At 48.0% G+C, this 72,089-nt stretch overlaps 1 protein-coding gene across 1 annotated transcript; it reads left to right on the forward strand.

The window, feature by feature from the left end:
- Positions 1 to 44,229: 44,229 nt before the first annotated feature.
- Positions 44,230 to 45,312, forward strand: LOC120971711 (ethylene-responsive transcription factor ERF109-like). Its single transcript, XM_040397753.3, has one exon. The coding sequence runs from the start codon at positions 44,346 to 44,348 to the stop codon at positions 45,159 to 45,161; it is 816 nt and encodes a 271-aa protein (XP_040253687.1). The 5' UTR covers positions 44,230 to 44,345; the 3' UTR covers positions 45,162 to 45,312.
- The last annotated feature ends 26,777 nt before the right edge of the window (positions 45,313 to 72,089 follow it).

Here is a 72,089-nt window from a genome sequence, read left to right on the forward strand (position 1 = left end):
CAACCATGTTAGAAGACATGCAGTTGCATGCCTATTCTGCGACATGCAACTGGCCCCTCACCTCATCCGACAAAAAAACAAAAAGGTCGTGTTGCAACCAAGTTAGAAGACACGTAGTTGCGGCCATATTGGAAGACATGCAGTTGCATGACTACATTTAGGCATGCAAGTGCCCCCCTGTCACTTGTCGTCGCCCCCTTCGACAAAACAATGGAAGCCGCTTACAGTTGCAACCAAGTTAGAAGACATGCAGTTGCGTGCCTAGCGCGGGACATGCAACTGGCCCATCTCCTCATCCGACAAAAAAATAAAAAAAATGTCGAGTTGCAACCATGTTGGAAGACATGCGACTGGCCCCACTCCTTGCCTGACAGAAGAAAAGGTCGAGTTGCGACCAAAGTTAGAAGACATGCAATTGCATGACTACATTTGAGCATGCAAGTGCCCCCTCCCCCCTCTCTCTTGATGCCGCCCCTCTGACAAACAAAGGCCCCAATTGCAACCAAGTTAGAAGATATGCAGTTGTGTGCCTAGCGTGGGACATGCAAACTACCCCCTCTTGTCGTCCGACAAAAAACAAGACGGGTTGCAACCAAGTTTGAAGACATGCAGCTGCGAACATGTTGGAAGACATGCAATTGCATGACTACAATTGCCCCCCCCCCACTCTCTTTCCGCCGCCACCTCCGACAAAACAAAGGCGCTTACAAAAATGCAACCAGGTTAGAAAAGACATGTACTTGTGTGCCTATTCTGCGACATGCAACTGGCCCCTCACCTCATCCGACAAACAGAAAAGGTCGAGTCGCAGCCAAATTATAAGACATGCAGTTGCGACCATGCTCGAAGACATGCAGTTGTGTGCCAGGTGTCGGCCATGTAACTGGGCCTCTCTCTTTCTCTCTCAGAAAATAAAGGTCCCTAGTTGCGACCAAGTTAGAAGACATGCAATTGCATGTCTAGTGTGGGACATGCAAGTGGCGCCTCTCCCCGTACAACAAGAAATGGAAGTCAAGTTGCAACCAAGTTATAAGACATGCAGTTGCGACCAAGGTAGAAGACATGCAGTTGCATGCCTATCATGGGACATGCAATTGGGCCCCATATCTCCCGACGCCTAGTATCGGACATGCAACTGCCATACCTCTCCCGCCGTCCTCTGACAAAAACACAAGATCAATTGCAGCGAGGAGGGAGGCATGCAGTTGTAGATGGGGTGACACTTGTAGCTGCAAAGCCTAGTGTCAGACATGCAACTGTACCCCTCTTGCATAACCCACTTACAAAACAGAAAACAAAGGTCAGTTTGGATCGGGGTGTGTGGGCATGCAGTTGCGTGCCTAATGACAGACATGCAACTGCCTCCCTGAAAAAAATAGCAGAGAGTTGCGGCAGGAATGACACTTGTAGTTACGTGTCTAGTGGCAAACATGCAACTTCTCCCTTCCCGATAAAACATCACAAAGTGGCAGTCGCATTAAACACATGCAATTGCACTCGGGGACGACACTTGTAGTTGCATGCCTATTGATAGAAATGCAGCTATCCCCCTCTCCCGACAAACAAATCGTTGAGTTGCCGTTGCATCGAAGACATGCAGTTGTAGTCGGGGACGACCCTTGCAGTTGCGTGCCTATTGACAAACATGCAACTGCCCCCTCTCCAGACGAAGAAAGGAAAAAAGAGAGTAATATACGCAAAGGCCACTCCTTCACCAATTGCTTGTGTAGTAAGACGTGTTTAGTTGTGCATGGATTAACGGACATGCATACTGTAAAGTTTTCCTTCGAGGCTAAAGAATAATGAATTAATAAAAAAACATAGTTACACGCGAATATGATGTGTGCAGTCGCATGTGGATAGATGTACATGTAGCTGATAGTATGGTTACAAAATTGACGACAATAAATGTGAACAATTAAGAATTAATAAAAGCCAAAAAGTAAAAAATGAAAAAAGCACACGAACATATTTCAAAGAAGGAATTATGAGAGAAAAAGAGAACAAGAAAAGAATGAGAAGAATGAAAATAGCTAATAATTTTAAAAGAACAAACAAAATCAAAAGGAAAACTAACCTGCAAATCCAAAATGAATTGGCTCAATCCATTTTGAAAAAAATATTACACAATGTTGCGACCGGTAAAAGGAAATGCAACGCAAATTTGCACGAATCTTGGTGCATAGATTAAATAGTTTATCGCATTACCAAATATTATAGTATGAGCAAACCTTGACCTACTGGACGGTGACCTCTTCCTGGCCACCGCCGCCATCATCGTCGTAGTCCTGCTAGCGGTGGAAGGGCAAGGGGGGGGGGGGGGGGGGGGCACCGCCCCACATCGTGGAGGAAAATAAAAATGTTTATTGATTTAGACATGAAGATATAGGGGAAGATAGGACACACACGTTGATCTACTAAAAAAAACAAGACAACACCGTTTGCACTTTGCATGGTCTATTCCCATCCACAACCCAACAGACAAAAAAAAGAAACAGGCCGGCCGGCGCGTCATCCTAGCAGGCCGATTATACGTGACAAGGAACTAGCATAAAAGAAAAATCAATCGAGGGATCGACTGAGACTTCGTAAGAAATCAATCGACTGAGTTTTAGTCGTTCCGTTTTAATAAAGCTAGCCTTCCCATAAAAGAATTGGTTGCAAGAAGCAAGCCGCTACAAAAAGATAAAAAGGGGTTGATGGCATACGCAGGAATCGATTCCAAAGATAGATCTAATAAATTCAGGTTTAATTTCTTTAAAATAGATATATACATTCATGGGTCCTACTACTATATGGAGTATATACAGGTAGAATGCAACATGTCTCTACTCCTAGTAGGGGAGTTTGTACGTCCCTCCACCGCACCGATTTTTATCCTAAGATAAGAAACCCCACCTTCTCCGGTATCTGGTTTTTTTATTAGCGATTTTTCCTGCCATACGAGGCCAGATCACATTTTTTTTTTTTGCGGGGAAGATCACATAATTTAAGGACGCCAATTTTCTGCATGCTATCCCACCAAATCAATCTCTTCCTCTCGAAATTTCTTGCGCCCAATATGCTCGATCCATAATTCTCAAAATTTCTTAGCGGAACGCTCTCTCTACACACTCTCCGCACCTTCATCTTCCTCATGATCTCTTTCACGAACGCCGGCGAGCACTACATGGCGTTGTCTTCGGGTGGACGCCAGCTTCGCGATGGCGCAGTTGCGTAGGAGGTGGAGCAGCACGGCGGCGTGGCTGCAGCCTCATCTATGCCAAGATTGGCATGAACAACCTGCCATGTTTTCTGGTCGCCTCTGGCGCTGATGGACGATCTAGGGCCATGCTCTCGTGGCGATGATGACCGCCATCCTTGTCTCTCTTGGTGGAGGCCTCATGGCCATCGGCATCGTGCAGCTCTCCCACACTATCGCAATTCAGATTCATTGTAATTGGTGAGGTACACCATGCGCCATGTGTACTTCTTCAGTTGGAGTAACAAAGAAAAGCAATGGTGCATCATCTATTCATGTTGGCCATGTCGATTAGTTCCAAGGACTAAGCAAAGCTGGCTCGACTTGTTTTCTGATTGATCCGCTACTGGCCGCTGCTTTGTCTGAAGCTATCTCACGTACAAAAGCTAGCCAACAGGCTAACACACACTATAGATCAATCTACTATAGCTAGGAACACACGCATACACACGAACACGATCAGGCCAGGTCGCCAAAGGCTCGAGCCTTTGATTTCTTTATTGATTCAACTCACGGGTGTCGGTTGATTACGAGTAAATTGCATAAAACCACCACTTTGTGGGCTAGGTTTGCGAAAAACACTAGGATACAGTTTCTCTGCAGAAAGCACCACGGCTTGCGTAATTCTTTTGCAAAAACCACTGATCGGCGGATCGGGCCGTGTTTAGTGAGTTTATAACAGTTGGGGCCCATTTTTCGCCTACGTGGCATAACATTTCGTGCCAGATCAGTGTTATTCTAAATTTACAAACGAGTCCTTAGATTTTACACAGACACCCCTAAATAAAAAACATAAACGCAATCCCCTCCCCAGGTGCATCAACCCCGACGCCGGCCCTCCCCCCCTCCTGTGCCTTCTCGCGCTCCCCGGCGAGCGACGACGACCATGCCTCACCCCCATCCCCTCCACAGGCGCATCAACCCCGACGCCGGCCCTCCATCCCGCCTCCCTGCTTCCTCGCGCTCGGCCGCGAGTGCCTCACCACCGGAGCTTCAGCGAGCCAACGGCGATGACCACCAGGACCCCGACGCCACCAGATCCGGCCGTCCTCCGCCGCCCTTGCTCGTTCCTGGCCGGATCCCGCTGGTAGAGCCCCGTCCCTGCTGCCTCCTCTACATCGACCGCCGCCTGTGGCCTCCTCTGCCTCGTCCTGTTCTGGATCGAGGAGAGCGACGACCCGATCCATCGTCCTGTTCTGGGGCCGCGCCCGTGGAGGCTTGGGGCGGCAGATGAACCTCGCCGGCGTCGAGGTCGAACTGCTCCTCGGCCAGCAGGCGGCGAGGGGAGGGCCACGGGAGGCGTCCTCTGCCTCGTCCTCTACCTCGGTGCAGCAACGGCGACGGCGGCCTTTGCCTCGTCTGGGGTCGGGATGGGGGCTGCCAAGGTTGGAACGAGTGGTGGCCGTGGTTGGGAGGGGCGACGGCGGTCGGGGTCGGGATGGGGGCCACCAAGGTTGGAACGGGTGGTGGCCGGGGTCGGGAGGGGTGGCCGGGGTCGGGAGGGGCGACGGTGGTCGCGGTCGGGATGGGCCTGCGACAAATTTTTTGGCAAGGAGAGAAATTTGGGGGGCTTTTTTGCATGAAACCTAAACTGTTATGCCACGTAGGCGAAAATGGGCCCCAACTGTCATAAACTCACTTAACGCTGCCCGATCCGCCGATCAGTGGTTTTTGCAAAAGAATTACGCAAGACGTGGTGCTTTCTGCAGAGAAACTGTATCCTAATGTTTTTCGCAAACCTAGCCCTCAAAGTGGTGGGTTTATGCAATTTACTCGTTGATTACAGATTTACAGGGGCCATGCATATAAGCAGGATGAGGATTCTAGGTACTCCTATACTAATCTGACACTACATTGTGCTTAGTCCAAACATATCCATCACAAGTATGGTTTTTGACTGCCTAATATATTTAATACTCCTATATTTTAAATGTAGTTCTTGTTGTGTATTGCAATTTGTATTTTTTTGTAGCCACAATTTTTCATTCTAAATTATCCTATATAACATCCATAGCCCTTCCAAATATATTTTAGTTTGGACCATATGTTTTTTAACACAGCGGAAAGGATACAACATGCTCACGCATGCATCATCTCCAAGCCATCTCAGTATAGAACTATAGATCATTTGCGTGAAGCATACGGCATTCCTGCTAGCTAATACGATATGCTAGCTCACCCAAAAAAATATTATTCTTCTAGGTTCTCCCTTCACAGTTCATTTCAAAGGTCAAACAAAATTGGATTATATGTTTGTCATTGGCTTTATGTGCTAGACTCGACGAACGTACAAATTTTGTTGACTGGGATGTAATGATGTTTTTATTACCAAACTAGCAAGATGCCCGTGCGTTGCACGGAACATCAAGATGCATTTGTATGAGTAGTTTATTTTGTGGGAGAAAATGATAAATGAGGGAAGGTCTTATCTGCAAATGTGGAGAGGAGTGTGGGTAAATTGTCATAGTTTTCTTCCTATCCGTTAGATATAGATCGGACAGGCTATATTGCAGGATGGCAGGCACACCATCATCACAAACTCTGCTTTTCATAAGAGTAGGGATATATGTGTGGCGAGTTCTCTCTCTCTAGATTGGTTAACATATTGCGGTCAGAAGTGAATGTGATAACTGATTGCAAGTTTGCGACTTTTTGCTATGCCGAACGAAGAACATAGGCCTGTTACTGTTTGGAGGCATGGCCTCTTTCTGAAGATATATAATTCACCATGCTTATTCATGTGTGAATTATGTTTCTGACAGATTTTTCCACTTTTTCCGTATTAAATACAGTAATAACTTAGAGTTCAGTTATTGGATGTGTGTTAGCCAAGAGTTGTTTCGTTCCATCTTAAGTGTGTCCCGGTGTTGTCTTATATTCACCTTGAGAAGCATAAGTAATTAATAAGTATCGCTCATGTTTTCATGCACGATTCCAAGAACAAATTATGTGGGGGTCAACCGACGGAGAAAGAAAATGAACATGCTTGAGTCTCGTGTGTGCTTCCAAGAGCTTCCTTTGCTCTCTGCCTACTAGCTGCCATGCTTAGTGTCTTGATCAGTGGTCTTGATCCCAGCTCAATAAAAGCATGAACCTCTCATCCTCGGAAGAAAAAGCCCTGCCATAGCTAATTTGACCGTGTTAGCTACACATGAATCCCCAAACGTCCATGGAATTGATACAAGTAAAAGTGCTCCTCAAAATATCATGGCATACTGTATTAGATTGATTTTCATATAGTCATTTAAAAACCCCTCATTACATGCTATATTATATTATCATTAGTGGTTAACTAAGTAATTTTTTCACACACCTTGCACAAATTCTGGAAGGAGTTGCGTGACTCGGGATGGAAGATAATAATGGAGTTGTCGAAGATACATTATGGTTTTGTTGTTGAAGGTGTTCTCGAAATAGCTGATGTTCTACACCAAGTGTACTATTACATATGGAAAGAATTATGACAGTAATTAGATGAGTTTGTGTCACAATTTCTGAACAAATTTCCATTGTTCAGGTTCTGACTCCATTTGTTTAGCTGTCGGAGAAAGAGGTCGGCGAGCGGAAAAAGGGCAGTAGCAATAGGATGTAAGAGGGGAGGATGGCGGTAGGGACCTGCGGGTGGAGGACAAAGACGTGACAACATCTTCATCACATCCACCAAGTGGTAAGAAGTTGCTCGGTGTGCTCTGGAAAGAGAAGTTATTATTTTGTATGATGCTCATATTTGCAAATCTGTTCAACAACAAAAATAAAGTAATTGTTTAATTGTCAAGTTGATCGTGAATGAATGTCTCGTGTAATAATAGAAAATTAGTTGTGTTTTTTACTTGTACGATGTTGAGATATAGTTGTAGTCGAAATACATTTTAAGTCGAAATTGGATCTTATTGGTTTAGAATACTATTCCCTCCGTCCGAAAATACTTGTCATCAAAATAGACAAAAAGGGATGTATCTAAAACTAAAATACATCTAGATACATCCTCTTTTATTTATTTTGATGACAAGTATTTCCGGACGGAGGGAGTATATGACTATACTTGTATGCATGTGAATTCCATGTGCATTATGTTTGCGTGTGTGGTAAGAAAAGAAACTTGGTGACTTGAGTTGATTGCCCTTATAGGGGAAGAATGTGTAAGGCGATTTTGTCCGTTGCCTCCCCTTCTTCTCGGGTTTTTTCTCCCCACGCCCCCCTCCCCCTTTGGTTTTCAATTGGGTTTTTGTAACCCCAACCGATGTTGCACAAATAAAAATAAAAATTTCCAAAATCATGTCCTGCATTAACTCAATCAAATCAGATCAATCCTACCGAAATCTTGACTAAATAAAACTTTACATGCTTTTCCCCTGTCCATACTCAAATCAAATTAAATGTTAGCAACATCAAGAATATAGTGGATGTAAAATATATGTAGCATAATATTGATGTTGAATCACTAGAAGATGTATCAAATTTTAAAAAGCCCATTGCAAAGCAGTAGTAGGTGTAGCAGACTAGATTGAGGAACATAATTGGGTTAAGATTTCAAACCAGAAATGCTTCCTAAAATATATGCATTGTAGCCCGTAGCAACGCACGGGCGTTCTACTAGTCTTTTATAATTGCGGGGTTGTTGAGCTTCCCTCCTTTTTTGGGCCCAATGAGTTGTCTTTGTGGATGGTAACTAATCTCGTCGATCGGTATCAGGATCTAAAGTAAGGGTCTGTTAACGGTACATTCAATTGCACATCAAAGTGACTCAAGTAGACTAAAATAAGATAGAAAAGTAGAAAATAAAATATCCATATGAATCTTCGCCTAAGATCGATGGCTTCGGACTTAGATGTGCAATACTTAGAGCACATATAGACATGATTTAGCAAAACTGTTTAACCTGGCAGATTGCACGCATGGGACCGTACATGTATGGTAACAAATCTCGCACACTTTAACTCCTTTTTTCTTGACCTGGACCATATCATATCTCGGCATGGTTTATTTTTAGGTTGCTAACCAGGCATATACCACGTGTGGTAACAAATCTCGCAGACTAATTGACCACCAAATATGTAAAACCTGTTGATTATAAACCAGGAGCACTATCTCTCTTCCCGTAGGTATATGATAACTAATATTCTAAATCGCGTACCATTCCTAACCGGAGTAACTCACTACGTACCATAACTCTTGCGACCCCGTATCGCGGATATGCATCCTTTCATCAATCAATTAGCGGGTATCTTACTACCCCCTCTTCTTCTTCCTTCGTTGCTCTGGTTTCATTGAAATATATGGAACGCGCGAGGGGGGGGGGGGGGGGGGGGGGGGGGGCGGGGGCAGCCAGCTCACTACTATCTTTCAAAAATATTATTCCTTGCCAGAGGTGGAGCGGTCCTTGGTGATCTACGCGTCCGAGTCTGAGGCGCCGGACAAGGGTTGTGGTCCCACCGCTCACGCCACCCCAGCTTGCCGAGGTGGTGACGAGCGAGTTAGCCCTTTGGCTCAACGGCGACCATGTCGGACGCCGGAGAGCACACGTCGACGGCAACCCTCAAAGCAGTCGAGGGTGCACCTGCCCGCTCCCACACCTTGTCGCAGACACGGCAGCATTGCCATGGGCGGAGTCGCATCCGTCGGGACAACCAGGTAGTTGTCCATGAGATGGTGGTCCAGGACCGCACATCGATAGTGCCTGGCTCCGGCACCTCGTTCCCGACACTCATCTCGGCCAATTACATCCAATGGTTGTTGGTGATGTAGGTCCACTAGAGTCATGGGGGCTCTGGGACGCTGTTGGGGGAATCAGCTGAATGTGCGCGACGACAAGGAGGCCCACTTGGTGATCCTGCGCGTTGTCCCGCTAGAGATGCTCAACGCTCTCTGTCGTGGAATTAACACGTCAGATATCCTTAGTGTCAGGACTTAGTCGTGAGGCCAACGTATCTATGTGGTAGCTTGAGAGGGGTTGAGCGGAATCGAGAGACGCAACACAAGACAAGGATTTAGACAGCTTCGGCCTCCGGGAAACATCATCCGGTAACAACCCTACATGCTGTTTGAGGCTAGGTCTCATTATGATCACGGGAGAGTCGCCGGTAAGCCGGCTCTTTGAGTCTAGCCCTAGAGATTGTTTCTCGTCCCCTCTTGGGGTGCCCCGCCCCTCCTTATATAAGCTGAAGGGGCGGGTTACATGTAGAGTCCAACTCGGACTTAAGATTTAACCTTACTTTGACGTCTCACCATGGGCTTCTTAACGTCTTGGGCTTCTTACAATCTGGCTTACCGTATGGCTTACGATCTGATTTACCATCTGGCTTACCGTCTGGCTTACGATCTGGCTTACCATCTGGCTTACCATCTGGCTTACCGTCTGGCTCAACATGTGCCGGGTTACATGACTTGTCTGCCGGGTTACATGACCATGTCTGCCGGGTTACGATGTTCAACTGTTCCCGCGAGCTTAACCTACTTAACTGTTCCTGCCGGCTTATAATCTGCCGGGTCATCAATGAAACACCCAATCCCAGCCGGGTTACATCTCAGCCGGGTCATACTGCGGGGTATATCCCCGACATTAGCCCCCAGTTTAATTTGGATTCATCCATGTTAAACTGATCCTATAAAACAACACAAGAACAATTTTAACAGGTTACGCTCCAGGTTAAAACATCTTTGTAAGCCAGCACCTGATCATCCTTAACTCCTTGTTATTTCCTTCTTCAAAAATCCGGGTCAAATAAGCCAACTTCATAATCAATCTGCTGACCCGGCTTAACTTCTGGTCTTGAAATACTCAAGTGACCTTCAACCGGCTGTAGCCCCAAGTCTTGAGGGGAGCAAAGCGATGATTTAAGACTTGCCTCAATATAAATATTACCACTTTGAAGAAATCCATGTTGCTCATCTCAATCACTAGTCAAAACTGTGTATTCCACATATGTAGCCCCCAAGTGCCGGGTCGTTATACAATAATGAGCAGGGACTTTATAGATATGATCATGTAGACTGGAACAGCAACGTGTAGTCCCCAAGGGCCGGCTCATTAAGATAATACTGAGCTGGGACTTTGTATATAATTTATTGATGATAACATCACATGATGTAATCTCCACCATGGGGCTTGAACCCACGTCCATAAGGTTAAGAGCTTTGTACTCTACCAACTAAGTAGTGGATCTTTCAGTATAATGAACTGAGGCTTGTGTACCTTGAATTTTTGACATGAGCAATTGGTAGCCTCCGAGGGCCGGCTCATTACAATGGGATGAGTCGGGTCTTCAATGAAGTGAGCAAAAAATGACTTTGCATTAGCCCCCAAGTGCCATGGTGCATGCTGGCAGTGACATGGGACTTGCATATTTGATGTGATCTCAATGTAAATAATGTAGCCCCCAAGTGCCGGGTTGTAAGCCTGCAGCGACTCGGGACTATCCCTTTCATTGTAGAATAAATCATATCCATTGATAAAATAATATCCATTGCGCCAAAGCGACTTTGAAAACCTCAACCATAACATTAGTTACTGATAACCATAATAAAAATCCAGCCATGCTGGCTATTAAACATTTGAATAACCCGGTTTGAAACCTCAATCATTCAATATCATAGTGAAAATCCAGCCAAGCTTGGCTATTTAAAGATTCAAATACCTTATCTGTTGACAAATAAATCCGGAGTTTAAATACCCGGAAATTTTAGAACCCGACGGCTTATAGCCTTTTAGAAAATCAAGAATTGACAACCCTTTTGAGACACCAATTTCAATCTTGATGACGGTCTTGAACTTAATCATTTATGTAAGTCATAGCCCTGTAAATCCTGCACAGAGTTTAAACAACATATGCCCTGGCGACTTAACGTTAAAAACCAGAGTGGGTAATCACCCAAATGTAGTCTTATCCTGCATACAAGTAGATCACAAGATCCCTTGGCGGTTTACCGCAAGTCGGGTCATAATATCTCACATATAACCATTGTGATATTGATTTTGTACTGCCGGTTTACATGACCTGTGCAGTAAGGGTGATAACCCAATACTTTAGAAGCCAATGCTTCCACATAAATGATGATTGTTATAAGCTGGCGATTTACCATTGAAAATCAAACCGGGTTAAATAACAACCACTCATATATACTTTAGATATGAAAAAGAGCTTCAAATAAAATCCAAAAATTGTTTGTAACAAGAGACTTCAAAATTTCTTGAGGCTTTTGATTCGAATACGATCAGAAAACCGTCCCAAAGGGGTTAAGCTAAGATTCGAATACGATCATATAGCCCCCAGTGGCTTTGGCGTTGCCGATCAAGAGGGTACCGACAGCTATGTTCTCTTTGGTTCGAATACGACCTATGTTTGAACAGGAAGCCCCCAAATGACCTTGAGAGTTGTTTAACGACGCTGATTCGAATACGATCCACGTCGGTTCCCAAAGGGGGTTGAGCTATGGTTCAAATATGACCAAGAAACTCCCCAATGAGCTCGGCAGTACGCCGATCAAAAGGGTACCGACAGCTATGTTCTCTTTGGTTCGAATACGACCTATGTTTGAACAGGAAGCCCCCTAGTGATCATGAGAATATTTAACGACTCTGATTCGAATACAATCAGGGTCATACCAAAAGGGTTAAGCTAAATTCGAATACGATCAGCTCCCAATGGTCATTAAAGCAGGGTACCTTGAGCCGGATGTTTGAACCGGATATGAAAGCTTCAAAACCTTGCGGGAGAGAGAAATCTCTTGAACCGGATTTTAAACCGGAATCATTATTTTGAACCGGCAATTTTCTGACGGCCTTTAAATTTTCATCAATATGGTAGCAGCCTCCGGAACCGAGTTATCATTCCCTCCAACGACCCGGGGTTCCCGAGTCATGCCATTGTAGCCCCCGAGTCTTAAGTCGACTCAAGGAGTTGGCTTAAGATTCTCCGTAGTTGACCGTGATATAGACCGGTTTGAGTCCTACATGGGAGAACTTGCAAGCCAAAGTAATTGCTCTTTTTAAAGAAAATAATATGCAATATAAAATATACTGGATGGATTTCACCTGATATGCCAGGCTAGTGATTTATCCACCGCGGAATTGTAAGCCAGCGTGGACGGCAGAGTCGGCCGCGGAAGCGGACTGGTGACTTATCTGTGGTATTGTAAACCGGCACAAATGGGAGAGCCGGCGCGGTGTTGTTGTTGCAGACTGAGCCACAGAGGCGGCGGTTCGCACCCACATTTATTCATAACATGACATCGCTTTTATAATGAACATCAGTCCTGCATGATTAAAATATACTGGCCGGAATATTTGTTCCTCAAATAAAATAACCTGTTATGAAACAGTTTGGACAGATATCACCTGAGCGGACGACAGATGATTTGGTCCACACGCAGTCTGGCGCAGATACATGTACTTTGAACTCCGTACATTGTAATTAGTAGTATGTATCGAGTTATTTTTGTGTTGACATGTGAGAATCCTGGCAGATACTGCCACAACTGACCGGCCACTGATTTTTTGTCACATCCTAGTTAGTTCATGCATTAGAGTGTTGCATCATGGCTACATTTCACAGAAACCTGAAATGGGGATGCCAGAAACCCCAGCACCCCCCCGGAACAACTAGGGTTTACTAAAAAATTTCCAATGAACCTGAAATGCCCTCCATAAATGTTCACCACCTTTGTTCTTGGTTAAAACCTCTGCCAAAAATGGTTTCATATTTTTGGAGGCCATCTTGGATTTTTGCACAAGCCATAAGTATTTGCATTTGGGCATTTTAAATGCTATAAATATTTTCAAATGCCCAAATAATCTTGAAGGTATTTTTAGGCTGTTGGGAATAATCTCAAAGGTGCCTCAGAATATTTCCAGGATTTTTCCAAATGAAATAGTATTTTTACTATTTCAAAACACAGTACAGAAATAAATAAAAAAGAGAAAAGAACAGAAGGCAGAAAACTTACCTAGCAGCCCACCTGGCGGCCCAGCACTGTGCTGGCCCGCGCCAGTCAGCTGCCTGCTCTCGCCAGAGCAGGCAGAGAGCTGACGCCGGCGAGCGTGAGCTCGCCACGGCGCCAGCAGCTTGCCGCCCTCGCCGCGGATGAGCTGGCCGACCTCTCTCGACGCGCCCCGAGCCCCTGGACATTGCCATCCCCCCCCCATCGCCTCTCCCTCGCCTTCTCCCCACCATGGCCGACGCCGCCGCAGCCACCTCACCGGAGTAACCGCGGCCACCGTCGACCTCGCACCGTACTAACGTGTCCTACAGCACCGCCGTCGCCCACTCCTTCGAGCAAGCCGAGCCCCGAGCGCTCGTTTGCCCCGAAGCTCCGTCACCGACCTCGCCTTCGCCGCTCACCGTCGGAGATCCCCTCCGCCGTCGCCACTGCTACAGCTCGTCTCCGACCTCGCCGTCTGCTCCGTCGCAACCGCCGTGAGCATGGCCACCTTCCCATCCTCTCCTCTCTCTCTCTCGAGCGTTGTAGCCACCGCACGAAGCTCACCCGAACGCGCCGCCGCACGAGCTCGTCGCCGACGAGGCTCCGGCCATCCAACGGCCACACCACCGTAGCCATTAGCCTCACCGCAACGCCAGGAACCCGTAGTGCCATCGCTTGCCCCTCGCCGTGCTCTCTAGCTACGGTTTCGACTACGCCCGTACCCGGCAGCCGCCCGGCTCGTCGCCGGCGTCGATTCCGGCGACCCCGAGCTCCCCTACCACCACCAGTCGACGCGGTTCGCCCCCAGCTACACGTAGGTACTCTCCGCCGTCCTTTTGGTCGCCGGAGGGGGATCCCGCACTCCACCGCCGCGTCTGGACGTCGCCGGCGGCTAAACGCCGGCGAGTCAACGTGGTTTGACCACAGGTCAACCCCCCCAGGGTCACTGACGAGTGGGGCCCGCCTGCTAACTAATCTGAGTTAGAGTTAAAACTAATCCTAATTAACTAGTTACCTAACAGTGTCACTGACACAGGGGACCCACACGTCAGGTTTGACCTGGACGACCCCGTTGACCTGCTGACGTCACACTGACGTCAGGCTGACGCAGTAAAGCTTTTACTGGAATTATTCTTATATTGGAAATTCCAGAAATTATCACAAACTTCAAAAAATCATAGAAAATAATCTATAGCTCAGAATGAAAAGATTTATATATGAAAAATGATCAGAAAAATCCATTCTATCCATCTGTACTGGTTTCATGCATGATTAAGCAAGTTAACCTACTGTTTTATACAGAACAAGATAAAGCATTAATATGGGCCATTTATGAACTTGGAATTTGAATCTTTGATTCAAATTAGTCCAAACCCATCTGGTCTTAGTTGCATTAGCCTAACACATCCATCTTGCCATGTCTCATGCATGCATCATATTGTTGCACTTGCTTGGTGTTGATTGTGCTTCGGTATGCTCATCGTGGTAGGTCCTGCCTCCGAGGATATTCACGAGTATCCAACTGAAGGGCAGTATCCCACCACCACTCCGTCAGGCAAGCAACCCATTGATCATTTCGATACAAACCCATCTTCTCGCTTCTGCTCTCGTTTACTGCATTAAGACAACGCGATTCAAACTGCTGTGTGTTGCGGTAGTTGAACCCACTTTCCTTTGCATGACCTGTCATTGCCACAGTAACTAGATGAAACCCACTAGCATGTGTAGGAGTTGATTGAGCCTTGTTGTGTTCCTACAATGCTATGCTTGCTATGCTTAGAGTTGTGTCAGGTCTGGCTCATCACTAGAGTGAAAGTGTGTGTGTCGGTAATGAGAGTAAAGTGTTGAATACGATTTGGTAAAGGTATCGATGGGAGGCCATGTAGGAGTACATGGTGGGTTGTCTCACTGGAACCGTCCTTAAGCACTGAGTTCTGTGTATGTTGTCCAATGACTAGCTACTACCACACATTGGAATGCTTAAGTGCCCCTCTCGACTTATTAACCAACTTGGTCTCTGTCCAGGAGTTGCAACTAGTTTCTGGTGTTTGTAGGTGGTGCTATTTTTCTACCGAGTGGTACCCGGCAGGGTGGGCTTGGGACAGACTAGGCACACGTGGCCCGGTGTACCGAGTGGCACCCGGATGGTGGGCTCGGGAACCCTGCACACATCGTTTGGGGCCGTGAGCGACACCCCGGCCGGATCTCCTTGCGGATGGAACCCGAATAGGCGATAAACCTGGACTAGAGTCTTGCGTGGTTAGTCAGGTCGTGGCCGACACCCTCGCCAGGCTTCCGCTTGAAGGTTGCCGAGGTACATGACGTGTACATGGCGGTAAGTGGCGAGAGCGTGTGTGACGCAGTACACCCCTGCAGGGTTATCATGATCTATTCGAATAGCCGTGTCCTCGGTTATGGACTTCTTGGATGCTTACGTGGTACATAGACAACTTGAAGTGGATACTCTAAAATGCTCAAGATAAGTGTGAGTGCTATGGATGGCTTCTCGTGGTGAGACGGGAATGAATCCATAGTGGTGTATTGAGGTGGTGATTAGTGGACTCGTGTGCGCCTTCTTACCTCAAAGAAGTTTCTCGTAGTCGTAGAACAGGATAGCCACTGAGTCAAAGCTGGCTTGCTGCAACTAAACCCCACACTACCTTCTTGATACAAATGCATGTATGATAGGATCTGATGTAAGTCTTGCTGAGTACCTTTGTACTCATGTTGCTTTAATTATGTTTTTGCAGCGGAGACTTCAGTCTTACTAGTAGTTCCGCTTGGACTTCGACGAGTAGCTTGTACCTCAGCTACGATCTTGAACCCTTGGGAGGGTCTTGTAGATAGTCAGGCTTCTCAGCCTTTTTCTTTGTAGTTGTCTGTACTCAGACATGTAATGCTTCCGTTGCTTGTATGCTCTGAATGATGGGTCATGTGACCCCTGTTTGTACTTAATGCTATGTGGCTCTTCTGGGCCTTTTATCTATATGAGTTTGCGTTATGTTGTGATGCCATGTTGTACAACACATACTTGCATGTTATGCGTACGTGTAACGTGTATTGCTATGTGTGGGATCCGACAATCTAGTTGTTTATCCTTGGCAGCCTCTCTTATGGAGAAATGTAGTCTAGTGCCTCCTTGAGCCATAGTAGTCCGCTACAGCCCGGTTCACCGGAGTCCTGCTAGCCCAGCACTACTGCTCTGGACACTTGACTGGCCGGCATGTGTTTCACATCGTTCCTGTGTCTGTCCCTTCGGGGAAATGTCACGCGGTGACATCCGGAGTCCTGCCTAGCCTGCTACAGCCCGGGTTCCCGGAGTCCTGTTAGCCCAGTGCTCCAGCCCGGATTCACACGCTGCTGACCGACGCGTTCGATGTTGATTCATGTATGCCTGTCCCCATACGTTAGTGCCGCTTTGGGTTCACGACTAGCCATGTCGGCCCGGGTTCTCTGTCATATGGATGCTAGCGACATTGTCATATACGTGAGCCAAAAGGCGCAAACGGTCCCGGGCCATGGTAAGGCGACACCCGTGGGAATACCGTGCGTGAGGCCGCAAAGTGATATGAGGTGTTACATGCTAGATTGGTGTGACTTAGAATCGGGGTCCCGACAACTTTGGTATCAGAGCCTGACTGCCTGTAGGATTTCCAAGCCAACCTGGTCGAAGTTGAGTCTAGAAATTCTTTAGTTATGTAAGGGAATTGATTGTGGAAGGGAACGTAAGGCTCTTTTTACTTCTTTTACCTCATGCCCTTCTGATCTGAGTCATCCTATCTTTCCTACGGGGTTAAGGAACTAGGCTTCCTCTTCTGTCTATCAGGATCACGTGTTACTACACTGTAGTCTCTTAGGATTGGTTGATCAGAGTCATATCCCAGTTTGAGTACCTCCAGTGTAGCCTGTTTAGTAATATCTCAGAACCTTGAGTGACGATGTTGAGTATGGTGCTACCCCGCCCTTTGCGGAATGTCTCATTTTGAGCATTTTACTGCCGTTATGCTGCCGAATTTGTCCTAGGAGTTTGAGAGGTACTAAATTTTCTTATGCTACATGTTGCATCCTATAGTTGTTGTTGACCTCGTCCTTGGTTCCGCTTCTCAGGATGTCGTCAGTTAACCGAAGTTCTGTTGCTCGTTGCCTGAACCACGGAGGTGGTAGGGATGAGGAGGATCCTCCCGACCAGCCTTCGTTGGCAGAGTTTATGTTAGAGATGGAGAGGAACAAGCACGAGTCTAATCGCTTGTTAGCACGTATCGAGGAGAACACCGCACCCCAGTGCAAAGAGTCAGCGACCATCTATGATTTCATTGGTTTGAAACCACCTACCTTCCATCATTCCATTGAACCACTCGATGCAGATGACTGGCTCCGTAGTATCACACACAAGTTGCGTTCTGCGAACGTAACTGAAGGTGACAAGGTCACTTATGCTGCATATCACCTGGAAGGTCCTGCTAGTCTTTGGTGGCAGAACTATGAGGCTATGTTTCCAGCTGGCCAGATACCGACCTGGAGAGATTTCACTGAGGCTTTTCGCGAGCATCACATTCCTCAGGCTCTCATTGACCGCAAGAGAGAAGAGTTCTGTAGTTTCACCCAGGGTAAGATGGCTGTTGATGCTTACAGTAGAGAGTTTGAGAACCTCGCCCGCTATGCTACAGAAGAAGTGTCCACGGACACTAAGAAGCAGGCTAGGTTCCGGAAGGGTCTCAACCCCAAGTTGCGTCGTGATCTCCACTTGCACCATTGCAATACTTTCCAGGCTCTTGTGAACAAGGCCATTAATGCGGAGACAGCTCAGGTCACATACGAGGAGTCTCGTAAGCACACCCGTGATTTGGTTTCTTCCTCTGGTTCTAGTTCTCATAAGCGCCGGATTTGGGTTCCGAACTCCGCTCTTCCACCTGGATATGCACCGAGGCCATCTTATGTGGCGCCTCACCCAGTCCAGCAGTATGCTCCACCCAGGCCTATTGGTAGACCGCTTGTCAATGCAGGTCCACGTCCAACTTCAGGGACTTGCTTCACATGCGGGAAGCCAGGACACTATGCACGTGAATGCTCTCAAACTAACTATGCCCCACCCCTGTCTGAGAAGTCTGTTGGCAGTGGTAAGCCATCACGCAAGATGATCAGTGTCAAGTCAGCTCCCACTGAGCGTGGACGTGTGCATCACGTCTCAGCTAAAGACGCTCATGATGATCCGGATGTCGTTCTTGGTACACTCCTTGTCAATTGCCATCCAGCTTCGGTTCTATTCGATACTGGAGCATCTCACTCCTTCATCTCTGAAGGCTATGCCCGTTTGCACGACATGTCGTTTTGTGATATGCCAACTCCACTTGAAATCCAAACTCCAGGGTCTAGATGGCAAACTACCAGAATAAGCCATGGTAACGAAATCCTTGTTGACGGACTTGTATTCCTTGCCTCACTTATAGCCCTCAAGTCCACAGATATTAACATCATCTTGGGTATGGACTGGATGACAGCTCATCATGCCAAGATTGATTGTTACACCAGGTCTGTTCAGCTCACACACCCATCTGGTAAGTTAGTCACTGTCTCCACCAGAGTTGCAAAGCGTCAACTCTATTCTCTTAATGCCAACCCTCTCCCAGACCTCGAAGATGTGTCGGTAGTCCGTGACTTTCCGGATGTCTTCCCTGAAGAACTGCCAGGTATTCCACCTGACAGGGATGTTGAGTTTGTGATAGACCTTGTTCCAGGAACCGTCCCAATCTCCAGAAGACCCTATAAGATGGCACCCCTAGAGCTAGCCGAGCTTAAGAAACAACTCGATGAGTCCTTGAAAAAGGGTTTCATCCGTCCTAGTTCTTCTCCGTGGGCTTGCCCCGTCCTCTTCGTCAAGAAGAAGGATGGTACGGATCGGATGGTTGTAGATTACCGACCCGTCAACCTAGTCACAATCAAGAACAAGTATCCGCTTCCCAGGATCAACGACCTGTATGATCAGCTCGCTGGATCCTCAGTCTTCTCTAAAATGGATTTGAGGTTGGGCTACCATCAAATCAAAATCAAGAACGGGGACATTCCTAAAACGGCCTTTGTTACTCGTTATGGCCAATACAAGTATACAGTCATGTCCTTTGGTCTAACCAATGCTCCAGCTACCTTCTCCCGCTTGATGAACTCGATCTTCATGGAGTACTTAGACAAGTTCGTCGTGGTTTACCTCGATGATATCCTTATCTACTCGAAGAACGAGGAAGAGCATGCCGAACATCTTAGACTTGTGTTAGAAAAACTCAGAGAGCACCGCCTTTATGCCAAGTTCTCCAAGTGCGAATTTTGGTTGCCAGAAGTGACCTACCTAGGCCACGTGATCTCTGGTAAGGGCATTGCTGTCAATCCTGAGAGAGTTCAGGCCGTTCTTGATTGGACTCCACCTGAAACAGTTAAACAAGTTAGGAGTTTCCTTGGTCTAGCCAGTTATTGTCGATGCTTCGTTGAAAACTTCTCCAAAGTAGCCAAACCCCTCACGGAACTTCTCAAGAAAGATAAAAAGTTTGAGTGGTCCCCACAGTGTGAATACAGTTTTCAGGAACTGAAAAGACGCCTGACTTCTGCTCCCATACTTGTGCCACCGGATTTCACTAAAGACTTTGTTATCTACTGCGATGCCTCACGACAGGGACTAGGTTGCATTCTTATGCAGGATCGTCATGTGATTGCCTATGCATCTCGACAGTTGCATCCACATGAGGAGAACTATCCTACACATGATCTAGAGCTCGCAGCCGTAGTCTATGCTCTTAAGACATGGCGACATTACCTTCTTGGTAAACGTTGCGAGATTTACACCGATCACCAGAGTCTCAAGTATATTTTCACCCAACCAGATTTGAACCTTAGGCAAAGACGTTGGTTGGAGTTGATCTCAGATTACGACTTAGGGATTACTTACACCCCGGGCAAAGCCAATGTCATGGCTGATGCGCTAAGCCGTAAATCCTATTGTAACAACTTGATGTTACAACAAAGTCAACCACTTCTCCACGAGGAATTCTGTAAGCTTAACCTTCACATTGTTCCTCAAGGATTTCTATCCACCCTGGTGGCGAAACCTACCCTTACGGATCAGATCATTAAAGCTCAGAAGGTAGATCCGGGAATCTCCCGTATTAAGAGAAACATCAAGAAAGGAGTTGCGGATTGTTTCTCCGTTGATGACCAAGGTGTTGTGCTCTTTGGAGACCGCCTAGTGGTTCCTAAGGTACGCAACCTGAGGCGATTGATCCTTAAGGAAGCTCATGAATCCCCTCTCACGATTCATCCCGGTAGTACTAAGATGTATCAGGACCTACGCCAGAGGTTCTGGTGGACTAGGATGAAGAGAGAAATTGCTCAATACATTGCTAATTGCGACGTCTGCCGACGTGTTAAAGCAGAGCATCAGCGACCTGCTGGCACCCTTCAGCCTCTAGCTATTCCTGAATGGAAATGGGATAAAATCGGTATGGATTTCATTACCGGGTTTCCCAGGACCAAGAGAGGGAATAATGCTATCTTCGTTGTTGTCGATCGTCTTTCCAAAGTAGCCCACTTCCTACTTGTTCGTGAGAGTATAACCGCTAGCCAGCTAGCAGACTTGTACATCTCCCGAATAGTGTCTCTGCATGGTGTTCCATTGGAAATTAACTCAGACCGTGGAAGTCTCTTTACCTCTCGATTTTGGGAAAGTTCCCAAAATGCTATGGGAACTCGTCTCTCTTTTAGCACCGCCTTTCACCCTCAATCAAGTGGTCAGGTAGAGCGAGTTAATCAAATTCTGGAGGATATGCTCCGAGCTTCTGTCATCTCCTTCGGCATGGATTGGGAGAAATGCCTTCCATTCGCCGAGTTCGCTTATAACAATAGTTACCAAGCTAGTTTGGGCAAAGCCCCTTTCGAGGTTCTCTATGGACGAAAATGTCGAACGCCTCTTAACTGGTCAGAAACCGGGGAAAGACAACTCTTCGGCCCGGATATGATTCAGGAAGCAGAAGAGCAGGTTCGCATTATTCGTGAGAAATTGAAAACAGCCCAATCTCGCCAAAAGAGCCATTATGATCGCAAACACAAGGCTATGACTTTTGAGGTTGACGAGAAGGCTTACCTCCGGGTGACCCCTTTAAAGGGAACCCACCGATTCGGTATCAAAGGCAAATTGGCCCCTCGCTACATTGGACCCTTTCGCATTCTTGCCAAGCGAGGAGAAGTTGCCTACCAATTGGAACTACCTCCACATCTTTCCAAGGTTCATGACGTCTTCCACGTTTCCCAACTCAGGCGTTGCTTCTCGGATCCTATCCGTGGAGTGGACCACGAAACGCTTGATCTCCAAGATAATCTCACATATCGGGAGTATCCCGTTCGAATCCTTGATCAAGCCGAGCGTACCACTCGACGCCGAAACATCAAGTTTCTCAAAGTTCAATGGTCACACCATTCCGAGAAAGAAGCTACTTGGGAAAGGGAGGATCGTCTTCGAATTGAGTACCCCACCTTCTTCCCAACGGATCCTAAATCTCGGGACGAGATTCTTTTGAGTGGGGGTGAGTTGTCACATCCTAGTTAGTTCATGCATTAGAGTGTTGCATCATGGCTACATTTCACAGAAACCTGAAATGGGGATGCCAGAAACCCCCAGCACCCCCCCTGGAACAACTAGGGTTTACTAAAAAATTTCCAATGAACCTGAAATGCCCTCCATAAATGTTCACCACCTTTGGTCTTGGTTAAAACCTCTGCCAAAAATGGTTTCATATTTTTGGAGGCCATCTTGGATTTTTGCACAAGCCATAAGTATTTGCATTTGGGCATTTTAAATGCTATAAATATTTTCAAATGCCCAAATAATCTTGAAGGTATTTTTAGGCTGTTGGGAATAATCTCAAAGGTGCCTCAGAATATTTCCAGGATTTTTCCAAATGAAATAGTATTTTTACTATTTCAAAACACAGTACAGAAATAAATAAAAAAGAGAAAAGAACAGAAGGCAGAAAACTTACCTGGCGGCCCAGCACTGCGCTGGCCCGCGCCAGTCAGCTGCCTGCTCTCGCCAGAGCAGGCAGAGAGCTGACGCCGGCGAGCGTGAGCTCGCCACGGCGCCAGCAGCTTGCCGCCCTCGCCGCGGATGAGCTGGCCGACCTCTCTCGACGCGCCCCGAGCCCCTGGACATTGCCATTCCCCCCCCCATCGCCTCTCCCTCGCCTTCTCCCCACCATGGCCGACGCCGCCGCAGCCACCTCACCGGAGTAACCGCGGCCACCGTCGACCTCGCACCGTACTAACGTGTCCTACAGCACCGCCGTCGGCCACTCCTTCGAGCAAGCCGAGCCCCGAGCGCTCGTTTGCCCCGAAGCTCCGTCACCGACCTCGCCTTCGCCGCTCACCGTCGGAGATCCCCTCCGCCGTCGCCACTGCTACAGCTCGTCTCCGACCTCGCCGTCTGCTCCGTCGCAACCGCCGTGAGCATGGCCACCTTCCCATCCTCTCCTCTCTCTCTCTCTCGAGCGCTGTAGCCACCGCACGAAGCTCACCCGAACGCGCCGCCGCACGAGCTCGTCGCCGACGAGGCTCCGGCCATCCAACGGCCACACCACCGTAGCCATTAGCCTCACCGCAACGCCAGGAACCCGTAGCACCATCTCTTGCCCCTCGCCGTGCTCTCTAGCTACGGTTTCGACTACGCCCGTACCCGGCAGCCGCCCGGCTCGTCGCCGGCGTCGATTCTGGCAACCCCGAGCTCCCCTACCACCACCAGTCGACACGGTTCGCCCCCCAGCTACACGTAGGTACTCTCCGCCGTCCTTTTGGTCGCCGGAGGGGGATCCCGCACTCCACCGCCGCGTCTGGACGTCGCCGGCGGCTAAACGCCGGCGAGTCAACGTGGTTTGACCACAGGTCAACCCCCCCAGGGTCACTGACGAGTGGGGCCCGCCTGCTAACTAATCTGAGTTAGAGTTAAAACTAATCCTAATTAACTAGTTACCTAACAGTGTCACTGACACAGGGGACCCACACGTCAGGTTTGACCTGGACGACCCCGTTGACCTGCTGACGTCACACTGACGTCAGGCTGACGCAGTAAAGCTTTTACTGGAATTATTCTTATATTGGAAATTCCAGAAATTATCACAAACTTCAAAAAATCATAGAAAATAATCTATAGCTCAGAATGAAAAGATTTATATATGAAAAATGATCAGAAAAATCCATTCTATCCATCTATACTGGTTTCATGCATGATTAAGCAAGTTAACCTACTGTTTTATACAGAACAAGATAAAGCATTAATATGGGCCATTTATGAACTTGGAATTTGAATCTTTGATTCAAATTAGTCCAAACCCATCTGGTCTTAGTTGCATTAGCCTAACACATCCATCTTGCCATGTCTCATGCATGCATCATATTGTTGCACTTGCTTGGTGTTGATTGTGCTTCGGTATGCTCATCGTGGTAGGTCCTGCCTCCGAGGATATTCACGAGTATCCAACTGAAGGGCAGTATCCCACCACCACTCCGTCAGGCAAGCAACCCATTGATCATTTCGATACAAACCCATCTTCTCGCTTCTGCTCTCGTTTACTGCATTAAGACAACGCGATTCAAACTGCTGTGTGTTGCGGTAGTTGAACCCACTTTCCTTTGCATGACCTGTCATTGCCACAGTAACTAGATGAAACCCACTAGCATGTGTAGGAGTTGATTGAGCCTTGTTGTGTTCCTACAATGCTATGCTTGCTATGCTTAGAGTTGTGTCAGGTCTGGCTCATCACTAGAGTGAAAGTGTGTGTGTCGGTAATGAGAGTAAAGTGTTGAATACGATTTGGTAAAGGTATCGATGGGAGGCCATGTAGGAGTACATGGTGGGTTGTCTCACTGGAACCGTCCTTAAGCACTGAGTTCTGTGTATGTTGTCCAATGACTAGCTACTACCACACATTGGAATGCTTAAGTGCCCCTCTCGACTTATTAACCAACTTGGTCTCTGTCCAGGAGTTGCAACTAGTTTCTGGTGTTTGTAGGTGGTGCTATTTTTCTACCGAGTGGCACCCGGCAGGGTGGGCTTGGGACAGACTAGGCACACGTGGCCCGGTGTACCGAGTGGCACCCGGATGGTGGGCTCGGGAACCCTGCACACATCGTTTGGGGCCGTGAGCGACACCCCGGCCGGATCTCCTTGCGGATGGAACCCGAATAGGCGATAAACCTGGACTAGAGTCTTGCGTGGTTAGTCAGGTCGTGGCCGACACCCTCGCCAGGCTTCCGCTTGAAGGTTGCCGAGGTACATGACGTGTACATGGCGGTAAGTGGCGAGAGCGTGTGTGACGCAGTACACCCCTGCAGGGTTATCATGATCTATTCGAATAGCCGTGTCCTCGGTTATGGACTTCTTGGATGCTTACGTGGTACATAGACAACTTGAAGTGGATACTCTAAAATGCTCAAGATAAGTGTGAGTGCTATGGATGGCTTCTCGTGGTGAGACGGGAATGAATCCATAGTGGTGTATTGAGGTGGTGATTAGTGGACTCGTGTGCGCCTTCTTACCTCAAAGAAGTTTCTCGTAGTCGTAGAACAGGATAGCCACTGAGTCAAAGCTGGCTTGCTGCAACTAAACCCCACACTACCTTCTTGATACAAATGCATGTATGATAGGATCTAATGTAAGTCTTGCTGAGTACCTTTGTACTCATGTTGCTTTAATTATGTTTTTGCAGCGGAGACTTCAGTCTTACTAGTAGTTCCGCTTGGACTTCGACGAGTAGCTTGTACCTCAGCTACGATCTTGAACCCTTGGGAGGGTCTTGTAGATAGTCAGGCTTCTCAGCCTTTTTCTTTGTAGTTGTCTGTACTCAGACATGTAATGCTTCCGTTGCTTGTATGCTCTGAATGATGGGTCATGTGACCCCTGTTTGTACTTAATGCTATGTGGCTCTTCTGGGCCTTTTATCTATATGAGTTTGCGTTATGTTGTGATGCCATGTTGTACAACACATACTTGCATGTTATGCGTACGTGTAACGTGTATTGCTATGTGTGGGATCCGACAATCTAGTTGTTTATCCTTGGCAGCCTCTCTTATGGAGAAATGTAGTCTAGTGCCTCCTTGAGCCATAGTAGTCCGCTACAGCCCGGTTCACCGGAGTCCTGCTAGCCCAGCACTACTGCTCTGGACACTTGACTGGCCGGCATGTGTTTCACATCGTTCCTGTGTCTGTCCCTTCGGGGAAATGTCACGCGGTGACATCCGGAGTCCTGCCTAGCCTGCTACAGCCCGGGTTCCCGGAGTCCTGTTAGCCCAGTGCTCCAGCCCGGATTCACACGCTGCTGACCGACGCGTTCGATGTTGATTCATGTATGCCTGTCCCCATACGTTAGTGCCGCTTTGGGTTCACGACTAGCCATGTCGGCCCGGGTTCTCTGTCATATGGATGCTAGCGACATTGTCATATACGTGAGCCAAAAGGCGCAAACGGTCCCGGGCCATGGTAAGGCGACACCCGTGGGAATACCGTGCGTGAGGCCGCAAAGTGATATGAGGTGTTACATGCTAGATTGGTGTGACTTAGAATCGGGGTCCCGACATTTTTGTCCTCATTAGAGCCAATGAACAATTTAATATTGTGCCCTTCGATGAAAACCTTATAGGGCCCGCCTTGTTTGGTGATATGCTAACAGTATTGTTACCAACAGCAAGCAGAATCTCCAATATATCCCTTGACTTCTTTTTCTCCTAACCCGCCCCCTCCTGTCCCTACCTTAATTCAGCAGAGGAGTGGGCGAGAGCAGAGACAAGCAGTTAAGCCGGCGGTGAGGGCAGTGACCAGACGGAGGCAAAGCAACGCAGCTGGACTCGGTGAGTTAGCAAGCACGGGCACCGGGAGGTACAAGAGCCGGCGCTGGGAGGCAGTTCGGAAGCGCTGGCGACGTGAAGCCACATCGGTGAGACGGGGCCACAATCGCGACGGGTCGCAGCGGCGGCAGATGTGGTTCGGTGGCCCGGGTCGCAGCGGGATGGCGGCTCAGATGGGCCATGGGTTCAGCGGCTCGTCGGCAGCCGGCGACGGGTCGACGGAGTGATGACTGGTCAACAGAAACACAGCAGCAGCTCGGCGCCGGGGGGCGAGCTTAACGGCAGACAGGTCGGGTCACGGTGCAGCAATTTGATGGCGACTTAGAGACCGACGAGGTGGCTTACAGCAGGGGCTTGATCCGGCGGCGGTTCAAGGGAGCATGCGGCCGGAGTGGAGGTGGCGACGGGAAAGCCGGAGCCGGCCAATCAGGGGCGCGAGCCAGTGCGGTGATCCGGCGATGCGAAGATGGCAAATTAGCGGCGACGCGGCTGACAGGTGACGCAGGGCGTGCGGTGGCTGCAGCAACACCTCGCCTCCTCGCCCGGCAGCGCAACACGGCGGGTTAGTACGCCGGTGAAGGGGACTCCTGGTGCGGCACGAGGCCTTGGCGAATCGAAGACGGGTTGAGCTTTTGAACCGGCGGGTGCGGTTGACGGAGTGAGGCGGCGCTTGGCAGCTCGTCTCACAGTGGTAATTGCAGTAGAGGGCCGGCTCGGGGCACAACAGCCGACGGCGACGATGGAGGCGACTCTCCGGCGGTGGCGACTCGCGTCCAAAACCGAGGCGGTGACTCGGCGAAGGCAGGCGAGCGGCGGAAGGCCATGGCGGCTCAACCGCGGTGGAGATCAGGCGGCGACTCAATGGAGGCGGACGAGACGGAGATGGCGGAGATGAGCCGATGCGACGGCTCATAGTAGTTCTGCGAGGACGGCGACTTGAGGCCGGCGGTCTGAGGTTGTGGCGACTTGTGACACAAGCAGGCGGGTCGTGGCACTTGGCGGTTTGGGGACGCATCCAGGATGGCCCCGCGCCGGTTCATTGGCAGCGAGACGAGCAGGGCCGGCTCACGGGGCTCAGGAGCCGGGTCGCCTGAATGGAGGCGCGGCGCAGAGGACCACGGCGGTCTGCGCGTCGAGGGTTGAGAAGCCGGTGCAGAGCAAACCGGCGCCGTGGCAGAACAACAGAGGTCGGCGGCTCACAGGCGGTTCGTCCGGCTTGCAGGTGACGGCCGGGGCACGTGCACGACCCGCCGGTGTGGTGAAGCGGAGGCGATTCAAGCGCGGAGACCCGGCAGGACACTGGAGGTCGAGCGCGGAGGCGATTCAGGCGCGGAGACCCGGCAGGACGCTGGAGGTCGAGCGCGGAGGCGATTCAGGCGCGGAGACCCGGCAGGACGCTGGAGGTCGAGCGCGGAGGCGATTCAGGCGCGGAGACCCGGCAGGGCGCTGGAGGTCGAGCGCGGGGCGGAGGCGCGAGGCCAGCCGCGGCCAGAGACGGCTGCGCGACCGGGCGGCTCACCGGCGGAACGGCTCAGGCGCGGAGACCCGGCGACTCACGGCGGCTCACTTGCGGTGGAGACAAGGCCGTCCGACGGCGGGCGGGTCAAGGCGACCCCAGCAGAGGCAAAGCCGGCGGCGCAGCAACGACCCGGCGGGTTGGATGCGCGAACCGGCGACGGCGGGGGCGCAGTGGGTCGATGAGCCTGATGTTGGAGGAGTCCAAGCCCGTGGATCACCCGGGTCCGGGTCGCTGACTGCTTTCCCTCTTGGGGTTGACTCTGGATTGACTCTGGAGATCCTGTGGTTGGCCCGGTTTCCGGGTCGTGGCAGGCTTGACCGCCCACGTCCGGGTCTTCCTTCAGGTTTCCACGTAGGATTTGCTCGTTTGGTGACAGTAGATGATCATGCTGAGAAACATGGCGGCTTATGCCAAATTTTCGGGGGCTTCTCTGATGATTTTGTTAATAGAGATGATGGTTACTGCCCATAAAATTTCTGATCTCAATCCAGTGAACTCGAAGTTGATGCAGATCCCTCCAAAAAAATTGGTCTTTTCTTTATCCAGATGCGAACTTCTCAATCCCTAGATGAAATCCCTTCAAAGACTCAACACCACCGTGCGCGAGCCCCACGGTGGGCGCCAACTGTCGTGGAATTAACACGTCAGATGTCCTTAGTGTCAGGACTTAGTCGTGAGGCCAACGCATCTATGTGGTAGCTTGAGAGGGGTTGAGCGGAATCGAGAGACGCAACACAAGACAAGGATTTAGACAGCTTCGGGCCCCGGGAAACATCATCCGGTAACAACCCTACATGCTGTTTGAGGCTAGGTCTCATTATGATCACGGGAGAGTCGCCGGTAAGCCGGCTCTTTGAGTCTAGCCCTAGAGATTGTTTCTCGTCCCCTCTTGGGGTGCCCCGCCCCTCCTTATATAAGCTGAAGGGGCGGGTTACATGTAGAGTCCAACTCGGACTTAAGATTTAACCTTACTTTGACGTCTCACCATGGGCTTCTTAACGTCTTGGGCTTCTTACAATCTGGCTTACCATCTGGCTTACCGTCTGGCTTACGATCTGACTTACCATCTGGCTTACCATCTGGCTTACCGTCTGGCTTACGATCTGGCTTACCATCTGGCTTACCGTCTGGCTCAACATGTGCCGGGTTACATGACTTGTCTGTCGGGTTACATGACCATGTCTGCCGGGTTACGATGTTCAACTGTTCCCGCGAGCTTAACCTACTTAACTGTTCCTGCCGGCTTATAATCTGTCGGGTCATCAATGAAACACCCAATCCCAGCCGGGTTACATCTCAGCCGGGTCATACTGCGGGGTATATCCCCGACACTCTCGTTGTCAAGAAGACATACAAGGAAGCGTGGGAGACCTTGAAGGTCATGCGCACAGGTGTAAGCCAACATCTGTGCACGGAGTTCGAGCAGATGCTCGGAGCATTCAACATGCGTATCACCAGTCTGGTGACCCAGTTGCACGCGCTTGGGTTCACCGTTTAGGAGGTACGTGTGGTACTGAAAATTTTGCGAGTCGTTCCTTCCCATTATGCACAAATCACAGTGGCGGTCAAGACCCTCCTGGACCTAATCACGGTGTCCGTGGAGGAGCTGATTGGCCGCCTGTGGACACCCGAAGGAGCGTTGTGGGGTTGACATGCCTCAGCCCAGCGGCGGGCAGCTTCTCCTCACATAGCAACAGTGGGATCCACACCATTGGGAGTGCGAGAAGGGACAAAGCTCGGGCGGCAGCGGAAATGGCTAGAACCGTTGGCGCTGGAAGCCGCAAAAACAGAGGCACGACAACGACTTTCGTGCACCGGGCAACAGATGGAGCTGTGATGGCATCTTCAGCGCGCGTGACGGCACGGACAACAGCAAGCGCGACATCTCCAAAGTAAAAGTGCTACAAGTGCAACAACCCTCTTCACGCGAATCAGTTGCCGCACATTCATGTCGGTCACATCCGCTCTAGAGCGGAGGTGACTCCACGACGCTAATGTCGGCTAGAGCTGACACAACCAAAGCGTCCCTTGACCTGCTTTGACCCTTTCAAGGGAGGGGCGGACTGACTGACCTCATCTGCTGTCCAGACCCCACCATTTTCGAATGATACTCTATTTTGTAAATTGGAAAGCTATATATTCCGCACGAATGTTAGGTTGTCATATGGTTCTTTAACTTTTTCGATAGAAATATTAAGTCTCCGATTTACAGAGTTAATTTCCTTTTGTATATCTTTCTCTAATTCTTGAACTACTCTTTTTTGTTTAATAAATTTGAGAATCCAATACGGATTGTGAGGTGGATCATATCGATTTCTTTTTGGATTCACTCCCTGGTAATAACTTCACTAACGTCATTACCGGCGTCACTGTCACCCGACCGATCCGCACAACCACAGGCTGCCGCCGTGGTTGTCCCGTCCCGGGAGGGCGATACCGGGGTAAACAAACAAACAAACCCCGAGGCTGAGGCCCCCGAACGCGCACGTTTCCCACGCCAACCCCGTTAGCCTTCTTATTAGACAGCTCTTGATGAGCCAGCTAGCCCCCATCCAAAACAAGTGCACGAGAGCATGTCGGTGACCTCTGGTTTGCATGCGCCGCGTCCCATGCGTCGTCAACCTCGCATATACTCCCTTTATTTTTATATACAAGGCCACTTTGAAATATACATTTTGCATCCATACAAGGCCATCAATAGTAATCGAGGCAAAATTAATGATATTTTCTCGTACTAGCAACCTGTTTAATACTTGCATGCATGCAGTCATAATGACAGACAACTACTTCCTCCACTCAGTTTCTTTGCATGTATGCGAAGTATTAATGATCCCAGTAAACAAGAAGAAAAGTTGACTTGTAAAGCAGGCATCAAATTTTACATTGATACCTGTAATCCGAGTTTGTGGCCTTGTATACAAAAATGACCTTCAGCTTATCGGCGATGATGGATGCGATCCAGGAGTGCATGATTCGGTTCGACGGCCACTTCGAGTTTGAGGACTCATCGACCGCCGAGCCGCCGCAGCAGCCATTCGTCGTTCTGGCCATCTCGCCCAAGCAGGAGCACAGCCGAGCGCCATGGTCAATACAATGGCAAGATATTCCACAACAGCTTTATAGGAAGGATCCACACTTTGAGCTTTTTGATATGCCTGTTCAAGATTGCCTTTTCTCAATTAGAACATTAGGCCCCGTTCCGTTCAAAGGATATTTGTAGGAGTCTCATAGGAAAGTCAGTCCTCTGGAAAGTTTCCCTTTCATGGTGTTCGGAACCAATAAAAGATGAACAATGTTTTGAAGGAAACTAGCAAAACCGCCCGTGCGTTGTAACGGGAGAAAAAAATCATAATCTTCAATAACCATGACCGCAAATTGCCACATCACCAAGAAACACTATTACTCTCATTTTCATGAACCGTGACCAATTTCTGAAAATCATGACATTTTTTTAATCTCGTGAGCATATCTGAAATCATGAATATTTTTCAAATTCATCAACATTTTTACAGATTTTCGAACATTTTCTAAGAATCATGAAACATTATATTTATGAACATTTTATATTTTTTCAAACATTTTAAAACAAATTGTGAACATTTTTCAAATATTTTTCTTGAATAGGTGAACATTTCTAGAATCGACAAACATTTTTTTGGAAATTGCTGGAACAATTTTTGAAATCCACACATTTTATTATTTAACGAATTGTTTTGAAATGCATGATCATTTTTTGAATTCGTGAACATTTTATAAATAAATAAACTATTTTGTATGTCATGGACAACTTTTTAATTTTAGGATATTTTTCAGTTCATGAACATTTTTTCGATTGGTGAAATTTTATTCAATTTGATTAACAATTTTTAATAAATGAACTTTTATAAAATCATGAACATTTTTTGATTTCACGAACATTTTCTTTCAAAATTACGATCATTTTTGAATATTCGAATTTTTTAGAAAATCATGCACACTTTCTGAATCCACAAATATTTATGAATTATTAAATATTTTGTTTTAAAATTCGTATTTTTTTTATTCTTGGAATTTTTTTGATGTCCCCAAAATTATTTAAAGTTGAAAGAAGAAAAAAGAAAATAAAAATAAAAATAGGCCGCCTTGACATGGGCTGGCCCAAACAGGGGTGCCGTGTCTTCTCCAAGCGCGCAGAGCGTAGTATAAAACATTCCTACTGTACGGGCCGGCATAGGTGGCATAGATGGGTAATATTTGGCAAACTTTGGGGAAATTTCGATGACGTACTGACAGAAGCTATATCCCTTTATTATTCGGTAGAGATTTCCTTTTTTTTTGGCGAGGGAGGTAGAGATTTCCTTGGCCATACAGATTTCGGGTGATTCCATAGGATTGAAAAAAAATCAGCCACGAGCCAATATTATTCAGCAAGAGAAGACGCTTGAGGTTGTAGACGCAAGAAGATCACCAAGAGAAGACGCTTGAGGTTGTAGACGAAAGAAGAATACCGCTTAGCCAAATAAAAAATTGATTTTTTTTCTTTTCCTGTGTGTTTTCGCATTGATGTGAACGCTCAATCCTCCAGTTTCCTCTATGGTTTCTTGTGTAATCTCATTCATACTGTATGTTTTATTGCTACTCCCCTATTTCTTTGTATATCTTCGTTGCGAACAGGTTCTTAAGAACAACTCCAATGGAGCGACCCATTTCATCCATCGCCGTCTGTTTAGGTCGTCATGGACAGAAAAGTCGGCCCAACGCGCCGACCCAAACGGACGCGCATCCGTTTTTTGTCCGCGGGCGACCCATTCCTGGCCCAATTTTGAGCCGGATTTGCGTCGGCGCGGACACGAGACGGACGCGCACGCGCGCCTATTCCTCTCCCTGGGCCCGCCGGTCGGTGGGAGCCACCACCATCCCCCCATTTTCCCCCAAAAACACTCCCGCTCATCGACCTCGACGCCGCCGCCGGCCTCGCCTCCCTCGCCTCGTCCGGCGCCGCCGCCCCCTCCGGGAAAGGCAAGCCTCGTGCCCCACGCAAGACCGCCGCCGCGACCAAGCCGAAGAAGGCGCTGACGCCCGAACAGCAGGCAAGGGAGCCGGCCAAGAGGAAGGGCCGGAGGCACGCTGCGGACGCGAGGGATGAGGCCGCCGCGCAGGCCGCCGTCGTCGCCGCCACGCAGCAGGAGGTCACCAACGCCCGCGTCGCGGCGGCAACGAGGGAGGCGCTCTACATGCTAGGGTTAAACCCTAGCCAGCACGGCCTCGTCCAAGCCGCCGTCGCCGCGGCCAGCACCGGCTCGTCGGCATTTCCTCGATGGTGCTGCCCGACTCGCCCCGCGCGTCGGCTTGCAACCCGATCCCCGGCTTCTACGTCTACCCGCAGGCTTCCCGCCTCTCCGGGGAGTGCTCGCCCGACGTGAGCGTGGTCGCGCCTTTCACGCCCGCGCCCGCGCCCATCGACCTCAACGCCACCCCGGTGGTCGGTGGCTTGTCATTCGGCGGCACGAGGAAACGCGCGGGACAGACGCCGGCCGGCGAGCTCCCGGACGCCCGCAACCTGTTCGAGGAAATGCCGTCCGCCGTCGACGTGGACTACATGCAGAACCTCATCTTCGACGGCGGTGCGCCGGCCGCTGGCTACGATCCCGACGAGACACAAAGTCAGGACGGCCGCGGGGCGTTCACGCCGGCCGCTGGCTATGATCCCGATCAGGCGGCCCATGCGTGATCAGGTCGGCATCGACCTGGACGGCTTCCCCCTCGACCACGAGTTCCCGGACGACTACGGGCTAGAGGAAGAGGACGAGTGTGACATCGAAGTGGAGCCTTTGTTCGAGGACGAGCTCGCCAACCAAGCCGCCGGTCCTAAGCCGAAGCGCAAGAGCAAGCGCACGAAGGCGTACATGGCGGCCGAGGACAAACTTCTTTGCGAGTGTTGGCGAGACATTGGACAAGACCCCAAGACGGGCGCCGAGCAAAAGCATTCAACTTTTTGGATTTGTGTCCACCGAGAGTTTCATGAGCGCAAGAAGTTTCCACCTTACCAATTTGTGAGCACGTGCGGGTGGGTCTTCATTTCTAAGTGGTGGAGGGTGATCCAACAAGAGTGCAACAAGTTTTGTGCCACTCTTGAGAGCGTCAAGGCCCGCCCCGTGAGCGGCATCGGCATGCAAGACATGGTATGCTAGCAAGCAAGCCGCCCTCTTTTGTGTCATCAAGTTCATCATTTGCGTGTTCATTTGCATATCACTTGCCCATATGCTTGCATGGAAACATTTTGTAGGTATTTCAAGCTTTGGAGGCATTCAAGGTTCAACACAATGGCAAGTGCTTCAACATCTCCCATTGCTATCGGGTCATCAAGGACGAGGAGAAGTTCAAGGCGCAATATGCCGCACTCAAGGCACGTGGGGGGGGGAGAAAGTCGTGGAGGATGTTGGGGAGGGCGAGCCGGCATGGCCGCGGGGGAAGACCAACTCCAAGAAGGAGGACAAGCGAGATGCGGCTGTTGGGGAACGTAGTAATTTCAAAAAAATTCCTACGCACACGCAAGATCATGGTGATGCATAGCAACGAGAGGGGAGAGTGTTGTCCACGTACCCTCGTAGACCGACAGCGGAAGCGTTATCACAACGCGGTTGATGTAGTCGTACGTCTTCACGATCCAACCGATCAAGTACCGAACGTACGGCACCTCCGAGTTCTACACACGTTCAGCTCGATGACGTCCCTCGAACTCCGATCCAGCCGAGTGTTGAGGGAGAGTTTCGTCAGCACGACGGCGTGGTGATGATGATGATGTTCCACCGACGCAGGGCTTCGCCTAAGCTCCGCAACGGTATTATCGAGGTGTAATAAGATGGAGGGGGGCACCGCACACGGCTAAGAGATCTCAAGGATCAATTGTTTTGTCTCTGGGGTGCCCCCCTGCCCCCGTATATAAAGGAGCAAGGGGGAGGCAGCCGGCCAAGGGGAGAGGCGCGCCATAGGGGGGAGTCCTACTCCCACCGGGAGTAGGACTCCTCCTTTCCTTGTGGGAGTAGGAGAAGGGAAGGGGGAAGGAGAAAGAAGGAAGGGTGCGCCCCCCTTCCCTAGTCCAATTCGGACCAGACCATGGGGAGGGGTGCGGCCACCTTTTGAGGCCTTTCTCTCCTTTCCCGTATGGCCCATTAAGGCCCAATACGAATTCCCGTAACTCTCCGGTACTCCGAAAAATACCCGAATCACTCGGAACCTTTCCGAAGTCCGAATATAGTCGTCCAATATATCGATTTTTACGTCTCGACCATTTCGAGACTCCTCGTCATATCCCCGATCTCATCCGGGACTCCGAACTCCTTTGGTACATCAAAACTCAATAAAACTGTCATCGTAACGTTAAGCGTGCGGACCCTACGGGTTCGAGAACTATGTAGACATGACCGAGACACGTCTCCGGTCAGTAACCAATAGCGGGACCTGGATGCCCATATTGGCTCCCACATATTCTACGAAGATCTTTATCGGTCAGACCGCATAACAACATACGTTGTTCCCTTTGTCACCGGTATGTTACTTGCCCGAGATTTGATCGTCGGTATCTCGATACCTAGTTCTCGTTACCGGCAAGTCTCTTTACTCGTTCCGTAACACATCATCCCGCAACTAACTCATTAGTCACAATGCTTGCAAGGCTTATAGTGATGTGCATTACCGAGTGGGCCCAGAGATACGTCTCCGACAATTGGAGTGACAAATCCTAATCTCGAAATACGCCAACCCAACAAGTACCTTTGGGGACACCTGTAGAGCACCTTTATAATCACCCATTTACGTTGTGACGTTTGGTAGCACACAAAGTGTTCCTCCGGTAAACGGGAGTTGCATAATCTCATAGTCATAGGAACATGTATAAGTCATGAAGAAAGCAATAGCAACATACTAAACGATCGAGTGCTAAGCTAACGGAATGGGTCAAGTCAATCACGTCATTCGCCTAATGAGGTGATCTCGTTAATCAAATGACAACTTATGTCTATGGCTAGGAAACATAACCATCTTTGATTAACGAGCTAGTCAAGTAGAGGCATACTGATGACACTCTGTTTGTCTATATATTCACACATGTATTACGTTTACGGTTAATACAATTCTAGCATGAATAATAAACATTTATCATGATACAAGGAAATAAATAATACTTTATTATTTCCTCTAGGGCATATTTCCTTCAGTCTCCCACTTGCACTAGAGTCAATAATCTAGATTACACAGTAATGATTCTTACACCCATGGAGCCTTGGTGCTGATCATGTTTTGCTCGTGGAAGAGGCTTAGTCAACGGGTCTGCAACATTCAGATCTGTATGTATCTTGCAAATTTTTATGTCTCCCACCTGGACTAAATCCCGGATGGAATTGAAGCGTCTTTTGATGTGTTTGGTTCTCTTGTGAAATCTGGATTCCTTTGCCAAGGCAATTGCACCAGTATAGTCACAAAAGATTTTCATAGGACCCGATGCACTAGGTATGACACCTAGATCGGATATGAACTCCTTCATACAGACTCCTTCATTTGCTGCTTCCGAAGCAGCTATGTACTCCGCTTCACATGTAGATCCCGCCACGACGCTTTGTTTAGAACTGCACCAACTGACAGCTCCACCGTTCAATGTAAATACGTATCCGGTTTGCGATTTAGAATCGTCCGGATCAGTGTCAAAGCTTGCATCAACGTAACCATTTACGATGAGCTCTTTGTCACCTCCATATACGAGAAACATATCCTTAGTCCTTTTCAGGTATTTCAGGATGTTCTTGACCGCTGTCCAGTGATCCACTCCTGGATTACTTTGGTACCTTCCTGTTAGACTTATAGCAAGGCATACATCAGGTCTGGTACACAGCATTGCATACATGATAGAGCCTATGGCTGAAGCATAGGGGACATCTTTCATCTTCTCTCTATCTTCTGCAGTGGTCGGGCATTGAGTCTTACTCAACTTCACACCTTGCAACACAGGCAAGAATCCTTTCTTTGCTTGATCCATTTTGAACTTCTTCAAAACTTTGTCAAGGTATGTGCTTTGTGAAAGTCCAATTAAGCGTCTTGATCTATCTCTATAGATCTTGATGCCCAATATATACGCAGCTTCACCGAGGTCTTTCATTGAAAAACTCTTATTCAAGTATCCCTTTATGCTATCCAGAAATTCTATATCATTTCCAATCAGTAATATGTCATCCACATATAATATCAGAAATGCTACAGAGCTCCCACTCACTTTCTTGTAAATACTGGCTTCTCCAAAAGTCTGTATAAAACCAAATGCTTTGATCACACTATCAAAGCGTTTATTCCAACTCTGAGAGGCTTGCACCAGTCCATAAATGGATCGCTGGAGCTTGCACACTTTGTTAGCTCCCTTTGGATCGACAAAACCTTCTGGTTGCATCATATACAACTCTTCTTCCAGAAATCCATTCAGGAATGCAGTTTTGACATCCATTTCCCAAATTTCATAATCATAAAATGCGGTAATTGCTAACATGATTCGGACAGACTTAAGCATCGCTACGGGTGAGAAGGTCTCATCGTAGTCAATCCCTTGAACTTGTCGAAAACCTTTCGCAACAAGTCGAGCTTTATAGACAGTAACATTACCATCAGCGTCAGTCTTCTTCTTGAAGATCCATTTATTTTCAATGGCTTGCCGATCATTGGGCAAGTCAACCAAAGTCCATACTTTGTTCTCATACATGGATCCCATCTCAGATTTCATGGCCTCAAGCCATTTTGCGAAATCTGGGCTCACCATCGCTTCTTCATAGTTCGTAGGTTCGTCATGGTCTAGTAACATAACTCCCAGAACAGGATTACCGTACCACTCTGGTGCGGATCTTACTCTGGTTGATCTACGTGGTTCAGTAATAACTTGATCTGAAGTTTCATGATCATCATCATTAACTTCCTCACTAATTGGTGTAGGTGTCTCAGAAACTGGTTTCTGTGATGAACTACTTTCCAATAAGGGAGCAGGTATATTTACCTCATCAAGTTCTACTTTCCTTCCACTCACTTCTTTCGAGAGAAACTCCTTCTCTAGAAAAATTTCCGAATTTAGCAACAAAAGTTTTGCCTTCGGATCTGTGATAGAAGGTATACCCAATAGTCTCCTTTGGGTATCCTATGAAGACACATTTCTCCGATTTGGATTCGAGCTTATCAGGTTGAAGTTTCTTCACATAAGCATCGCAGCCCCAAACTTTAAGAAACGACAACTTTGTTTTCTTGCCAAACCACAGTTCATAAGGCGTCGTCTCAACGGATTTTGATGGTGCCCTATTTAACGTGAATGGAGCCGTCTCTAAAGCATAACCGCAAAACGATAGCGGTAAATCAGTAAGAGACATCATAGATCGCACCATATCTAGTAAAGTGCGATTACGACGTTCGGACACACCATTATGCTGTGGTGTTCCGGGTGGCGTGAGTTGCGAAACTATTCCGCATTGTTTCAAATGTAGACCAAACTCGTAACTCAAATATTCTCCTCCACGATCTGATCGTACAAACTTTATTTTCTTGTTACGATGATTTTCAACTTCACTCTGAAATTCTTTGAACTTTTCAAATGTTTCAGACTTATGTTTCATTAAGTAGATATACCCATATCTGCTTAAATCATCTGTGAAGGTGAGAAAATAACGATATCCGCCATGAGCCTCAACATTCATCGGACCACATACATCTGTATGTATGATTTCCAACAAATCTGTTGCTCTCTCCATAGTTCCGGCGAACGGTGTTTTAGTCATCTTGCCCATGAGGCACGGTTCGCAAGTACCAAGTGATTCATAATCAAGTGGTTCCAAAAGTCCATCGGTATGGAGTTTCTTCATGCGCTTTACACCGATATGACCTAAACGGCAGTGCCACAAATAAGTTGCACTATCATTATCAACTCTGCATCTTTTGGTTTCAATATTATGAATATGTGTGTCACTACTATCGAGATTCAACAAAAATAGACCACTCTTCAAGGGTGCATGACCATAAAAGATATTACTCATATAAATAGAACAACCATTATTCTCCGATTTAAATGAATAACCGTCTCGCATCAAACAAGATCCAGATATAATGTTCATGCTCAACGCTGGCACCAAATAACAATTATTTAGGTGTAAAACTAATCCCGAAGGTAGATGTAGAGGTAGCGTGCCGACCGCGATCACATCGACTTTGGAACCATTTCCCACGCGCATCGTCACCTCGTCCTTAACCAATCTTCGCTTAATCCGTAGCCCCAGTTTCGAGTTGCAAATATTAGCAACAGAACCAGTATCAAATACCCAGGTGCTACTGCGAGCATTAGTAAGGTACACATCAATAACATGTATATCACATATACCTTTGTTCACCTTGCCATCCTTCTTATCCGCCAAATACTTTGGGCAGTTCCGCTTCCAGTGACCAGTTTGCTTGCAGTAGAAGCACTCAGTTTCAGGCTTAGGTCCAGACTTGGGTTTCTTCTCCTGAGCAGCAACTTGTTTGCTGTTCTTCTTGAAGTTCCCTTTCATCTTCCCTTTACCCTTTTTCTTGAAACTGGTGGTCTTATTGACCATCAACACTTGATGCTCCTTTTTGATTTCTACCTCCGCAGCCTTTAGAATTGCGAAGAGCTCGGGAATTGTCTTACTCATCCCTTGCATATTATAGTTCATCACGAAGCTCTTGTAGCTTGGTGGCAGTGATTGAAGAATTCTGTCAATAACGCTATCATACGGAAGATTAAATCCCAGTTGAATTAAGTGATTGTTATACCCAGACATTTTGAGTATATGCTCACTGACAGAACTATTCTCTTCCATCTTGCAGCTGAAGAACTTATTGGAGACTTCATATCTCTCAATTCGGGCATTTGCTTGAAATATTAACTTCAACTCCTGGAACATCTCATATGCTCCATCACGTTCAAAACGTCGTTGAAGACCCGGTTCTAAGCTGTAAAGCATGGCACACTGAACTATCGAGTAGTCATCAGCTTTGCTCTGCCAGACGTTCATAACATCTGGTGTTGCTCCTGCAGCAGGCCTGGCACCCAGCGGTGCTTCCAGGACGTAATTCTTCTCTGCAGCAATGAGGATAATCCTCAAGTTACGGACCCAGTCCGTGTAATTGCTACCATCATCTTTCAACTTTGCTTTCTTAAGAAACGCATTAAAATTCAACGGAACAACAGCACGGGCCATCTATCTATAATTAACATAGACAAGCAAAATACTATCAGGTACTAAGTTCATGATAAATTTAAGTTCAATTAATCATATTACTTAAGAACTCCCACTTAGATAGACATCCCTCTAATCATCTAAGTGATCACGTGATCCATATCAACTAAACCATGTCCGATCATCACGTGAGATGGAGTAGTTTCAATGGTGAACATCACTATGTTGATCTATCTACTATATGATTCACGCTCGACCTTTCGGTCTCCGTGTTCCGAGGCCATATCTGTTATATGCTAGGCTCGTCAAGTTTAACCTGAGTATTCCGCGTGTGCAACTGTTTTGCACCCGTTGTATTTGAACGTAGAGCCTATCACACCCGATCATCACGTGGTGTCTCAGCAGGAAGAACTTTCGCAACGGTGCATACTCAGGGAGAACACTTATACTTTGATAATTTAGTGAAGGATCATCTTATAATGCTACCGTCAAACAAAGCAAGATAAGATGCATAAAGGATTAACATCACATGCAATCAATATAAGTGATATGATATGGCCATCATCATCTTGTGCTTGTGATCTCCATCTCCGAAGCACCGTGCTTGTGATCTCCATCTCCGAAGCACCGTCATGATCACCATCGTCACCGGCGCGACACCTTGATCTCCATCGTAGCATCGTTGTCATCTCGCCAACTTATTGCTTTTACGACTATCGCTACCGCTTAGTGATAAAGTAAAACTATTACATGGCGATTGCATCTCATACAATAAAGCGACAACCATATGGCTCCTGCCAGTTGCCGATAACTCGGTTACAAAACATGATCATCTCATACAACACATTATATCACATCATGTCTTGACCATATCACATCACAACCTGCCCTGCAAAAACAAGTTAGACGTCCTCTACTTTGTTGTTGCATATTTTACGTGGCTGCTACGGGCTTAGCAAGAACCGTTCTTACCTACGCATCAAAACCACAATGATAGTTTTTCAAGTTGGTGCTGTTTTAACCTTCGCAAGGACCGGGCGTAGCCACACTCGGTTCAACTAAAGTGAGAGAGACAGACACCCGCCGGTCACCTTTAAGCAACGAGTACTCGCAACGGTGAAACCAGTCTCGCGTATGCGTACGCGTAATGTCGGTCCGGGCCGCTTCATCTCACAATACCGCTGAACCAAAGTATGACATGCTGGTAAGCAGTATGACTTATATCGCCCACAACTCACTTGTGTTCTACTCGTGCATAGCATCAACGCATAAAACCAGGCTCTGATACCACTGTTGGGGAACGTAGTAATTTCAAAAAAATTCCTACGCACACGCAAGATCATGGTGATGCATAGCAACGAGAGGGGAGAGTGTTGTCCACGTACCCTCGTAGACCGACAGCGGAAGCGTTATCACAACGCGGTTGATGTAGTCGTACGTCTTCACGATCCGACCGATCAAGTACCGAACGTACGGCACCTCCGAGTTCTACACACGTTCAGCTCGATGACGTCCCTCGAACTCCGATCCAGCCGAGTGTTGAGGGAGAGTTTCGTCAGCACGACGGCGTGGTGACGATGGTGATGTTCCACCGACGCAGGGCTTCGCCTAAGCTCCGCAACGGTATTATCGAGGTGTAATATGGTGGAGGGGGGCACCGCACACGGCTAAGAGATCTCAAGGATCAATTGTTGTGTCTCTGGGGTGCCCTCCTGCCCCCGTATATAAAGGAGCAAGGGGGAGGCAGCCGGCCAAGGGGAGAGGCGCGCCATAGGGGGGAGTCCTACTCCCACCGGGAGTAGGACTCCTCCTTTCCTTGTGGGAGTAGGAGAAGGGAAGGGGGAAGGAGAAAGAAGGAAGGGTGCGCCCCCCTTCCCTAGTCCAATTCGGACCAGACCATGGGGAGGGGTGCGGCCACCTTTTGAGGCCTTTCTCTCCTTTCCCGTATGGCCCATTAAGGCCCAATACGAATTCCCGTAACTCTCCGGTACTCCGAAAAATACCCGAATCACTCGAAACCTTTCCGAAGTCCGAATATAGTCGTCCAATATATCAATTTTTACGTCTCGACCATTTCGAGACTCCTCGTCATATCCCCGATCTCATCCGGGACTCCGAACTCCTTCGGTACATCAAAACTCAATAAAACTGTCATAGCAACGTTAAGCGTGCGGACCCTACGGGTTCGAGAACTATGTAGACATGACCGAGACACGTCTCCGGTCAATAACCAATAGCGGGACCTGGATGCCCATATTGGCTCCCACATATTCTACGAAGATCTTTATCGGTCAGACCGCATAACAACATACGTTGTTCCCTTTGTCACCGGTATGTTACTTGCCCGAGATTTGATCGTCGGTATCTCGATACCTAGTTCTCGTTCCCGGCAAGTCTCTTTACTCGTTCCGTAACACATCATCCCGCAACTAACTCATTAGTCACAATGCTTGCAAGGCTTATAGTGATGTGCATTACCGAGTGGGCCCAGAGATACGTCTCCGACAATTGGAGTGACAAATCCTAATCTCGAAATACGCCAACCCAACAAGTACCTTTGGAGACACCTGTAGAGCACCTTTATAATCACCCATTTACGTTGTGACGTTTGGTAGCACACAAAGTGTTCCTCCGATAAACGGGAGTTGCATAATCTCATAGTCATAGGAACATGTATAAGTCATGAAGAAAGCAATAGCAACATACTAAACGATCGAGTGCTAAGCTAACGGAATGGGTCAAGTCAATCACGTCATTCGCCTAACCGAAAATCTTAGTTTATCAGAAGCTTGGTCTAAAATTCCCGAAAAATTAGCCTTTTATGATTATATTGGTAATAATCCGGCAAAAGGGGGATTATTCAGGGCAGGCTCAATGGACAATGGGGATGGAATAGCTGTTGGATGGTTAGGACATCCCGTCTTTAGAGATAAAGAAGGACGTGAGCTTTTTGTACGCCGTATGCCTACTTTTTTTGAAACATTTCCGGTTGTTTTGGTAGATGAGGAGGGAATTGTTAGAGCAGACGTTCCTTTTAGAAGAGCAGAATCCAAATAGGTGATCTCGTTAATCAAATGACAACTTATGTCTATGGCTAGGAAACATAACCATCTTTGATTAACGAGCTAGTCAAGTAGAGGCATACTAGTGACACTCTGTTTGTCTATATATTCACACATGTATTATGTTTCCGGTTAATACAATTCTAGCATGAATAATAAACATTTATCATGATACAAGGAAATAAATAATACTTTATTATTGCCTCTAGGGCATATTTCCTTCAGCGGCCACCAACGCCTTGATCGCAAGCATAGACGGCATGATGAATAAGAAGGACTCAAGGAAGGAGGAGCGCCGGTGTTTCAAGGCGGAGCAAATGGATGCTTTCATGTAGATCCAAAGGAGGAGGCTTGATCTGGACGCCGAGAAGCAAGCCAAGATTTTCGAGCTCGAGGCGGAGAAGCAAGCCAAGATGCTAGAGATCGAGGCCGCCAACGCCAAGACCAAGGCGAAAGAAGAGGCTCTCGCGAGCATGATGACCGGAGTGGAGAACATGAAGGTGGATCTCAACACCGTGTCGCCAAGGAAGAGGCCGTGGTTCGAGGAGATGCAGGCCGACATGCTCAAGTTCGACGACGAGTGATCTATGGCGGCGAGCGCCATCTTTTTTGTATGCCGCAGGTGTGCCGGCATGACCACGGGAGCCGCGATGGCGTGGTCGAACTCAAGTCCCACCCTTTTTTGTGTGCTGGCATGTATGCCGGCCTGTTGGCGAGTGCGCCTGCAAGAACTGTGGTGATATTTTCTGAATCCGGCATTGTATGCCGGCACTGGCATTGGTGCCGGCATGAGACATGGCCACTGGCATGATCGGCCGCGGGCCTTTTTTATTTAGAAGTTGAATGCCGACATGAAATGGGTCGGCGCGTTGGGCGCACTGTTGATCCAAATACAAAACTGGGCGAACGCCGGACAGGCGGCCGATCCAAACGGACAAAAAAGGACAAATGCGCCGTCCGTTTGGGTCGCCCGTTGAAGTTGCTAATGGATTGGTCGTCAATCGAAAAATAGGAAAACCATCTAGAAGAACCAGACTTCCAACAAAACCAGCTAGCCGACCTCTCACGGCCAACCCCCTGAGAACCAAGCGTCTCTTGACCCGCTTTGACCCTTTCAACCAACGGACGGACCGACGTCATCTGCTGTACAGATCCCATCCCATCCAAATCCCACCCTCATTTCCACTAACGTCATTACCGGCGTCACCCTCACCCGACCGATCGGTCATGTCCCGTCCCTGGAGGGCATAACCGGGATTCGTAAACAAACAAACCCGAGGCCCCTGGACGCGCACGTTTCGCACGCCATCCCCGTTGGCCTTAAACAGCGCGCTGTTCTGCATGCGCCGCGTCCCCTGCGACGTCGACCGGAGCGTATATATTTCTCCCCCGCCTCACTTGTTCCCCATCACTTCAAACAACACCCACGGCCATCACACAGCTCAAGTGGAGCTCCCACTTCAGAGTTCAGACAACACCCACAGTCAGCTCTCAGCCCCTCAGCTCAATCAACGGCAGCAGGAACACACACGCGGAGATGACCTTCGGCTTATCGCCGACAGTGGATGCGAGCCAGGAGTACATGATTCGGTTCGACGCCCACTTCGAGTTCGAGAACCCGTCGACCGTCGAGCCGCCGCCGCCGCCGTTCGCGGCCAGGGCGATCTCGTCCGAGCAGGAGCATAGCGCCATGGTCGCCGCGCTGCTGCACGTCATCTCAGGGTACGCCACGCCGGTGCCGGACTTCTTCTTCCCGGCGAGCAAGGAGGTGTGCCCGGCGTGCAGGATGGATGCGTGCCTCGGGTGCGAGTTCATCGGCGCGGAGGCCAGGCCGCCGCCGGCGGCTGCATTGGACGCACCGAAGGCGGCGGCGGGCGGGCCGCAGAGGAGGCGGAGGAACAAAAAGACCCAATACCGCGGCATCAGGCAGCGGCTATGGGGCAAGTGGGCGGCGGAGATCCGCGACCCGCGCCGCGCCGTGCGGGTGTGGCTCGGGACCTTCGACACCGCCGAGGACGCCGCCAGGGCCTACGACCGCGCCGCCGTCGAGTTCCGCGGCCCGCGCGCCAAGCTCAACTTCCCATTCCCCGAGCAGCAGCAGCAGCAGCTGGGCGGCAGCGGCAATGCCACGGCCAAGTCCGACACGTGCTCGCCCTCGCCCTCGCCACGCAGCCCGGACGGGGAGGAAACAGAGGAACTGCTCTGGGATGGCTTGCAGGACTTGATGAAGCTAGACGAGAGCGAGCTTTGCTTACTGTTCCCGGTGGCGGTCAACAACACCTTGGAAATGTTTCACGCGCCGGGAAAGAGACGACCAGGGGCCGATCTAGGGGGTATCATGGCTAGCAGTTAGACCAGTGGCAGTGTGCGCGCGTGTGTCTCTCAATCAACACGCATGTACACGACTTCAGATCCTGGTCAATACGTGGTTAGCACACGTCCTAGCTTTGGTTGTAATTCTGTATAAATAGGCACCCGATCAATGGAAAAGTTGTGTTGAACCATACTCCTCTTTCATGCAGTATGTACTTAACACGAATGCTATTTTTAGATTATTTGTTGGCACTATGATGATTGTAGGTCAAATAGACCAAATTAAGTGCCACTAGTAGAAAAAGGGGTTTTCGTTCGGGCCTGGCCAGCCCATTAGTTCCGGTTCTTATACGAACCGGGATCAATGGGTGTATTCGTCCCGGTTCGTGAGCCCAGGTGGCCGGCCGGGGCCTCGTGTGCTTTGGTCCCGGTTCGTCTGGACCCATTTGTCCCGGTTCTAGGCACGAACCGGGATCAATGGGCCTCGCTCCTGGCCCACATCCATTAGTCCCGGTTCCAGCCACGAACCGGGACAAATGAGTTGCCTATATATAGCCCATCGCCGGCGAGCAGAGCACTCCACACTGCTCTGTTTTTTTGCTGGCCGGCGAGGGGAGGGCATTTGGGTGCTCTAGCTCACCTCCTATGCACATGAGGTGTTTGATGAAATGTCCGAGCCACACTAGTTAATATTTCTTCTCTCGAAACTCGACCTCCGAGCTCCATTTTCCCCGAGATTTTTCTAGGTTTAGCGGTCCGTCACGTCCCGTCCCCGTCTTCACCGCCGTCGATCGCCCGCGCTGAGCTCGTCGCGGCACCACCGTGGTGAGCCTCTTGTTCTTATCTTCTTTGTGAAAGAAAAAAAATTCTTACTTGAGATAGATACTTGTCTAATTTTCTTACTTTTATTATTCATTGTTATTATATAGTGCGATGGTTCTGGTATCCGCCCCCGTCGGCCCTCGTCCTGTCTATGATTCGGATGTGGTATATATTATCTTTTTGTAACTATTTGGTTCATTTATTGTTTATGACAATTATGCCGACCAACGTGACATAGATTTTATTTATGTAGGAGGTAGTTGAACCGGAAATTCCAACCGACCCTATTGTCGAGAGGTTAAATTTAGTTGAAGAAGAAAACAATTACTTGAAGAAAAAAATAAAAAAAAATTGAGGAGGAGAAGATGATATTGGAGTTGCATGTTGCGGATGTCGTCGATGATCACAAGATCAAGATGGATGCAATGCGGTTCAAGATTAGAAAGATTAGAAAATATGCCATTCATACCGAGGCTTGGTATCATTATGCCGTTGGATCAATTGTTACCTTAGTTGTGATTATGATCGCATTTGTTGTTGCATTGAAAGGTTTTACATAGTTTCAATGTATGGTTTAACTAGATGCTCTGGAGAGCTATATGTTGTTCAATTTGAACTATGTATGTACTTTGGTTTTAATGTGATGATGAACTACTATTAATTTGGTCACTTATCTATCCATGTTCATTTGTAGTGCTTTTCAATTTCAGGGTCTTATAGCTCAAAAAAAATCAGTAAATGCATGAAAAATAACAAATGAAGTCAGAAAGGGTTGAAAATTGATGATGTGGCTTTGAATGGTGCATTTTGAACACAGAAAAACTATGGAGTTCAAATAAGTTCAAAAAAATGAAATACCTTTGTAACAGACGAGTTTCCGTATGAAACCCTGATACTTCGAAAGAGATTGTCCGTTTTCTACACGAAGTGCATCCAGTTTTTGCCGTAAGCCTCTCTACTTTCTTGCACATGCTATGTGGGTGAAATGATGATACCATGCCAACTTTCAACCTTTTCAGAGTTCATTTGAAATGCTTTTCAATTTCAGGGTCTTATAGCTCAAAAAAATCAGTAAATGCATGAAAAATAACAAATGAAGTCAGAAAGGGTTGAAAATTGATGATGTGGCTTTGAATGGTGCATTTTAAACACAAAAAACTATGGAGTTCAAATAAGTTCAAAAAAATGAAATCCCTTTGTAACAGACGAGTTTCCGTATGAAACCCTGATACTTCGAAAGAGATTGTCCGTTTTGTACACGAAGTGCATCCAGTTTTTTCCGTAAGCCTCTCTACTTTCTTGCACATGCTATGTGGGTGAAATGATGATACCATGCCAACTTTCAACCTTTTCAGAGTTCATTTGTAGTGCTTTTCAATTTCAGGGTCTTATAGCTGAAAAAAATCAGTAAATGCACGAAAAATAACAAATGAAGTCAGAAAGGGTTGAAAATTGATGATGTGGCTTTGAATGATGCATTTTGAACACAGAAAAACTATGGAGTTCAAATAAGTTCAAAAAAATGAAATCCCTTTGTAACAAAATAACAAAATCTGTTTTTGAATAGAATCAAAAAACACAGTAATATTAAATAGCAGGAAAAAGAATCACTCCAAAATCTATTTTTATAGTAAAGTTAATCACAAACTAGTAATTCACACAAATTTCAAAGAATTCAAATTTTAAAATTCAAATTTTAACTATTCAAATTTGAAAACTAATGGCAGTAACAGAAAGTTTATAATTTTTGTGACCTAAAAGAAAAATAATTAAAAATAAACTTTAATAAAATAAATAAAAATAGCAAAATTAAGTATTTTGTTGTAAGTACAAACAAAATAAAATAAATAAAGCAACAAAGAAAACAAAAAAATGCCACCTATTGGGCCCACACGACCTGAATACGACTAGAAACCCAAATGTGGGCCAGGATTCAGGCCCGCAGGAGGCCCAGTAGGCCCACAAGCACACAACGTACGGTTAGGCCCGAAAGCCTGCAATTGAGAGGAGCTCGAGAGGGTGGGCGCAGCAGCGCTTATAAACCACTCTCGAGCTCTCTCAGCTAGCGAGGTGGTACTAAACTTTTGATGCGGGGCAGCACAAAGCCTTTGGTCCCGGTTGGTTCCACGAACCGGTACCAATGCAACCCTTTAGTCCCGGTTGGTGCCACCAACCGGGACCAAAGGCCGCCGCTTCCCGCCCTTTCGGCTGCCGAAAACTGACCTTTGGTCCCGGTTGGTGGCACGAACCGGGACTAAAGGGGGGCATTGGTCCCGGTTGGTGCCACGAACCGGGACCAATGCTCTTGGTATATAAGTGGCACTTAGAAATTTTGCAGAGTTCATCACACCAGTTGCCCCCGACGACGCCGAGCACATCGACGCCGCCAGGTGCTACCTCTTGAGCACTGCGTTGGTTTTCCCTTGAAGAGGAAAGGGTAATGCAGTAAAGCAGCGTAAGTATATCCCTTAGTTTTTAGAACCAAGGTATCAATCCAGTAGGAGGCCACGCACGAGTCCCTCGCACCTACACAAACAAACAAGAACCTCGCAACCAACGCGATAAAGAGGTTGTCAATCCCTTCACGGTCACTTACGAGAGCGAGATCTGATAGAGATGATAAGATAAATATTTTTGGTATTTTTGTGATAAAGATGCAAAGTAAATAAAAGGCAATAGAAATAGCAAAGTATTGGAAGATTAATATGATGGAAAATAGACCCCGGGGCCATAGGTTTCACTAGTGGCTTCTCTCAAGATAGCATAAGTATTTGCGATGGGTAAACAAATTACTGTCGAGCAATTGATAGAATTGAGCATAGTTATGAGAATATCTAGGTATGATCATGTATATAGGCATCACGTCCGAGACAAGTAGACCGAAATGATTCTGCATCTACTACTATTACTCCACACATCGACCGCTATCCAGCATGCATCTAGAGTATTAAGTTCATGAAGAACAGAGTAACGCATTAAGAAAGATGACATGATGTAGAGGGATAAACTCATGCAATATGATATAAACCCCATCTTTTTATCCTCGATGGCAACAATACAATACGTGCCTTGCTGCCCCTACTGTCACTGGGAAAGGACACCGCAAGATTGAACCCAAAGCTAAGCACTTCTCCTATCGCAAGAAAGATCAATCTAGTAGGCCAAACCAAACTGATAATTCGAAGAGACTTGCAAAGATAACCAATCATACATAAAATAATTCAGATGAGATTCAAATATTGTTCATACATAATCTTGATCATAAACCCACAATTCATCGGGTCTCGACAAACAGACCGCAAAAGAAGATTACATCGAATAGATCTCCACAAGAGAGGGGGAGAACATTGTATTGAGATCCAAAAAGAGAGAAGAAGCCATCTAGCTAATAACTATGGACCCGAAGGTCTGAGGTGAACTACTCACACTTCATCGGAGAGGCCTTGGAGATGATGTAGAGTCCCTCCGTGATCAATGCCCCCTCCGGCGGAGCTCCGGAAAAGGCCCCGAGATGGGGTCTCTCGGGTACAGAAAGTTGCGGCGGTGGAATTAGGTTTTTGGCTCCGTATCTGGTAGTTTGGGGTACGTAGGTATATATAGAAGGAAGAAGTACGTCGGTGGAGCAACGAGGGGCCCACGAGGGTGGAGGGCGCGCCTGGGGGGGTAGGCGCCCCTACCTCGTGCCTTCCTCGTTCGTTGCTTTGCGTAGACTCCAAGTCCTCTGGATCACGTTCGTTACGAAAATCACGTTCCCGAAGGTTTCATTCCGTTTGGACTTCGTTTGATATTCTTTTCCTGCGAAACTCTGAAACGGACAAAAACAGCAATTCTGGGCTGGGCCTCCGGTTAATAGGTTAGTCCCAAAAGTGATATAAAAGTGTATAATAAAGCCCAATAATGTCCAAAACACAATATAATATAGCATGGAACAATAAAAAATTATAGATACGTTGGAGACGTATCACCAGGCTGCCCCTGCCCCGGCCCGCCCCCGCCATCGCCGTCGCTCTCGTCGCCGTCGCCCGCGCCCCTGCCCCGGCTCGCCCCCGCCGTCGCCGTCGCCCGCGCCCCGGCCCGCCCCCGCCGTCGCCGTCCCCGTCGCCCGCGTCCCTGCCCCGGCCAGCCCCCGCCATCGCCGTCGCCCCTGCCCCGGCCCGCCATCGCCGTCGCCCCCCTGCCCCGGCCCGCCCCCGCCATCTCCGTCCCGCGCGCCCCCTGCCCTGGCCCGCCCACATCGTCATCGTCGCCCCTGCCCCGGCCCGCCCCCATCGTCGTCGTCGCCCTGCCCCAGAGCCCGCGCCCTGCCCCGCCCCCTCCATCGCCGTCGCCATCGCCACCCACGCTGTGAGCTGCCGCCGCCCCGGCCCGCTGTCGTTTTTTATTAGTAAAGTTTATGTATTTTTTGTTCATATATAATGTAGATGTATATATATGTATATGGATGTATGTATGTATATATGGATGGATGAAAATATTGATGTGATGCTTTTTTTTGTTCATAGACCTTTTTATGTTCATAAAATTAGTATTTTTTTTGTTCATATATAATGTAGATGTATATGTATGTGTATGTATGTATGGATGGATGTGTAGTTATATTATTTTAGTTTATGTTTAGTTTAGTTTTAAGATTAGGAAAATTTCAGACGTGTAGTTATATTTATTTAGATGTATAGTTAATTTAGATGTTGTAATTTGTTCATAAAAATTGTGCACTTTTGTATAGAAACTTTATTTTTTTCATATGTACGAAAATGTAGAATGAAAACGAAAACAAACATATAAGAAAAAACAAAGGAAAAAATGAAGAAGGAAAAGAAAACCGCCTGGCCCGGCCACCACCGCATTTTCATAAAGTGTTTCCACCGAGTCCACGTCGCACTGATCAAGCACCCGCGGCGAAGCAAGTCTTTTTTTAAGGTAGTTCTTTGTTAAAGTGAGGGGGGACGTCGGGAGCACCCCCCGGCCCTCTCGCTCGACCAAAACTCTCGAGGACACCCAAACCCTAGAAAAAAACGATGTCGGTCTCCTACCCCCTCCCGCCGCGCCCCTACCCGATCGACAAACTCTCTTGAGGCCACCCAAATTTACCAAGTTAAAAGAGCGTTGTCGTCGAGGCCACCCCAAACCCTTGAAGCGTTGTTGAGGCCACCCCAAACCCTTGAAGCGTTGCCGAGGCCACCCCAAACCCTAGAGAAGCATCGAGGCCAGGCCACTAATATGATTCCTTATTGTGCTTAGCTAGCTAGTTCTACGTTTTCCACTAATATATCCATCTGTCATGTTTGAATAATAATTGCCATGTTGTAAATATTTGCAGAAACTATGGATCCGCACCCCCGAGACGAAGCAAAAGAAGCGGTGTTGGGGGAGATAATAGCACACGGAAGTGATGCCGTCTTGTCGTTTCTCAACGACACATGCACCGGTGGTCTGGAAAGACAAGATGAAGAAGCAGGCTATGACGATGATCAAACAATGGAGGAGGAAGGACACCGTGATGACGGCTCCGGTGACCAAATGGAGGAGGAAGGACACCGTGATGACGGCTCCGGTGACCGAACGGAGTCCGGCCAGGTATATATATTAATTAATTAAGCATGTGCTGACTATAGCTAATTGATGCATTAATTGTTTTTGGTATGTGCACATATTAACTCTCTTCTTTTTCTTCTTTTCTAGCCCTCTGGATCGAGCAACACTTCGGTAACGAGACGAGCCCCGAAGAGAAAGTTGCGCATGGATGAAAGGTACACGATCATCGAAATTGATCGCGCTGGCCAACCGATTGAACCCCTCCGGACCAAGCAAAAATTTAATGCTCGGTGCGGGGTTCTAGTTAGGGACATGATCCCGATCAGCATCGAGCAATGGTTGAAGCCTAAGGACAAAGACTCTCAGGTGTCTTATGTCAGCGATAGGCAGAAAGCTGATCTTTGGACCGCGCTGCAGGAAAATTTCACCTTCCCGCCAGAGGAGGATTCGGAGAATCCAGTTAAAAAGCCAATGATCAAGGCTGATGCTCTTAAGAAGATGGCTGAGCTATTCAGGAGGTGGAAGAATGAGCTGAAATCATCGTTTGTCGACCAAGACAAGACTCCAGAATTCATCGGCCGATTTGAGAAGATCAAAGATCAGTGGCCCGCATTTGTCACCAAAAAGAAATCTGAGAGAGCAGCGAAGATGTCAGCGACAAACAAGAAAAATGTTGCAAAGAAGAAGCATCACCATCGCACGGGGTCAGGCGGCTACCTGAAAGCCCGGCCGTGGTGGGACAAGGCTGAGAATGACCTCATTGATAAAGGGATCGAACCAGAGACGCGACACTGGCCAGGCCGTTGCAGGACTTTGTTCTTCGGGGTTGGGGGAAAATTGGACCCTATAACAGGGAAGTGCGTTTGGACCAACGAGCAGCTGAACACACCCATCGAGAAGCTTCAGGAGTATATCGAAAAAGCGCAGCAAAGGACGTTCGTTCTGGACAGAGAGAACGACGAGCTCACAGGGGCCCTCGGGAATCCTGAGCACCCCGGACGGACATGAGGCACGCCAGGCTCCCTTTCGTGGAAGGCTGGATTTCCCGACGCAAGCAGTTACAAACGCCGGGAGAGGAAGAAGAAAAGGAGTTGACCCAACTACAGGCGCTGCACGCAAGGGTACAAGCGCTAGAGGAATGAGACGCAGTTCGCAGCACGCGACCTGCCGAAACTACACCCGAAGCTACCCCGCCATCTCAGCGGAGAAGCAGCATGGCTTCCACGGAGCTGCTTCAGGAGCCTGTCTTCACGGCTCCTGTAAGCTACCCCGTGGATGCTATCACGGAGTCTCAGCATTGCCACCTTATGACGCAGTGGATGGAATTGAAAGTCAAGGCGGTTGTTGGCTCTGTTGCACCTCCTGAACCTGGCGCAACTTTTCACCGCCGGCCGATTCCAGAAGGATATGCTAGGGTGATGGTGGATGAAATCACAGAAGGATTTGAGGACCTTCCAGCTTGACCACCCTACGGGTGACGGGGAGACTCGGCTGGGTTCTTGTCTGAGGACTCCATGCCTATGGCGGAAGGAGCTCATCAACCTTCCGAACTGGACGCCTCCGCCTCCTCCTCCTCCTCCGGCGAGTCAGGGCACTCCGCCTCCTCCTCCGGCGAGTGATCAGGGCACTCAGCCTCCTTCTCCGATGCGTGGCGGCACTCCGCCTCCTTCTCCGCCTGCGCCGGCGCGCCCGAGCAGCCATCCTCCTCCTTCTCCGCCTCGCCAGCAAGGGCGGAAGAGACCCGCCACCGCCCCGTCTGCTCCGGCGCGTCGTAGTCCTTCTCCTCCGCCTCGTAAGCAAGCATGAAAGAAGACAGCCGCAGCCGCTCCGTCTGCTCCGGCGTCTAGCAGTACAGCCAGAGGCGGGAGGCAATACAGATTTGGTCCTTCTTTGAAGACTCCGCCGAAGTTACCATACGAGAGGACCGTGGAGGAAAACGTGAATATCGTGCGAGCCGAAGTGACGAACTTCTTTGAAGGGGTGAAAGCAAAGAAACATCCACCTCCGGAGGAGAAGATAGATCCGGTGAAAGCGAAGCGCACTCTGGCTGCCCTGAAGAAACCACCAAAGTCTCCGCCGAAAGCCAACTATGACCGCATTATTGAAAAGTCATTTCTCGAAGCGAAGCGGTCGGGAAGTACTATCAGTGATCAAAGGTTAGCAGAACGACGAGCTGGGAAACAAATTGCCCAGCTCGGCGAACAAGCGGACCAATCGTGCCCCCCGCTCAAGGTGTCTAGCAACATCGTCGCTAATGATCCGAGGATGGTGCCCGGTTATAGCAATCTTGGAGATTACCTGCCCGACGATGCACATTATGATTTCTTGGAGGTGGACGAACACAGATACGAGTACGGGAAGCCTCTCGTCAAAGATGAAAAATCTCTAACAACGATGATGCGAAGATTCCATGATTGGTACATGAAAACCTGCAGAGAGTCTGGGGGGGGCGAATACTTTGACGCTGTTCGTTAAAGAGGAGCATGACCTCGTTGGAATTGATCTGTTACATGTTCCATTTGAGGAGTTCTTCCAGTTTTTCAATCAAATGGCCCTCGATAAATTAACTGTCACTTGCTACTGTCTGTAAGTAGTACTATTTCTGTCATTAATTCTCTATATATAGGTTAGCTCTTTCATTGCATGTATTTTTAATTGTCCTCACTATATTATGCAGATTGAAGATCACCAAATTGAAGAAAAGACAAATCGGTGATATTGGGTTCATTAACACAAATCTCATAGATGCAAATGAGGTTAAATTTCATGCCAAAGATACCGAGGCCAACTTGCTACGATCGTTGGTAATAAATGAAAACAAAGATATAATACTCTTTCCTTACAACTTCAAGTGAGTGTTACTGTCTTGTGCATATTTGGTTTCCCTTATTAGTCCAGGTTATAGTAATGTAATTGATGAGTTATGCATGCGTGCGCAGCTTCCACTATATTCTCCTAGAGATTAAGCTTGAGCGGGGACTAGTAACCGTCTTAGACTCGAGACGAAAAGATCCTAAGGAGTATGCGGACATGACTGAAATGCTGGAGAAGTAAGTTAAATCAATCATTATCGCACCATATCAGCAACTTTGTTCATTTCCCGATAACAAGTAATTGTTTTCTTTGTCTGGCAGGGTTTGGACAAAATTCATCAAAAAAGCTCCGGGACTGCCGAAGAAGCTGCAATTTATACACCCGAAAGTAAGTACTACTAGCATGTTCTGCGCATCTCCTAGTGATTCATGCGATAGTTTCATCAATACCATTTATAGCATGCTTGCTTATCAGTTTGATTAATTGACCTCTATTTCTTGTAAAGTGGTTGTGGCAGGAAACCGGGAATAATTACTGTGGATACTACGTTTGCGAGTCCATCCGCCACACGATCTGTGAGCGGGGCTACTCTGACGAACAATATGAAGTGCGTAAGCAATAATATTCACAATTTTATTTTATTACCATCATTTGTGTTGAGTTTCATTTATTCATATATATATATATATATATATATATATATATATATATGTATTGACCCCCTTCTTCAAATTAGATCTTTCGGATGCGGGATGAACTCCTACCACTAGATCGTATGCGAGCAATTCAAGAGGAATTGGCAGCATTCTTCCTTGACCACGTGATCACTAAAGACGGAGAATACCATGTGGACCCATAGTTCCACTAATAGGAAAAGGGGCTTAGGTCACAGGACAGTTTTCACATTAGCCCCGGTTCAGTCACGAACCGGGACTAATGTGAGCATTGGTCCCGGTTCGTGCGGCCAGGGACCTACCGGGCCTCGTGGGGGCATTGGTCCCGGTTCGTCCGGACCCTTTGGTCCTGGTTGGTGGGACAAACTGGGACCAATGGGCCACGCTCCTGGCCCACCACCCTTTAGTCCCGGTTCCTACCACAAACCGGGACTAAAGGCCTGGTCCTAGTTGCGGCCAGTGTTTAGTCCCACCTCGCCAACCGAAGGGCGCTCACATCAGTTTATAAGGCCGTCCCTATCTGCCTTGTTGAGCTTCTCTTAAAGTGAAAATAGATGCCCTTATACAGGAAATTTGACCTAAATTCATAGTAAATTTCATAGAAATTTATTATGAATTTAGGTTGAATATTCTCTATAAGCGCATCTATGTTCATTTTTTTATATTTATAAAATAAATAAACCTTAATAAAATAAATAAAGCTAAATAAACCTTAATAAAATAAACTATAGTAACTACAATAAATAAACCTTAATAAATTAAGTAAAAATAGCAGCAGTAAAATAAATAAAAATAGCAGCAGTAAAATAAATAAAAATAAAATAATTAAAGTAAAATACATAAGTAATTAGAAATAAAATAAATAAGTTTTTTGTTGTAAGTAGAAACAAAACAAAACAAATAAAGCAAAAGAGAAAAAAAAAACACGAGCCATCAACTCCATAACCGCCATATCTGGGATAGAGAAGGGCGATTCCTTGGAGTGAGATTCACATACAGTTGCCCGTAACATCTACCATTCGAGCCTAGCAGGTGGAACTCGGATCTATCAACAGTGTCAAAGCGGCAAATAGCAGGCGGAGGAGAAGCCACCGATGTCATGTGTAGATCCCTTCTAGGTCTTGCGGATCGTGCTATTACAGCAATTTGGTTGGTTGATCCCAAAAAAAAGGAATTTGGTTGGTTTTTTTGAAGCCCTAGCTTGTTGTGCCCTCCTATTCTCTCAATGCAATTTAGCAAATGCTACTACAGTACAGTAAAGGGCACAAAGAAAAAGCACGCAGTGAAGGAAAATACCTCCATATCAAAGCTGCTACTTATCTTGTTGGTTATCAGGATGTGGATATGTAGAATTTTCTCTAGCCACGGCAACAGACATGCATCCATCGAGGGGGTTCACTACAGAACAAAATAAATGCTGACGTTAGTTGTTGAGGGTACGTTTGACATCCCTGAGAGACTAGATAATGAAAAGATGAATCGTCAAACCTGGATGAACAAAGACGCTACCAAGTGGATGAATCTGATGGCCTGTCCTCCCTTGAAGATCATGCATCCTCCCTTGAAGGCGCCACCAGGGCCATGGACGCCTCATACACCGCCGCCGACGTGTTGTAGTGATGAGGTATCGTGCAGGATCTGACACAGGATCACCTTCAGGCAAGATGAATAGGTCTTCAGGGGCACGACGGCCGGCCATAGCAGGCCCCTGCCATGGACGGCGCCGCCCGAGCCACAGCCGCTCGCCAGCTCGCCTCTGGAGCAGTCCAAGCTTATCCGCGAGCTCGTCCACTAGTGCCCGTCGCCGCCACGACGTCCTGCAGGCTAGAGAACGGCGGTTCGCCGTTCTTATCCACGGCCGCCGTTGGAACCGACTCCGGCCGCCTATATAAGGAGCCCCCGAGTCCGTCCAGTCCCTCAGGCGACCTCAAGCCACCCCACCTAGCACCCCCATAGCAGGCAATCGACCAGGGAGGGTCTTCTTCCCCATCTCCGGCCAGTACAGCCGCCGCCGCCCTCCGGTCCATTCAGTCGCAACCAGAGCCCCCCCCCCCCCCCCGTCCGTATAGCACCACCATCCTCCTCCCCTCGACCGTGCAGAGCCGCCCAAACCCTCAGCTGCGTCGGGGAACCACCGTAGGCTAAAGCCCCAAACCTCCCGAAGCTGCCATCCGCCGCGGAGCTCGCCGCCGGCGACTCCCTCCATCCCCGCCACCTCCTCGACCACCGGGAGGACCGCCCCGGCCTGGCGGATCCATCCCCGCCCTCAGGACCCCGCGAGGAGCCGCCGTTCGCCGGCGTTGATCGCCGGAGCCCTGCCTCTGTTCGGCCAGAGGAGGAAGGAGGTGGGGGCGACAGGTCAAACCTGACCAGTGGGCCCAAGGGACCCACTGTCAGTGACCCACGAGCCGGTCCACGCAGGTTAAGTGGAGGATCTGACACAGGATCACCTTCAGGCAAGATGAATAGGTCTTCAGGGGCACGACGGCAGCGGCGGCGCCATGGCCGGGACTGGTGACGACGACGGCGGCGAGCGAGCGGGAGGGTGGCGGCGGCTGCGTGCGAGTGGGAGGCCGGAGGATCACCACTCATTGTGCTCGACATATCACTACAAGAAACCTGTTAATCCATGACGGATTTCTAATGACATTTTTGGAAACTCTCATCGATGACCTGGTAAAACCCCACAAGCCCGGTGAAAGCCCGCTAAAGCCCGTCTAACCGTTCCCGTATAAAAACTTAACCCTAAATTCCCTCCTCGGCCCCTGCATCGTGTCCCGCAGCACGTCGCCACCCCTCGTCCCTCCCACAGCTCGTAAACCTTAATAAAATAAAATAAACTATAGTAACTACAATAAATAAACCTTAATAAATTAAGTAAAAATAGCAGCAGTAAAATAAATAAAAATAGCAGTAGTAAAATAAATAAAAATAAAATAATTAAAGTAAAATACATAAGTAATTAGAAATAAAATAAATAAGTTTCTTGTTGTAAGTAGAAACAAAACAAAACAAATAAAGCAAAAGAGAAAAAAAAAACAGAGGAAAAAAATTGTGCCACCTACTGGGCCACCACGGCCTGAATACGACTAGAAACCCATCCATGGGCCAGGATTCAGGCCCGCAGAAGGCCCACAGGCAAATAGTGACAGAATAGGCCCGTAAGCCTGCATTTGAGAGGAGCTCGAAGTGGTCAGCGCAGCTGCGCTTATAAACCACTGTCGAAGCCTCTCGGCTAGCGAGGTGGGACTAAACATCCCACCACACCGCTCCAGTTCCAGCACAAGGCCTTTGGTCCCAGTTGGTGCCTCCAACCGGGACTAAAGGGGGCATTGGTCCTGGTTCGTGGCACCAACCGGGACCAAAGGCCTTTAGTCCCGGTTGGTGCCACCAACCGGGACCAATGAGTTCCCTATATATACCCCATCGCCACAGCAGAGCACTCCAGAGTGCTCTGTTTTTTCTGGCCGGCGAGGGGAGGGCATTTGGGTGCTCTAGCTCACCTCCTATGCACATGAGGTGTTCGATGAAATGTCTGAGCCAAACTAGTTAATCTTTGTCCTCTCGAAACTCGACCTCCGAGCTCCATTTTCCCCGAGATTTGTCTAGGTTTAGCGGTCCGTCACGTCCCGTCCCCGTCTTCACCGCCGTCGATCGCCCGCGCCGATCTCGTCGCCAGCACCACCGTGGTGAGCCTCTTGTTCTTATCTTCTTTCTGAAAGGAAAAAATTCTTACTTTAGATAGTTACTTGTCTAATTTTGTTACTTTTATTATTCCTTCTTATTACATAGTGCGATGGTTTTGGTATCCGCCCCCGTCGGCCCTCGTCCTGTCTATGATTCGGATGTGGTATATATTATCTTTTTATAACTATTTGATTCATTTATTGTTTATGACAAATATACCGACCAACGTGACATAGATTTTATTTATCTAGGAGGTGGTTGAAACGGAAATTCTAACCGACCCTATTGTCGAGAGGTTAAATTTAGTTGAAGAAGAAAACAATTACTTGAAGGAAAAAACAATCACAAAAAAGGGTTGTACCCCAATTGCGAAGATGGCAACACGAAGCTCGGTACCGTACTGGAATTGCTGCAGTGGAAGGCAGAGAATGCTGTGCCTGACAAAGGATTTGAGAAGCTATTGAAAATATTGAAGAAGAAGCTTCCAAAGGATAACGAATTGCCCGACAGTACATACGCAGCAAAGAAGGTCGTATGCCCTCTAGGATTGGAGGTGCAGAAGATACATGCATGCCCTAATGACTGCATCCTCTACCGCGGTGCGTACAAGGATCTGAACGCATGCCCGGTATGCGGTGCATTGCGGTATAAGATCAGACGAGATGACCCTGGTGATGTTGACGGCGAGCCCCCCAGGAAGAGGGTTCCTGCGAAGGTGATGTGGTATGCTCTTATAATACCACGGTTGAAACGTCTGTTCAGAAACGAAGAGCATGCCAAGTTGATGCGATGGCACAGTGAGGACCGTAAGAAAGACGGGAAGTTGAGAGCACCCGCTGATGGGTCGCAGTGGAGAAAAATCGAGAGAAAGTACTGGGCTGAGTTTGCAGCTGACCCAAGGAACGTATGGTTTGGTTTAAGCGCGGATGGCATTAATCCTTTCGGGGAGCAGAGCAGCAATCACAGCACCTGGCCCGTGACTCTATGTATGTATAACCTTCCTCCTTGGATGTGCATGAAGCGGAAGTTCATTATGATGCCAGTTCTCATCCAAGGCCCTAAGCAACCCGGCAACGACATTGATGTGTACCTAAGGCCATTAGTTGAAGAACTTTTACAGCTGTGGAATGGAAATGGTGTACGTACGTGGGATGAGCACAAACAGGAGGAATTTAACCTGCACACGTCGCTGTTTGTAACCATCAACGATTGGCCCGCTCTCAGTAACCTTTCAGGACAAACAAACAAGGGATACCACGCATGCACGCACTGTTTAGATGACACTGAAAGTATATACCTGGACAAATGCAGGAAGAATGTGTACCTGGGCCATCGATTTCTTCCGACCAAGCATCAATGTCGAAAGAAAGGCAAGCATTTCAAAGGCGAGGCAGATCATCGGAAGAAGCCCGCCATGCGTACCGGTGATCATGTACTTGCTATGGTCAATGATTTACACGTAATCTTGGGAAAGGGTCCCGGCGGACTAGCTGTTCCGAATGACGCTGAGGGACACGCACCCATGTGGAAGAAGAAATCTATATTTTGGGACCTACCCTACTGGAAAGAGCTAGAGGTCCACTCTTCAATCGACGTGATGCACGTGACTTAGAACCTTTGCGTGAACCTGCTAGGCTTCTTGGGCGTGTATGGGAAGACAAAAGATACACCTGAGGCACGGGAGGACCTGCAACGTTTGCACGAAAAAGACGGCATGCCTCCGAAGCAGTATGAAGGTCCTGCCAGCTACGCTCTTACGAAAGAAGAGAAAGAAATCTTCTTTGAATGCCTGCTCAGTATGAAGGTCCCGACTGGCTTCTCGTCGAATATAAAGGGAATAATAAATATGCGAGAGAAAAAGTTCCAGAACCTAAAGTCTCATGACTGCCACGTGATTATGACGCAACTGTTTCCGGTTGCATTGAGGGGGCTTCTACCGGAAAACGTCCGATTAGCCATTGTGAAGCTATGTGCATTCCTCAATGCAATCTCTCAGAAGGTGATCGATCCAGAAATCATACCAAGGCTAAGGAGTGATGTGGCGCAATGTCTTGTCAGTTTCGAGCTGGTGTTCCCACCATCCTTCTTCAATATCATGACGCACGTCCTAATCATTCTGGGGCCCGTATTTCTACACAATATGTTCCCCTTTGAGAGGTTCATGGGAGTCCTAAAGAAATATGTCCGTAACCGCGCTAGGCCCGAAGGAAGCATCTCCATGGGCCATCAAACAGAGGATGTCATTGGGTTTTGTGTTGACTTCATTCCTGGCCTTAAGAAGATAGGTCTCCCTAAATCGCGGTATGAGGGGAGACTGACTGGAAAAGGCACGCTTGGAGGGGGGGGACTCAATAATATGCAGGGACGGATATTCTTGGTCTCAAGCACACTACACAGTTCTACAGAACTCTACCTTGGTGACCCCGTATGTCGATGAACACAAGAACAGTCTGCGCTCCAAACACCCGGAACAGTGTGACGACTGGATTACATGTGAACACATCAGGACTTTCAGCAGTTGGTTGGAAACACGTCTCAGAGGTGACACCACTGTTTGTGATGAGTTGTACTCGTTCTCCAGGGGACCATCTTCGACTGTATTGACTTACAAAGGATACGAGATAAATGAGAATACATTTTACACGATCGCCCAAGATCAAAAGAGCACCAACCAAAACAGCGGTGTCCGCTTTGATGCAGCAACCGAGAGGGGAAAGGACACATATTATGGTTACATAATGGACATATGGGAACTTGACTACGGACATGATTTGAAGGTCCCTTTGTTTAAGTGCAAATGGGTCAATCTGTCAGGAGGCGGGGTACAGGTAGACCCACAGTACGGAATGACAACAGTGGATCTGAACAATCTTGGGTACACTGACGAACCGTTCGTCCTAGCCAATGATGTGGCACAGGTTATCTATGTGAAGGACATGTCTACCAGACCGAGGAAAAGAAAAGATAAGGAAGCGAATACATCATACGATGAGCCAAAGCGGCACATAGTTCTTTCAGGAAAAAGGGACATTGTGGGAGTGGAGGGCAAGACAGACATGTCTGAAGATTATGAAAAGTTTCATGAAATTCCTCCCTTCAAAGTCAAGGCTGACCCAAGCATCCTGATAAACGATGAAGATTATCCATGGTTACGGCGCAATAAGCAAATGACACAAGCGAAGAAAAAGTGAAGACTTTCTCCCGCAGCTATTATGATGATAGCATGCCAACTTTGTAATAGACGAGTATGATACCATTGTCCGTTTTGTACAAGAAGTGCATCTAGTTTTTGCCGTAACCCTCTCAACTTTCTTGCACATGCTATGTGGATGAAATGATGATACCATGCCAACTTTCAACCTTTTCAGAGTTCATTTGAAATGCTTTTCAATTTTAGGGTCTTATAGCTCAAAATAATTAGTAAATGCATGAAAAATAACAGGCCAAAAATTAAAAATTATGCCACCTACTAGGCCACCACGGCCTGAATACGATTAGAAACCCATCCATGGGCCAGGATTCAGGCCCGCAGAAGGCCCAGTAGGCCCACAGGCATGTACAGAGAGGTTAGGCCCGTAAGCCTGCTTTAGAGAGGAGCTCGACAGCTCAGGCGCACCGCACCTTATAAACAGGTGCAGCTCTCTCTCTTAGCTAGCGAGGTGGGACTAAACTCACCACCACGCCGCTGTGCAAGGCCATTGGTCCCGGTTGGTGGCACGAACCGGGACCAATTCCACCCTTTGGTCCCTGTTGGTGCCACGAACCGGTACTAATGAGGCTGTGGCCCCACGAGCACCTTTAGTACCTGTTCGTGGCACGAACCGGTACTAGAGTTTCTTACTAGCTAAGCAGTTTTTTAGTCCCACCTCGCTAGCTGAGAGGCACTGGGAGCGGTTTATAAGCCCTGAGTGTAGAGACAATGAAGAAGAGGCGTAATGCTCACGTTGCTTAGCTTCAAGCCTTGAGGAATAAGGTAGACTGCATCGAGCTATGTGCAGTGCAGTCTACACTATTCCGAAAGGCTTGAAGCAAATCAACGCGCATTGCGCCTCTTTTTTATTTTTAATCATTAAAAGCAAAAAGAATTTTCATAAAGAACTTTTTTTGATAGAAACTTTAATAGCAGAAAGAATTATCATAAAGTAAAATAAATAAGTAATTAGAAACAAAATAAAATAAAATAAATAAGTTTTTTGTTGTAAGTAGAAACAAAACAAAATAAATATAGCAAAAAAGAAAACAAAAAAAACTATATACAACAAAAAGAATTTTCATAAAGAACTAATGGCACTAATAGAAAGTTTATATTTTTTTCTAAAACTAATGGCACTAACAGACAGTTTATAATTTTGCTGACCTAAAAGCAAAAAGAATTAAAAAATAAAGCAAAAAACAAAAGAAAATAAATAATGCAAAAAACAGAACCAAAAAACTGGATTTTTTTTAAAAAAACTGCCACCTATTGGGCCACCACGGCCTGAATACGACTAGAAACCCAACCTGGGCCAGGATTCAGGCCCGCAGAAGCCCCAATAGGCCCACAGACAGCACAGTGTGACATTAGGCCCGTAAGCCTGCATTTGAGAGGAGCTCGAGAGGGCAGCCGCAGTGGGGCTTATAAACCACTCCGAGCCCCTCTCAACTAGCGAGGTGGGACTAAACTTTTGGCCGCGGGCAGCGCAAGGCCTTTGTGTTGGGGAACGTAGCAGAAATTCAAAATTTTCTACGCATCACCAAGATCAATCTATGGAGTTTACTAGCAACGAGAGGGAAGGAGTGCATCTACATACCCTTGTAGATCGCGAGCGGAAGCGTTCAAGAGAACGGGGTTGATGGAGTCGTACTCGTCGTGATCCAAATCACCGATGATCCTAGCGCCGAACGGACGGCACCTCCGCGTTCAACACACGTACGGAGCAGCGAAGTCTCCTCCTTCTTGATCCAGCAAGGGGGGAAAGGAGAGGTTGATGGAGATCCAGCAGCACGACGGCGTGGTGGTGGAAGTAGCGGGGTCCCGGCAGGGCTTCGCCAAGCGCAAGCGGGGAGGAAGAGGTGTCACGGGAGGGAGAGGGAGGCGCCAGGGCTTAGATGTTGTATGTATGTGGTAATATGTTTTTGTTCATATGTGGCTATATGTTTTTTTTATTAGTTTAATTTTTTTGTTCATATGTGATGTATATGTGTATGTGGCTATAATGTATATGTGAACAAAAAAAAATTGTATGTATGTAGATGTTCAAAATGTATGAATATATATGTCAAAAATGTTTTTTTGTTCATAGAAAGTTTTTTGTTCATATATAGAAAGTTTTTATATATGACAATGGATATATATTCGATATATATGAGAAATGATGATCCACATGGAAAAGTTTTATATATGCAAAAGTTACAATTTTAGAAAAGTTTTATATATCTAGCTAGGAAGGGAAGAAGAAGAAAAAGAAGGATAGAAAGAAGAAAATGAGAAGAGGAAAGAAAGAAGAAGAGGAGAGGAAGAACAGGAGAAATAAATAAGAAGAGGAAAAAAGAAGAAAAAGAAAAGGAGAAGAAGAATATTCTATTTTTTCTTCTTCTCCTCTATTCCTTTCTTCTTCTCCTCTTTTTTTTTCTTTTTTTTCTACAATCCTCTCCTCTATTCCTTTCTTCTTCTCTCCTCTTTTTATTTCATCTTCGTTTTCTTATGTTTTATCAGGTCTGTCGTCGTCGATATATACCCCTCCCGATAACTTCAACACGAGGGGGGATAACTTCAACACGAGGGGGGGTCGATATACCCCCTCCCCGATAATATTATTTTCCCGTGTATATATGTCGTCGTTGTCGATATATATAACCCCCTCCTGATAACTTCAACACGTGGGGGGGGTCGATATACCCCCTCCCCGATAACATTATTTTCCTGTGTATGTATGTTGTCGTTGTCGATATTACCCCCTCCCGATAACTTCAACACGAGGGGGGATAACTTCAACACGAGGGGGGGTCGATATACCCCCTCCTCGATAACATTATTTTCCCGTGTATGTATGTCGTCGTTGTCGATATAAAACCCCCTCCCGATAACTTCAACACGTGGGGGGGGGGTCGATATACCCCCTCCCCGATAACATTATTTTCCCGTGTATGTATGTCGTCGTTGTCGATATATATAACTCCCTCCCAGATAACTTCGACATGATGGACGGTCGATATGTATACCCCCTCTCGACCGTGATAACTTATACCACGGGAGCACCCCCCGGCCCTCTCGCTCGACCAAAACTCTCGAGGACACCCAAACCCTAGAAAAAAACGATGTCGGTCTCCTACCCCCTCCCGCACGCCCCTACCCTTGAAGCGTTGCCTAGGCCACCCCAAACCCGGAATAAGCTAGGTCTACGTTTGCACTAATATATCCACCTGCTGTCATGTTTGTGTAATAATTGCCATGCTGTAATATTTGCAGAAACAATGGAGCACGGACGAGATGAGCAAGCAGAAGAGGTGTTGGGGGACATAATCTTAGCCGGAGGTGATATCTTGTCGTATCTTAACGACAATGATGGTCTGGAAGAACAGGGTGAAGAAGCAGGCTGCGGTGATCGAAGAGTGGAGGAGGAAAGACATGATTATGATGGCTCCGGTGACCCAATGCTGGTGCAAGAAGGAGCCCGTGGTGACGGCTCCGGTGACCGAACAGAGTCCGGCCAGGTAAATATATTAGTTAAGCCTGTGCTGACTAGCTAATTGATGCATTCATTGTTTTGGTATGTACACATATTAATTAACACTCGTCTTTCTTCTTTTTTCTAGCCCTCCGGATCGAGCACAACTGCGGTAAAGAGACGAGGCCCGAAGAGAAAGTTGCGCTCGGATGAAAGGTTTGAGATCACAGCAATCACGCGCGACGGCCAATCGATTGAACCCCTCCGGACAAAGGATGCTTTTGCTGCTCAGTGCGGGGTTCTAGTTAGGGACAAGATCCCGATCAGCATCCACCAATGGTATAAGCCTAAGAAGGAAGACCCTGAGGTGTCTTATGTCAATGATATGCAGAAAGATGATCTTTGGACTGAGCTGAAGGCAAATTTCACCCTACCGCCAGAGGAGGATCCGGAGAAGCCAGTTATAGAGCAATCAATCAAGTCTCATGCTCTTAAGAAGATGGCAGACCTATTCAGGAGGTGGAAGAATGAGCTGAAAACTTTTGTCGACAAAGAAGAGACACCAGAATTCATCGGCCGGAATGGGAAGATCAGAGATCACTGGCCCGCATTTGTGGCCCACAAGACATCGGAAAAGAGTAAGAAGATGTCAGCGACAAACAAGAAGAATGCTGCGAAGAAGAAGCTTCACCATCGCACGGGGTCAGGTGGCTACCTCAAAGCCCGGCCTAAGTGGGACAAGTCTGAGAGGGATCTGCTTGATAAAGGGATCGAACCACAGACGATGAACTGGCCAGACCGTTGCCGGACTTGGTTCTTCGGGGCTGGCGGAACCTTGGACCCTGTATCAGGGAGGTGTCGTTGGACGGACGAGCAACCTGCAATACCCGTCAAGAAGCTTAAGCACTATATCGATGCAGCGCAGCAAGGGACGTTCGTTCCAGACAGAGAGAACGACGAGCTCACAATGGCCCTCGGGAATCCTGAGCACCCTGGACGGACACGAGGCACGCCAGGCTCCGTTCCGTGGAAGGCTGGTTTTCCGGACGCGGGCGGTTACAAAACCCAGGAGAGGAGGAAAAAAGTGGAGCAGATCCAAATTCAGAAGCTGCACGAAAGGGTTCAAGCGCTAGAGGAACGAGACGGCAATCGAGATGCCGAAACTGCCCCCGAAGCTACACCGCCATCTCAGCGGAGAAGCAGCGTGGCTTCCACCGAGCTGCCTCAGCTAGAGCATGCGGCTACTCCTAGCTACCCCGTGGATGCTATCACGGAGTCTCAACATTGCCACCTTATGGCGGAATGGCAGAACTTGAAAGTCAAGGCGGCTGTTGGCTCTGTTTTACCTACTGAACCCGGCGCAACCTACCACTGCCGGCCGATTCCAGAAAGATATGCTAGGGTGATGGTGGATGAAATAACGGAGGGATTTGAGGACCTCCAGCTTGACCACCCTACCGGTGAACGGGAGACTCGGCTGGGTTTAGCTCTGAAGACTCCATGCCTATGGCGGAAGGAGCTCATCAAGCTTCTGAACTGGACGGCTCCGGCGAGTAAGGGCACTCCGCCTCCTCCTCCGGCGAGTGATCAGGGCACTCAGCCTCTTTCTCCGGCGCGTGGCGGCACTCTGCCTCCTTCTCCGCCAGCGCCAGAGCAGCCAGCCTCCTCCTTCTCCGCCTCGTCAGCAAGGGCGGAAGAGACCCGCCGCCGCTGCGACTGCTCCGGCGCGTCGTAGTCCTCCTCCTCCGCCTCGTAAGCAAGGAAAGAAGACAACCGCAGCCACTCTGTCTGCTCTGCCGGCGTCTAGCGGTACTGCTGCCAGAGGCGGGAGGCAATACAGATTCAGTCCTTCTCTGAAGACTCCAGAGAAGTTACCATATGAGAGGACCGAGGAGGAGAACGCGAAGATCGTGCGAGCCGAAGTGAAGAACTTCTTTGAAGGGGTGAAAGCAAAGAAACATCCACCTCCGGAGGAGAAGGTAGATCCGGTGAAAGCAAAGCGCACTCTGGCTGCCCTGACAAAACCACCAAAGTCTCCGCCGAGAGGCAACTATGAGCGCGTTCTTGCAAAGACATATGCCGAAGCGGAGCGGTCGGGAAGTACTGTCAGTGATAAAAGGATGAAAGAACGACGAGCTGGGAAAAAAATTACCCAGCTCGGCAAACAAGCGAACCAATCGTGCCCCCCGCTCAAGGTGTCAAAAGACATCGTCGCTAACGATCCGAGTATGGTGCCCGGTTATAGCAATCTTGGAGATTACCTGCCCAACGATGTACATTATGAAATCATGGAGGTGGACGAACACAAATACCATTACGGGAAGCCTCTCATCAAAGATGTCAGATCTCTAAGCACGATGATGCGAAGACTACATGATTGGTACATGAAAACCTGCAGAGAGTCTGATGGGATGAGTACTTTGACGCTGAGAGTTAAACCGGAGCATGACCTCATTGGAATTGAACTGCTGATTGTTCCATTTGAGGATTTCTTCCAGTTTTACAATCAAAAGGCCCTCGATAAAACAACGATCACTTACTACTGTCTGTAAGTAGTACTACTTCTGTCATTAAGTCTCTCTATATAGGTCAGCTCTTTCATTGCATGTATTTATACTTATCCTCACTATATTATGCAGATTGAAGATCGCCGAATTGAAGAAAAGACAAATCGGTGATATTGGGTTCATTAACACAAATCTCATAGATGCATATACGGTTGAAAAACATCCCAAAGAAGCCGAGGCCAACTTGCTACAATCGTTGGTATTAAATCAAAACAAAGATATAATACTCTTTCCTTACAACTTCAAGTGAGTGTTACTGTCTTGTGCATATTCGGTTTCCCTTATTAATTAGTCCAGGTTATGGTAATGTAATTGATGACTTATGCATGCATGCGCAGCTTCCACTATATTCTCCTAGAGATTAAGCTTGAGCCGGGAGTAGTAACCGTCTTAGACTCGAGACGAAAAGATCCCCAGGACTATGCGAACATGACTCAAATGCTCGAGAAGTAAGTTAAATCGATCATTATCCACCATATCAGCAACTTTGTTCATTTCCTGATATCAAGTAATTGTTTTCTTTGTCTGGCAGGGTTTGGAGAAAATTCACCTCAAAAGCTCCGGGACTGCCGAAGAAGCTACAATTTAATCACCCGAAAGTAAGTACTATAGTAGCATGTTCCGCGCATCTCCTAGTGATTCAAGCGCTAGTTTCATCAATACCATTTAGCATGCTTGCTTATCAGTTTGATTGACCTCTATTTCTTGTAAAGTGGTTGTGGCAGGAACCCGGGAATAATTAATGTGGATACTACGTTTGCGAGTCCATCCGTTACCATACCTGTGAGCGGGGCTACACTGAAGAACAATATGAAGTGCGTAAGCAATAATATTCACAATTTTATTTTATTACCATCATTTGTGTTGAGTTTCATTTATTCATATATATATGTATTGACCCCCTTCTTCAAATTAGATGTTTTGGAAGCGGGATGAACTCCTAGCAGAAGATCGTATGCGAGGAATTCAAGAGGAATTGGCGGAATTCTTCCTTGACCACGTGATCGCTGAAAACGGAGAATACTATGTGGACCCTGTGTTCCTACAATATAATTAGGAGATTGTATTGTAAGAGATAATTATTGTATATATGTAGCCGGTAGTGTCGGATAGATATACGAGAACTTGTTGTTCGACCAATATCTCGGAGAAGGAGAGGTGGTCGATATCACTTCTCTCTGTATGCATATGTTCATGACGATCTTCTGTTCCCTTCATTTTATTACTAGCTAGCGTGTCTACTTCTCTCCATACGTATATAGTGTTGGGGATCGTAGCAGAATTTTAAAATTTTCCTACGCTCACCAAGATCCATCTATGGAGTATACTAGCAACGAGGGGAAAGGAGTGCATCTATATACCCATGTAGATCGCGAGCGGAAGCGTTCCAATGAACGTGGTTAATGGAGTCGTACTCGCCGTGGTCCAAATCACCGATGACTGAGTGCCGAACGGACGGCACCTCCGCGTTCAACACACGTACGGTGCAGCGACGTCTCCTCCTTCTTGATCCAGCAAGGGGGAAGCAGAGGTTGATGGAGATCCAGCAGCACGACGGCGTGGTGGTGGATGTAGCGGGATCTCGGCAGGGCTTCGCCGAGCGTCTACGAGAGGGAGAGGTGTAGCAGGGGAGGAGGGAGGCGCCCAAGGCTGTTGTATTCTTGCCCTCCCTCCCCCCCTTTATATAGGCCCCCTGGGAGGGGGGGCGCCGGCCAGGAGCCCATATGGATGGGGGGCGGCGGCCAGGGGGGTAACTTACCCACAAGTCAAGTGGGGGCCCCCCCACCCTAGGGTTTCCAACCCTAGGCGCAGGGGGGAGGCCCATGGGGGGGCGCCCCAGCCCACTATGGGCTGGTTCCCTTCCCACTTCAGCCCATGGGGCCCTCCGGGATAGGTGGCCCCACCCGGTGGACCCCCGGGACCCTTCCGGTGGTCCCGGTACAATACCGATAACCCCCGAAACTTTCCCGGTGGCCGAAACTGGACTTCCTATATATAATTCTTCACCTCCGGACCATTCCGGAACTCCTCGTGACGTCCGGGATCTCATCCGGGACTCCGAACAACTTTCGGGTTTCCGCATACTCATATCTCTACAACCCTAGCGTCACCGAACCTTAAGTGTGTAGACCCTACGGGTTCGGGAGACATGCAGACATGACCGAGACGCCTCTCCGGTCAATAACCAACAGCGGGATCTGGATACCCATGTTGGCTCCCACATGTTCCACGATGATCTCATCGGATGAACCACGATGTCGAGGATTCAATCAATCCCGTATACAATTCCCTTTGTCAATCGGTATGTTACTTGCCCGAGATTCGATCGTCGGTATCCCAATACCTTGTTCAATCTCGTTACCGGCAAGTCTCTTTACTCGTACCGCAATGCATGATCCCGTGACTAACGCCTTAGTCACATTGAGCTCATTATGATGATGCATTACCGAGTGGGCCCAGAGATACCTCTCCGTCATACGGAGTGACAAATCCCAGTCTCGATCCGTGCCAACCCAACAGACACTTTCGGAGATACCCGTAGTGTACCTTTATAGTCACCCAGTTACGTTGTGACGTTTGGCACACCCAAAGTACTCTTACGGTATCCGGGAGTTGCACGATCTCATGGTCTAAGAAGAAGATACTTGACATTGGAAAAGCTCTAGCAAACGAACTACACGATCTTTGAGCTATGCTTAGGATTGGGTCTTGTCCATCACATCATTCTCCTAATGATGTGATCCCGTTATCAATGACATCCAATGTCCATAGTCAGGAAACCATGACTATCTGTTGATCAACGAGCTAGTCAACTAGAGGCTTACTAGGGACACGTTGTGGTCTATGTATTCACACATGTATTACGATTTCCGGATAACACAATTATAGCATGAACAATAGACAATTGTCATGAACAAAGAAATATAATAATAACCATTTATTATTGCCTCTAGGGCATATTTCCAACAGTCTCCCACTTGCACTAGAGTCAATAATCTAGTTACATTGTGATGAATCGAACACCCATTGCGTCCTGGTGTTGATCATGTTTTGCCCTAGGGAGAGGTTTAGTCAACGGATCTGCTAAATTCAGATCCGTATGTACTTTACAAATATCTATGTCTCCATTTTGAACACTTTCACGAATGGAGTTGAAGCGACGCTTGATATGCCTGGTCTTCCTGTGAAACCTGGGCTCCTTCGCAAGGGCAATAGCTCCAGTGTTGTCACAGAAGAGAGTCATCGGGCCCGACGCATTGGGAATCACCCCTAGGTCGGTAATGAACTCCTTCATCCAAACTACTTCCTGTGCTGCCTCCGAGGCTGCCATGTACTCCGCTTCACATGTAGATCCCGCCACGACGCTTTGCTTGCAACTGCACCAGCTTACTGCTCCTCCATTCAAAATATACACGTATCCGGTTTGTGACTTCGAGTCATCCAGATCTGTGTCGAAGCTAGCGTCGACGTAACCCTTTACGACGAGCTCTTCGTCACCTTCATAAACGAGAAACATATCCTTAGTACTTTTCAGGTACTTCAGGATGTTCTTGACCGCTGTCCAGTGTTCCATGCCGGGATTACTTTGGTACCTTCCTACCAAACTTACGGCAAGGTTTACATCAGGTCTGGTACACAGCATGGCATACATAATAGACCCTATGGCCGAGGCATAGGGGATGACACTCATCTTTTCTATATCTTCTGCCGTGGTCGGGCATTGAGCCGTGCTCAATTGCACACCTTGCAATACAGGCAAGAACCCCTTCTTGGACTGATCCATATTGAACTTCTTCAATATCTTGTCAAGGTATGTACTCTGTGAAAGACCAATGAGGCGTCTCGATCTATCTCTATAGATCTTGATGCCTAATATATAAGCAGCTTCTCCAAGGTCCTTCATTGAAAAACACTTATTCAAATAGGCCTTTATACTTTCCAAGAATTCTATATCATTTCCCATCAATAATGTGTCATCCACATATAATAAGAGAAATGCTACAGAGCTCCCACTCACTTTCTTGTAAACACAGGCTTCTCCATAAGTCTGTGTAAACCCAAACGCTTTGATCATCTCATCAAAGTGAATGTTCCAACTCCGAGATGCTTGCACCAGCCCATAGATTGAGTGCTGGAGCTTGCATACTTTGTTAGCATTCTTAGGATCGACAAAACCTTCCGGCTGCATCATATACAACTCTTCCTTAAGGAAGCCGTTAAG

Source organism: Aegilops tauschii, chromosome 1 (assembly GCF_002575655.3).
Source record: "Aegilops tauschii subsp. strangulata cultivar AL8/78 chromosome 1, Aet v6.0, whole genome shotgun sequence".
Classification (NCBI taxonomy): domain Eukaryota; kingdom Viridiplantae; phylum Streptophyta; class Magnoliopsida; order Poales; family Poaceae; genus Aegilops; species Aegilops tauschii.

What these genes read in the sequence shown, in the direction of transcription:
- LOC120971711 (XM_040397753.3), top strand. Translation starts at nt 44,346, where the DNA reads ATGACCTTCGGCTTATCGCCGACAGTGGATGCGAGCCAGGAGTACATG.